This window comes from Amblyomma mixtum, chromosome 1, assembly GCF_055824585.1.
Source record: "Amblyomma mixtum isolate Tamu chromosome 1, ASM5582458v1, whole genome shotgun sequence".
NCBI classification, from domain to species: domain Eukaryota; kingdom Metazoa; phylum Arthropoda; class Arachnida; order Ixodida; family Ixodidae; genus Amblyomma; species Amblyomma mixtum.
The window spans coordinates 134,998,290-135,069,375 of NC_143012.1; the positions used below are offsets into that span (position 1 = coordinate 134,998,290).

At 47.5% G+C, this 71,086-nt stretch overlaps 3 protein-coding genes and 1 non-coding gene across 16 annotated transcripts; 3 read left to right on the forward strand and 1 right to left on the reverse strand.

Moving 5' to 3' along the window:
• Positions 1-17,314: 17,314 nt before the first annotated feature.
• On the forward strand, positions 17,315-42,842 carry LOC149367661 (uncharacterized). Of its 13 annotated transcripts, XR_016285047.1 has the most exons (6): positions 17,315-17,996; positions 18,509-18,626; positions 24,993-25,120; positions 34,607-34,877; positions 37,147-39,179; positions 42,559-42,842. XR_016285047.1 is itself a non-coding variant. In XM_089556548.1 (4 exons), exons 1-4 carry the CDS (start codon positions 17,965-17,967, stop codon positions 25,829-25,831), a joined length of 321 nt encoding a protein of 106 aa, XP_089412674.1. In that variant the 5' UTR covers positions 17,315-17,964; the 3' UTR covers positions 25,832-26,299. The 13 variants fall into 13 exon arrangements, 6 of the variants coding, with proteins under 6 accessions (XP_089412674.1, XP_089412700.1, XP_089412713.1 ...); XR_016285052.1 differs by lacking the exon at positions 24,993-25,120; XR_016285061.1 differs by having other exon boundaries at positions 17,602-17,992; positions 18,509-25,120; positions 38,396-39,179.
• A 2,450-nt stretch (positions 42,843-45,292) lies between these two features.
• Positions 45,293-48,837, forward strand: LOC149367662 (uncharacterized). Its single transcript, XM_089556626.1, has 2 exons — positions 45,293-45,723; positions 46,478-48,837. The coding sequence occupies exons 1-2, from the start codon at positions 45,388-45,390 to the stop codon at positions 47,948-47,950; spliced, it is 1,809 nt and encodes a 602-aa protein (XP_089412752.1). The 5' UTR covers positions 45,293-45,387; the 3' UTR covers positions 47,951-48,837.
• A 3,325-nt stretch (positions 48,838-52,162) lies between these two features.
• On the reverse strand, positions 52,163-53,135 carry LOC149367663 (uncharacterized). Its single transcript, XM_089556639.1, has 2 exons — positions 52,983-53,135; positions 52,163-52,791 (listed from the first exon to the last, which is right to left on the reverse strand). The coding sequence occupies exons 1-2, from the start codon at positions 53,131-53,133 to the stop codon at positions 52,280-52,282; spliced, it is 663 nt and encodes a 220-aa protein (XP_089412765.1). The 5' UTR covers positions 53,134-53,135; the 3' UTR covers positions 52,163-52,279.
• A 411-nt stretch (positions 53,136-53,546) lies between these two features.
• TRNAG-CCC (transfer RNA glycine (anticodon CCC)) lies at positions 53,547-53,617 on the forward strand. The gene has a single exon. It is a non-coding gene; the product is annotated as a tRNA-Gly (tRNA).
• Positions 53,618-71,086: the final 17,469 nt, after the last annotated feature.

Below are 71,086 nucleotides of genomic sequence, written 5' to 3' on the forward strand. Positions count from 1 at the left end.
GGCCCATGGGCCCAGATTCGAGCGTCTGGTGGTCGGCTGGGGTGGTTTCAAGTTTCAAGATTATTTTATTTACATCATGGATGTGGGTAAGTACAGGTATAAAGTGGTCACAGATCAGTTGAGGTACCCCCGAACCCCCCTTACATGGGATACAGCAGGAAATGAGAATATTTTGTAAAAGATTGCAAACATCGGAAGATCGGTCAACACTATAGACAAAATTTTTTGCACAGACACCGATATCCATACAAAATATTTTATGCATCAACTAAAAAATACACTTAACAACGTTTTGCTGCTTAGGTAAAGGAGGCTTTAATTTCGCCTAAGCTGCTTTCGGAAATATAGACATTCATAGACTCTAATTGGTTTAATAAGTGTGGCATATTTTAACGTAACATATTATTCCCATAGTTGGTGCGACAAAAAGGAATAACTCATTTTTCTGTATTGCGCAGGGTATACGAGGGGGTACCCAAAAGAAACCGGACTTATTTTTGTTTGAACTTATTTGTTCACATTTTCAGCACAGACCTTTAATATCCTTCAAAGTACTCTCCACTTACAATAATACGTTTGTAGAATCTTTCATTCCATTTTTCAAAACATTGTTTAAATTCATCTTTTGTGATGCTTGACAGTCCCTCCGTCGTTTTTTTCTTCACCTCAGCAACATCAGCGAAACGCTTTCCATTCACCTGTCTTTTCATTCTACGAAACAAAGAAAGTAGCACGTGGCAAGGTCGGGTGAGTATGAGGGTTGAGGAACAGAGGTCATGCCATTTTTGGTCCGAATTTGTCGTAGAGACATGGCTGTGTGAGCAGGGGCATTGCCATGGTGGAAAAACCAGTCACCCGTCTGCCACAAATCAGGCCGCTTCCACCGAACACTGTTGCCCAATCTTTTCAAAACATCCAAGCAGAAAGCCTGGTTAACTCTCTGACCCTGCGGAACAAATTCTGAATGGACGACTCCTCTCACATCGAAAAAACAAATGAGCATTGTTTCGAGGTTTGGTTTCACCTGACGAGCTTTCTTGAGGCGAGGTGAATTTGAAGTTTTCCATTGGCATGACTGTTGCTTTGTTCAGGATTTAATTCAGGAACACTTGAGTTGTCCCCATAGCATCGTCCTTGAACGTCTTTCTGAATATTTCAAGAGTTTCCGTTCCACTTTTTTCGAGAAAAAATCAGAATTTCACTGGCGCACGCTGTTCACGAACATCAGCAATTGCAAAAACGACACTCACACAAAACAGTCGTCACTCTAAAGCTCTGCCTAAACTAGTCTGACCTCCTTCAGCGGCGGCACTCGGCTTACTGACTCTGGAATGTTCGTTCTATGCGCTCCTAGCGGCAAAACGCGGTACCACAGGAGCTGTGCCGATTCAAAAAATTAGTCCGGTTTCTTTTGGGTACCCCCTCGTAAGCCGGTACAGTTTGAGTGAGGCAAGTCAAGCCTAGAAACCCTCGATTATTACATTGTAGAGATTACTTATATCTGGTTGCTAAATAATATTGGTACAAGCTATGAACTGGTATAATCTGGTAGTGGGAAAATAAGGGATCGGTCGGGGCATGGTAGTACGGTAGTAGTAGCAGTAGGTAGTAGTAGTAGGGATCGGTAGGGGCATTTCATGGTAGGGGCATGGTAGGCAGCTTTCTTTTGCAGCATGTAAATTTAATGCATATTTGTTTCTACTGTAGTGCCCCACACCAAAAAACAGTAGTTTAAATGAGACAAAAAAAAATGGCGTTATATATCTTTAGCTTGACTGAGACAGGAAGGAAGTGTCGGAAATTAGCGAGAATACCAGCACACCGTGACAGATAAACGACGACAGAATCAACTTGGGTGTTCCAGATAGTGTGATAGTGGAAAAGTATTCCTAGTGTTTTAATCATGCCTTTGAATTCATGTTCGTGCTCCCAAGCTTTATGCAGAAGTTCTGAATACTTGCTGATTGCCTTGCATGAAAAAGTACGGCTTCAGTTTTTTTCAGTATTTAAGAATAGTACATTATTTTCACTCCAGGTTTTTAATGTATTCATTGCGTCATTTATAATTAGAAGAAGCTAGAATGAGGTGCCTTGAAAAAATAAACTTGTATCATCTACGTAAAGGACATATTTTGGCTTATCATGTATTGTAACTATATCATTTATATATAATACGAACAGGAGAGGCCCTAAAATGCTGCCTTGTGGCACACCGGTACATTTACTGCTTGAGATAATGACAAATGGGTCCCTATTTGGACTTTCTGATAACGACGTTGAAGGTAAGACTTTATAAGGTTTAGGGGAGTTCCGCGTATGCCGTATAATTACAATTTCTGCAGTAAAACACCATGACTGAAGCGGTCGAAAGCCTTTGAAAAGTGTACAAAAACTCGGATGCAGATGTCCTGATTTTCAGTTGCATCCAGTATGATTTCTTTTCGCATCAATAAAGCCGTTTCGGTTGATTTCCCGTGGACAAAGCCATGCTAGGAAGTAGGAAGCAGGGTGTCGAACCGGAACCGGAACCGAACCAAAAACCGGAACGGAACACGAATTTTTCCCCGGAACCGGAACCAAACCGAGCACGAATTTTTTCCGCCATATTGAAGCTGAACCTTAACCGGAACGAATCGGAGGAACCGTTCCGAACCGGTTCGGGGCACGGTTCCAGCCCATTTTTACTGCCAACTTAGCTTGATTTTTTTTCTTTTTAACTACTACATGTAACGCGCTGTTCGCGCTCATTTCAAAAGCGCCACTGTACACCGGAAACATTAAAACCATTTTGCAAAACTGCCGCTGGCAAAGAAATGAAAATAACAAAGGAAAATGTATTGCTTCATGCATCGCGCCAATCTTCGTTGTTGGGCTATCGCTTCATCGCGAACACGGGTGGCCGCTGCACTGAGCAATGGAGCCGCCCATGGAGGGAATTCGAGTGCTCCCCTCCCTGGGCAGTGGAATGACAGCATCTAATTCGGAAGTTAATAATATTTATTTAATTACTTATTCAAATTCTGAATGGCCGCCGCGGTGCTCAATGGTTATGGCTAGGGTGCCTCGATGCGCGCGCGCCCGAGCGCGCGCACATTGAGGCACCCTAGTTATGGCGCTCGGCTGCTGACCCGAAAGACGCGAGTTCGATTCCGTTCGCAGCGGCTGAATATTGGTGGAGGAGAATTTCTAGAGGCCCGTGTGCTGTGTGATGTGAGTGCGCGTTAAAGAACCCCAGGTGGTCGATAATTTCCGGAGCCCTGAATAAACAAGTAAATACATATTATACTCATGTACAACTAAAAAATGAAATCTCGAATCTGCTCCAAAAAAAAATATGTCACGCAATTCAGTTTCATTTGCCTGTTGTTCGACGACGTCATAATTAGTCGCACTGCACTAGCATGGCAGCCGTATACGATGCGATGGCAGCACGTGCAATTTGTTCAACCGAGTCGTCAGAATGATATGTCGACGATGATGGTGGAAAGGCCGTCTTGGGCTTCAATTCGCTTGTGCGTTCTTGAGTTTTATCTGAACCTACAGCTCGAAGACAAATCCTTGAGTGGGTTTCCGACTTCAACTTCTATTTCTTTTGTCCATATATAGGGATGTATGCTTATTTTATATCCCTTGGCAACTTAAATTATGCCAGGAGTGAAGCTCCGATGTTCAAATTTGAATGCTGGGTGGAGCAAGTAACTGAGGGGAATTGCTCACGGGGGTATTAAAATACGAACTCTGCTTGGTGAGCTATCGTGTCGGCATTTACTGATACGGCATCGAAAAACAAAGAATGATTTTCAAAGGTATTCGCATCAGTGATGGTGGGCAAACTGAATACAGTCTACAAAGGTGATTTCTACGCCGGCGGTGATGTCCCTTCGTTCTAAGTTGCTTTTGAAGAAGCCGATATTAAATTGCCCAACCCGCTGGATATCGCAAGCGTCTGCTGGAACTGCACGAATTCTGCGGCGACTATAATATGGCCAAATAAACATACTACTACATACTACTACTATTTTAGCAATGAAGATGAGCTCTATCTGAAGGATGAAGACTGCCACGGCATAAAAAACACGGTAACCGCCACGGCACCTGCTGAAAAAGCCACTGTTAAACTACTAACGGAACAATTAACAGCAGGTGATTTCTACGGTAACAGGTTGAAATGCTTCGCAGAGGTGCCCAAAACTGACGCCTCGGTAGCGAGCAATATAAGACGCCATGGTAATGCGCGAGAAGCTTTTGTTGGGGAGCGACCTGTTTTGTGTCACCATTTGTGTAGGTGGTCATTACGTTGATCAGCGAGGAAAGGTGCCGAGCAAAACAGCATTTGGTCACCACATGGAAGCAGCTTCGTAGGATCGCCGGTGGTGGTCAAGGAGCGCTACAGGCGGCAGCAGAATCTCCCTCGAAGAGCTTGCAAGCAGAGGATGAGCTTGAAGCGCTTCTTACGAAAAGAGAAGACTGCTTGCAAGGACTTGGAGACAGCGACCGTTGTCTCAAAGTCGAAGACGTTCACAGCCTGCTCGACGCATTTGAAAATGTGCCCTGAATAAGCAAACACACAAGTGTTATTAGCCATTACAGATTAGGAAGACAGACACTACCTGGAGGATGCAAGGGCCTCAGCAAAAAGGAAGAGGTCATATGGAGAAAGTTACAGGCGGGAGTTTTTCCGAACCCACTCGCACTAAGCAGATGGCGTCCGGCGATCCAAGACCCGAGGTGTAAACAGTGTAATGAAATAGCAGACATGATCCACATGGTGTGGACATGCCCTAGCCACAACGAACCAGACAGGAATATAGAGTCCTGGGAGGCTTTAATGGCCAGCCAGAAAGAAGAACAAAAAGAAGTCATCTGTCTGGCCCTGGACACCGCTGAATCCCAAGGGATCCCAGCCTGCTGAAAAGGGAGGAAGATGACGGCGGTCAAGACTCAAGTCTTCATCGCCCTCTGATTCCTTGACGGGTGCAAATAAAGTTGTTTCATCATGGAATTTTGGGAGGGGAAGAAGTTGTGGCGCCCCGTGCTTTATGCACAGTAGCGCTTGTTGTGCCGGCTACATAAGTCAGCGTCAAGAGAACATTTTCTCCGCTAAGGTACACCCTGTCTTGTCATGGAATCCGGATGACTCCAACAACCCTTGGCAACGTCTTCTGCCTTCGGTCTTTTTATGCTGGCAAATAAAAACTGGCATCATCTACTGAGCACACAATAAAATGTTTGCGAGCAGCCTTGATGTCATGTCATGCCTATTGTAAATTATGCGACTAAACGTCGCAGTCTAGCCCCAAAGCAGGGCGCGCAACACGACGGCGGTCGCATCGCGTCGCGGCCACAGGAGTGAGACAGTCCTGTTGTCCGGCAAATGCGATAATGACCCTCACCACAAGACGTGATGGAAGGGAATTTTTTTTACCGCCTTTAGGCACACATATAAGAGCTGTCCCGTCCCGACCTCCCTTTGTGCAACGTCTTTTGGGCCTGCGAGCACTCCCCTCAGATGATCCTTTTGTTTCGAACCTCGCAACAGTATAGCGGCTGGGGTACAGGTTTGCCCTGCATGAGCCTCCTGCCACCCACCAAAGTTGACAGTAAATATGGTCTATATTGAAAGAGTGCCCTTCCAGCTTACAAAATAAACTAGAAAAAAATACTTGCCAGTTAGGTAGTCAAGCACTCCTGCCAGAAAAAAAAACGGCAAAAAAGACATAATATGGGGTGGAATCAAACTAGAAGAAAGGCGAGCGGATGATAAAAGGTAAAGAGCTTGGCAGGCATAGAAATGAGCATTCTGCAAGACCTTGCAATGGAATAGCAAAAGTTTGCAAGTATCTCTGAACGAGGTAGCCATGTAAAAGAGAGTTCAATGCAAGTTTTTGAAATGAAAAAGAGATGTCATTCTCTGAAGCTGTGAAGCACGAAGAAATTTGAAATTTGGACAGCGTACGCGAGGTGCGCAAGAACCTTTGTGCAAAAGCAGCGTTCGCTGATGATGTATTCAGGCGCCCACCACACCCAATTAACGCTGTCTGCGCATTTGTAGCAGGACATGCACAATTTCAGCCTCGGCGCTTGCTGCGAGAAAAAGAATAGTGACCGCTTGCTGCGTGTCTTTATTTTTGATAGCGGCGGAGGGAAACGAAACCGGATGTGATAATAGGAATAGGTTGATTGCATACCTGCGCCGCAAATACTGTAACACATCGTCAGCGACTATCCTGCTTGCACCGAGGTCCCTGCGTGTCTCGTGTCCTCGGTTTTTGTTTTATGAAGAAAAAAGGAAGCTTTTCCTCACGCTCCAGAACTTCAGGAAAATACATATTCGCCGCTTGAGAAACGAACCTGGTATCGCCTTGAGCATGGCTTCTATCCCTTCCATTATTAAATTGAATTGATGCGCAATTTTAAGGAAACAGGGGAAGCTAAATCTTTTTAATTGATTTTTGTTTTGTTTTTTTCAGCATACGAAATATCCGCTTTTTTCTGTACAAGATCCACTGTCTCATTTGTGTGAGAACCTTTTTTTCATACAGAAAATGACATATTTATTAACAAGGGTGGTTGCATAACGCGCCCCATCTTACACACATGTGCTGCATGGAGCTCTTCTATGTTGGACAAAAATAAGCAAACCGGTAGGCTGATTTTCTTCAGGCTTAGAATGATTATTAAACCTCATCTGGCACTAGTTAAAGGATATGTAGTGTTTTGTTTTGAGCCAAATTTAGCTCTCGACGCTATGCGACTACCCTGAACTGCACTTACGCGATTTGATTTGGTGCGATTTCACGAGCAGTATAGATTTCTTTTTTTGGCCCTGGGCCTCGAATTTAACAGTTTCTGCAATGACTTGCGCTGAAAATTTTGTGCTAGAAGCAATTAATCTGCACTAGTAAGCCTATGTTTACCACCATGCTGTAGAATTCTGCAGTGCGGCACAGCGCAGGGCCGAGCGCCTGTATGGAGGCTACCTGGAGTCGACTATAAGTTATTCTTCTTCAACACTCTCGCTGTCAGCAGCACACACAGACGCTATGAAGGTGGTTACTGATCACAGCTATACACTGGTTGAGGAATAAAATGAAATCCCTCCGTGGGAAGAAATAAAACGCTGATGAGTATCCGCAGTTTTGATTGGGCACGTGCATTAAAATGCGCTTATTTGTACTTAGGCGCTGAAAGTATCCAGGATGAGTGCAGTGATTAGTTTTAATCATGGCTGCATTACATAAAGGGACATTTTTATGCCATCTGGTGTTACACGGACGCTACACGATGATACAAGGTGCAGAGAGGCAGTTTAATGCATGGCAGTGACCACTTCGCGGAAAGTTCTACACAGCACATCCCAAAAACGGCCCAGGAAGAAAGGCAGCAAATAAATGAGAAAAGTAACCATTTTTGGGGTGTCTACCTGGCTGATGACTATTGAAATCACATACAAAAGTGCCTTTTTTTAGGGCAGTTTTGTAATGGAGCTCTTTTTAGAGCGCAGCTCTTTGGCGTCCGTTCCTGGGTTTCGCGTCGTCGTCGGCGTTGTCGTCGGCCTCGTAACCAGCTCCGCCCCCCTTTCATCCCCCCAGCGATAGCAGCGACCGACTGATACCGCTGGATGCCGCTGACGCCGTTAGAGAGTCAAGATAACGTGACTGCATAGAACACCGTCGCCGCCATGCAGAAAGAGGAGGAAAGGGTCCCCCCCCCCCCCCTGTTCTTGTGTGGCGGATAGGGTGCTCTTCAGTTGCCGACGCGCCGGTTATTTCACGTAGGCCCCGGCACGTCGACGGATACGTGACCACCTTCCCACGGCTAGGCCTGGTTCTTAGCGCTGCGGAAGCGAGGGTATCATATTGTTTGTGTCGGCATCGGCGGCGTTGTCCCTGAAACCAACTCCGCAGCTGGGGTTGACTCACTATCGAAAAGGTGAAACAGCTTATTTGCTGCGCTCAAATTTCGCATTAGGAAGTAACGTAATCGTCGGTAATTTTTTTTTTCACTTAAAGCCAACTATCTCAAAACAAATTTTGAAGCATTTGATCCTTTATTTAGGAGCTTCAAGCTCCAGAATCATCATTTTTGCCCAGTACACAAGAAAGACAAGGGAAAGTCTACTGAACCAGAATTATGTAAATTAATGGAGGTAATTTTGCTTCAGAGGATGGTTATTGCCGATGTTGGGTGAAAGATTGCTAGGGCTCATAAAAGAAAAACAAGGCAAACATGGCAAACAGCTATTGAACATTTGTTCAGGTTCAGTAAAGAGCAATAAAAAGCTGATTACAATGACACCAGTCTCACTGCTCCAACCCTAGTAGATCCTGAGAAAAACGGTCTAGGACATCATATAAATACATGAAAGAAAAGTTTAGCAGGAAGCATTGTCTTCTTTTCACCTGCTTTTGGCGCGTGACACCTTTAGTCAGTTTTGTCGGTCACTCATTATAAACGTTTTGCTGCGGTCTGTGCAATCAAGTGGGCGTCGTCACATCTCACTGCAAAAAAAAACAAGACAAACTTCATTAAAAACATTTAATCGTTATAGTAGCATGGAACGAGAAATAAGGCTGAGTATTAAAAAATGTAGTAAAAAAAGTTCGAAATGTTTTTCTTTTTTTTCCGCACCCATTTGAACCCGTTCGAACCGGTTCGGGCCGGGTCGAACCGGTCGAACCGGAACGAAATGTGTCTCCGGAGCCTAAACCGAACCCGAACCGAACTCGAAAAAATTCCGGTTCGACACCCTGCAGGAAGGGGAAAAAAAGATTGAACTTTAAGCAAGAATGAATATTCTATCTAATCCTTTTCAGAAGGCCGGTAACATTGAGACTGGTTGATAATTAGACATATCACTTTTATCTCCCTTTATGTAGACAACGATAACTTTTGATACTAGCATTAACTTTAGGAATAGACCAGTAGACAGGGCGAGGTTGTAAATATAGGTGAGAATAGAAGCTATGTTGTCAATTACGTATTTTATCGGCGCAGTTTGGATGTTATTTATATCCCAACCTCTGCTATTATTTAAGAGGCAAAAATATTGCAAACTTCATTGTCATTGGTAACCCTGAATGCCTCGGCTTGCGTGCAGCCCGAAGTCCGGGGCAAGTTAGCATCAAGTGAGCTAACGTCGCTTCTGTAGCCGACGCGAAGCAGTAGAGGCAGCGGTGTCTGTGATGTCCAGGAGGCCCTGACCGCAGGTGTCCGCGCCGCATCCACCCGGATTCTCCTCAGCGCCACCTCCTCACGGCGAGTTAAATCGCCGAGAAGGTTGGATCCACGCAGTGGAATTGAAGCTCGCGTGGAGCGGCGGAGGTATTCCTTTTCAGGCAGTGCGTTGTTTCCTGCGGACGATTTCAGCGGAGGAAGCGGGTATGTCACTTGCAGTGGATGGGGGGGGGGGGGGGGCGCATTCCGAAGATAGTGCGCATTGCGTCGAGCCCACACAGTGCGTACAGGGCGTGGATATATGACCCAGGGCTCAGGCTACGCGCCGTAGAACCCTTACTGCTCTTTTGGAGGCGGTATATATAGGAGAAGACGGTTCGGTGGTGGAGTACAGAGGAGGTCCTTTAGAGTGGACAAGCCGTCCGAAATGGCAGTGAGTTCTGCTATCACAGAGGGAAGCGGCGCCTTTGTGATGTGGAACGTTGCCTGGCGTACATTACGTAGAGCTGAACAGAGCAGACTGCAGTGCAACTAATGATTTTTTTTGGTTTGCGCCCATGCGAGCCTGTAGGGCGCCTATGGAGTCTGCTCTGAGGGGAGGCTCTGTTTTTCTGACTGCTGTTGCGCATGACACCTCGGGGCCGGTTATCGGTGGCCTGGGGACGCTGCCAGCAATGGGATTTCAAAGGCGTAGCGTGAAGAAGCTGATAAGTAGGATCAAAGCAATTTGCTAGGACAGCTGCTGCAGGGCCTGCTGGTACTTTCAGGCTGCGCTCATTACGGTGCTGCTGCGCGAGCTCATCAATGGTATTCAGCTAAGCTTCCCTTTGTTGAGTGTGAATAGGGCTCAAGGAGGATGACCAGTGATAACTCGCATGGCCTCTCTGTTGACTCTTGCCAAGCGGTCCCAGTCTCTCGGGGTAAGGCGTTGAAACTAGGCTTGATAAACGAACCGGGGCAGCTGCACAGAGCAGACTAACGTTCGAGCCATATTAGAGCATGCACCCCCTGTTTCCTAGGCAATTCAGCGAAATAGATGCAGTTTTCCGGCAGCCCTCTGTTGCGCAGATCAAACCCACAGTGCCGCAGAACCAGAGCTGTCCAGGTCGACACCTAGCAACTGCATCAATGAGGCTGTAGTAAATAATTGGCCGCTCAAGGACAGCTGTGTAGATAGATACAGGGAAAGGGGAAAGGCAGGGATGTTAACCAGAAAGGTTTCCGGTTGGCTACCCTGCACTGGGGAAGGGAATGAGGGGATTAAAGAGGGAAGACAGAAGGAACGGGAAACACAGTCACAATCTGTCAATCAAGGCAGTCTCTCTCAAAAAACAAAACAGCGCCTTGTGAGCCTTGATGGCTGTCGACAGTTGTGGCCACGGACCGAGGATCTCGGCCTCTGTGAAATGGCGAGGATCAAGGCGGTCCAGAGCACAACGCAGCTTACGTCTTTCGGTCACAAAGACAGGGCACTCACACAAGAGATGAGTGATTGTCTCTTCAGAGACACAGTTTACACAAGAAGGGCTGTCGGCCATCGCGATCCGGAAAGCAAACTCATTTGTGAAGGCAACGCCGAGCCATAGACGACAGAGTAATGTTGCTTTACGACGCGCTACATCACATGGAAGACGGAGGCGCAGACCAGGGTCCAATGCCTTGAGGCGACGGTTGCAGAACTCTCCCGTGCTCCACGCTGAAAGTGTGCGCTCCAGCCTCAAGGAACGAAGCCTACGCGTACACGTTGCGTCAGCTCTAGTTACAGGCATATCGGCAGGTATTACGTCATTATGTGAAGAACGGGCAGCTTCGTCGGCCTGATGGACAGCTGTATAGTTGTAAGCAAAAGGCGGTGTCTACCCCATCGGTTTGTGGTAGCCATAAAGTTTCTGTTTTCAACCAATAGCCCCGGGCCAATCTTGGTTCACCACTGAGAGGTCTTGTCCAGGCTGTATGAAGACCTCATTCTTGACTGCTAAGGTCCGTGCGTACTGACAAAACTGTTACATAATCCGCATACATCATGCCAAATGAAGCACTTCGATGTTAAATAATACTGGGTCCAGCACAGATCCGTGAGGTGCACCCCTCTTTACCGTGAAGCGGCCAACACGTTCCTTGCCGATGCGTATGGCGATGAAATGGTCTTCCAAGAATGAAGCCACAAAGTTGCGTACTCGAGGAGGGAGATGAAGCCTGATAACAGTGAAATTAAGCTTACACTCAAAATTTGCGTAATTGAGCGTGTTTCTTCCTACAAATTTTTAAGGCGAAAGCCTTTAATGTCTCATCGTTGTAAGCAGCAGTTGTCGACAGAAATGTCACGCTTTTCAGTTGGTCGAAACGGCCGTGACGTCACAGTGCGCGAATTTCAAACGGTGCCAATTGTACTTTGGCTACTAACCATGCAACCAATTGAAGGGATCGTATAGTGATGCTCCAAGTAAGTGGGATTGAGCTTAGTTAATTGCTTAATTACTCAATTAGCCTGTTTAACTTTTCTAGTCAGGCCATATAAATAAATAAAACCGAGTAAGAAATTGGCCAAGCTCGGGAATCGAACCCCGGTCTTCGGAGTGTGATACGAGCATGCTATCCACTCCGCCATGTCAGCTCGTTGGTTAGGAAAGAACAAAGGTGCGTCTAGTGAATACGGTGTCTTCGCTCACTCCCATGCTCCTCCCTTCCCTTCCGGCGAGGTTTAGGTGTCCACCGAGATATGAGAGATAGATACATTACCTTTCCTCAAAGACCAATTTACCGACGAGCGAGGCATAGAACCGAATGGGCGATGGCGTTCTATGGACTCCTGGAAGCGTTGCAAGACGCTGTCGCGTTCCACTCTTGGAGGCGAAGCTTAATATCTTAACCACACATCAGTGACCGCACTTTAGGTCAAAAAAGTGCCCCCCTGAATTTTGACGGGTGTCCACCGAGATGTGTGAGACAGTTACTGCGTAATTTCCTTTCCTCAAATACAATTTCCATTTTCTTCATTACGGGCCATCTTTGTCTTTCTTCTTCCACTCCCACTTCCTCCCTTCCTCTACGGTGCGGTTCAGGTGTCCACCGAGATGACGGAGAATCACTGCGCCATTTCCTTTCCTCAAAAAGCGTTCAAAGGGCAAGGCATCGCACCGAACGGGTGGTGGCGTTCCGTGGACTCCCTGGCAGCGCTACAACACGCTGTCGCGTTCCACTCCTAAAGGCGAAGCTTAAGCGTCATTAATTTGCAGTTAATTAGTATTCAGGCACAAAAAATAATTAACCATTAGTTAGTGATTTGTCGTCACTTGGTAATTAGTACTCAATTACATGTGACACCACCAGTGCCACAGAAGCAGTCAAAGTGGTGCGGAAAACGCTTTCGCCTCTACGCACTTTAGACAGTCAAAGTGCCCCCTGAATTTTTAGGCATAATCTTTGAAAAACACTTGAGTTGGACCCTGCATATTAATAAGATTCATGCCAGCATATCAAGGTCATTATGTGTATTATATAAAATTCGAGACCTTGTTCCGAAATGGCTGAAGTGGCAATTATATTATACCCTAATTGAATCACATCTTCATTATTGTTTACTTGTTTGGGGATTACAACGAAAACTAACCTCACGAGGCTGAAAACATTACAGAAAAAAAGCAATACGATATGTCGCAAACCTTGCATACAATGATCATACAGGTTTGTACTTCTCAAGGTATTCTATTCTAAAAGTCAACGAATTATTTGAGTTGAAACTGCTTTCTTATGTGTTTAACGATTTCAAGCATCATCCCACTAAATATGTTCAATTAAACTCTAGTAGTGACGCGTCTTATAAATTAAGACACGTCAGTTACAGAGTACCACTCGTAGGGACTAACTATGGAACCGAAATGCTTTCATATTTAATTCCCAGTCTTCTAAATAAACATACACAGGCCATAGAAATTATTCAGAAATCTGTTTCCCAAAAGTCTTTCAATGGAAATGCTAAAGCTTACCTCCTTTCCAGTCCGAGTGATTAAAGGGTTGTTCACGCAAATTCTTGATGTCCCTGTTTTTCCGTCAACTCTGTGAATTCTCGTGTTTTTCTTATTGTGATGTGCCTTGTAAATATTTACTTTACAATTATGTCATTGCAAAAGTATGCACCTTCCTCCTAGTTTTACCTTGTATAATTATGTTCTTTTTTTTTTATAATGAGAACGTATGAAGCTCTTGCTTCTTTTGCCGCTTGTCCTGAGCATTGTGTCGGGTGCTTGGGCACCGTCAGGCAGAGTGCATCTGCCTTTTGCCCCTGCATCCGAGACCTTGTTGTTTGAAATAAATAAAGATCTATCTATCTATCTAACTTTGAATGGCCAAGATCGCTGAGTGGCTTACGTTTCCGAGAATGTTGCCATTCTCGGAAAGTTTACTTTTTGTCTCTCTCAGTACCTCGTCCATTGTCCTCCCTGGGAATACCCCGACTGCTACCTGCCTGCCGTCCTTCACACGCTCCATTATAGCTCTTTTGCAGCGCCCCATGTTTGAGTCACCGGCGATAAGCACTAGGGGACCCTCTCCCTCCATCCTAACTTCTGGATTTTGCTGCCTCTTATCAGCATTCCTTGGGTTTAGCTCGTTCCCCTTCTCAGTATCGCCTCTAGACTTCCTGGCTGCCACCTGTGCGTAGCTGTTCCTGTCTGAACCTGCCTGTCGTACTTGCTTATCCATGCCAGTGCAAGCCCCATCGACGTGGCTGGCGCTGGAATGTCCGCTAATGTGGCTTCCAATGGCAGTGTCAGCCATTTTTGACTCCAACTGACCAAGCTGTTCTTGAAGTTTGCGCTTCTCTGCCCTCTTTACCTGTAACTCTCTTTCTCGAGCATCCGTACATAGCACTAGATTGCTGCGCGCCTGTTCAGCCCTGTCCAGGCGTGCACCTAGTACGCAGTATTTGCACGTAAAATCTGCGCTTTCGGCCACGTCCACCGATTCGAACCGCGTTTCTTTTAAATTCACCGACGCTTCACACTCCTTACATTTAACCTTCAGTAGCTTAACCATCTTAGCAGCACTCGATTATTGTTTCCACCAAATGCTAGGATATCTACAGGCTCAAAACAAAAAAAAAACGCTTAAAAACACGTGCACAAATAAAATGAAATTCTTCCTACTGCAAATGCCTGTCGATCACTTAGAAAAGGAATAATTATCTTTCTAAAAAAGTTAACGCACAAATAAGCACTGAAAAACGATAGCTGCCGGCCTGAATAGACCCGTCCGATTATATGTCACTGACCTAAATTCTATTCTTTATCCTGCACTTCCCCTAACAACCTAAAAACTAAACACGCCCTACTTTAAAAATATTAAAAGAAAGTACTCATCTATTTTACGCAGTCGCGTCGTTCGCGCAGTCGGTCCGGTCTCCGGGCCCGATTCTCGATATTCACATTCGCCTGTCGGCGCCATATTGCCTCTCTGATGGGCTGTCAGAAGTGTCAATCACCGTCAACGGGTGTGTCAGTCAGGGTCGGTTACAGAAGCACTTTTCACGTTTACGTCGAATTGACGTGGCATTGAAAATGTATTTTTGCAGCGCTATTCCTGGTGCCCGGCTGGTACATACATGGTCTGTTCTGAAAGTAGTAGGACTCATTTTTTTAAACAAAATTTATTTAAGAGAATAGTACAAACGATTACAATTTTTCAAGGTACCACCCTTCCGCACCTACACGCTGCTGCCAATGAGTTTTACAGTTTTCGTACGCCTTCAGGAACGCCTGGACTGGAATGCTGTCTAGCTCCCTCGTCACGGCCTGTTGAACCACCTCTGCCGATCCATGATAATCCCCCTTGAGCGTCGATTTTATTCTCGGGAATAGAAAAAAGTCTGGCGGGGCCAAGTCGAGGCTGTAGGAGGGCTGAGGCAGCGTTGCCACCTTGTGCTGGGCAAAAAATCGGGGTCCTCATTCAGATGATGAAGAAGATCCTACCGGTTGGCCTTTTCCGCCTCTGACAACACTCCCGGCACCAACTTCGCGTACGCTTTCCTCATGGATAAGTTTTCTGTCACGATCTCAAAAACTTGGGCTTGAGGAATGCTCAAGTCATCAGCAATCATTCTGATACTCATTCTACGATCACTGTTAAGTAAATGTTTCACTCGCTACACATTTTCGTTGGTCTTGCTGGTCGAAGGGTGTCTAGAGCGGTCGTCTATCTCCTCTCTTTCCTTACCTTCTTGGAACAGCTTGTGCCACTCAACAACACCTGATCTACCCATGGAAGCGTCACCGTAGGCCTTCTTAATCATGTTGTGAGTCTTTTTGCCCGTTTTACCAAGATTTACTCAAAATTTGATCGCGCATCGCTGATCCAGTAAACGCTCGATGATTCTGCGTGACGAAACGTTTAGACAGGGGTTCACAGTACAAGCGACCTCCTCTCTTCAACGGCCGAGAGCCGACTGCCGATTTTCCCCAGCATTCCCAGTATCCCCCTTCAACGATCCTATACGCGCAGACCACCTCTCGTCCCTCCGTTCGCCCAGGAAAAAAGCAGTCCTACTACTTTCAGAACAGACCCTGTATATGTCATTGTGAAGGGAAAAGAAGCTACAAGTGGTGCGTACGAGAGCACTTGCGCTAGATTTGCAATTTGGAGAAAATAACTGCACACCGGAAATAGCAGCTTCCTAAAATCTGATTGGTTGGAACAATGTCACGTGCAATGTGAAGCCATTGCAAAAAATGGCTGAAATTCGCCGCCATAATTTCGCCCGGCGAAAGGTACCCGAATTCCGAATCATGCGAATGAGTTAATGAAATGCTGATTTATACGGCGTTAGGTAGCCGCATTTTGACAGGTATTTATTTCAAGCCAAAACTAAGCTTACAAAAGCCTTGTTTTGATTTCACAATGCAATGATATGGCTTTATAAGCTAGGGCACATCTGAAATAAGCAAAAAAACCCTTGAGAGCGTTAATAGTGAAGGCTTAAGTGTACTGTCGCATAGGGGCGCTAACTGCTCTCCCGTTTAGCGCAGCTATCAGCCGTGATGATTTTCAACGATACAACTGATCAAGTGCTTACAATACAATGCCACGAAATACCCAAAGTGGCCGAATGCATATACCTCGGGATATGGCTAAACGAAGGGCAGATATACACGGAAAAGCATGAACAGTCTCTTAGTGCAAAAGGACGAAGAGACGCCGGGGTAATGAAACATAGGGCATTATGGGGGTACAACAAATATGAAGTACTAAGAGGTATTTGGAAAGGAATAATGGTGCCGGGACTTACTTTCGGCAATGCGGTTCTGTGCTTAAGGGCAGAAGTTCAGTCAAGATTAGACGTAAATCAGACAGCTGTTGGAAGGTTAGCACTAGGTGCCCACGGCAAAACCACAAGCGAGGCAGTACAAGGGGATATGGGCTCGGCATCGTTCGAAGCACGGGAAGCTAAGAGTAATATACTATATGAAGAACGCCTGAGGAAATTGGACGATAACAGGTGGGCAGCTAAGTTATTTAAATACTTATACAGAAAGAGCGTTGACTCACAGTGGCGGAAAAGAACTAGAAAACTAACCAGTAAGTATGCCGGTCATGAGGACGGAGAAAGAAAGAGCATTAAAACGCGAAAGTTAAAAATTGGAATAATTAAATGGAAAAGAAACATAGTGTAGAACTATATCGATTCTGGAAAAGGCAGATCAGGAAAGAATTTTTCTATGATAACTCAAGAGGCAGTGTCTGACTCCTTGAAACTAGGTCAGGGTGTCTTAGAACGCGCAGCTACAAAAAAAAATTCAACGAAGATTTATGACACATGTACAGTGCGTGGTAGATCTGTGCAAACAATTGAACACCTTATACTCAAATGTGATGGTATCTATCCGGATGCCGTGGAAGTTAGCAAAAAGCTATTGGAGGATTGGTGGCTGACAAGCAGAGATGTGACATAAGGTTAGAAGTGTAGGAAAGCGTAGTGAAAGAAGATGGCGAGTCTTAATGAGAATTAATAACACAGTTGAACAACAATAATGAATGAAAAGCTGAGCATGGTGGCAATTGCCACCACCCCGTTTCATAGGGGGCGCTCCTATCCATTTACTCTGGGATTTGAAGCAGGCGAAGGGGTACAGGAGGGAGAGCGCGGTGCTAATAGGCGCACACCAACGAAAGCCGTGTCCACCACTGTACCACCACGAAGGCCCGGCTACAACGATGGTGGCAGATAACGCGGCGGTGTCCTATTCCGCGAACTGAACCGACACAGACGTAGTCGCGGTGCACATACGTTGTGACTTCTGGTTGCGTGTGCTTCGTTATTTTTTCTTTCTTTTTTTTTTCGACGGCTAGGACACAAATTCTGTGCCCGCCCGCTACAAAGGGCAATGCCACAATATCATCATCATCATCATCATCATCACCATTCATCCATGCAAACCTTTCGCTCGCAGTGAGAGCAGGTGAGAGGTCATCGGTCTGTGCGCTCAGTGTAGCACGGAAATTACTTGAATGGCGGTGCTGGCACTGCGATTCGCTGCTCGTGCTGCTCGTTGCATTATTTTATTCATCGTTTGTTAAACCTCAGAAGTAGGAAAGGTGAGCGACTTTCGAGATCACCACAATCCTTTCGAGTTGCTCCTATGTGCAATCAGCTGCCGAGGCGTATGGTGTGGTGGCTGTGCAAGGATCCATTGCGGCGAGAAGCAGTGCCAAACTGTCGAGCTCTTAGGGGCGATCGCCGGCAGTGAACGTCGCTGAACGGATGGGCTTCGCGCGGCCGAGCAACAAACTCCAGGAATGTGTCGGGCTTCTCGACGAGACATCCGTGCGTGTGTAGCGTCATTCTCATTCCTTTTGCATGCAGGCTGGAAATGACTTTAAAGCAAGCACAGGAGCGTGTTCAGGATGCATGCTGCGAATCCGAAATTTTTATTCGGCATTTCGCGTTGCTTTTTGCATCATACTGTGTTTCAGTTTTTTGCACACAGCGCCAAATTGAGAAAACAAAGCCTAGCATGCTAGTCCGTTGGTTGATTTCTTTGTTTTTGGTGTTGATGAATGGGAAAGGCAGCATAGGTGAAATCATCTGAAAGGCGTTGTTTCCTTAAGTGTGGAAAAAAAATTGCATGAAACTCTAAAAGAATAATATAACCTGGCTTAAGCATTATTAATGAAGCACACAAAAGTGATTTCGCTATTCAAGCTGAAATTTTCATAACAGTGCTACATCAACAGTTGCGCAGCAGTCACGTGGAAATGACCGTAGGAGGGTGAAAAAAATTATTTCTCTAAGGGCACGCGGAAAACAAACATATATGACTCTTGTACATTTTATTTACAGGTGTGGTGTTCCTGCCAGTGAAGGTTCCAGCGCACAAGAAGTCTGTGCGGGATCCATCCATGACCCATTTATGTGCAGTCTGTCTTCATGTGCTGCCCGCATGGAAATCGCCAAACTGGTGAGCACGTGCTTAGTGTGTTGTGGCAGGCATGAAGGGATAACATGTTCGCCTGCAGTAAGACTGCTTACGGCTAGTGATATATCTGATTGCATTTATGTATAGTTTATTGAGCAAGGAAAAACAGTGTAAATAGAACCATATATGAAAAGAATGTAAATTAATCATGTCTGTACTTTTCAGGTGACAGCGGAGATAGATGTCGGTGACACGCAGTGCTGTCTTGTGGGTTTGAATTTCTCTCAGTGACCACAATGTAAAAGGTAGCCTTATTTCGATTGGTGCAAATTGCAAAAGCATGCATATACTCAAAAACTCAAGGTAGTCATAAACAGTTAAACTTGTGCCCTTCCTTGCAATGCATTTTTTTTATTGGTTTTCTTGAGTATAAAAAGACTGTAATAATTGTTTGTGTCCATCAGTTTGGGAAATCTGCCATCAAGTACCTCTAGCTATATGGAAACAGTTCATTTTGATACTAATAATTGGTTTTGCTGTGAGCGTATTTTACATTTGCACCGAAAACTAGACTATATTTTACATTTGTACCTAAAACTAGACTATAGTTGAACTTGGACCTAACCCCGATCTGGACCAATCCTTTACTCTCCGGGAGCTCGAATCGGCTCTGGCTGCTAATGCTACACGCTCGGCTCCCGGTGAGGATGCCATTACATACACCACACTTCGCAACCTTCCTGACTGCGCCAAAGAATTCCTCCTTCAAACCTACAATGATGCATGGGACAGCGGCTGCCTGCCCAGCTCTTGGACCTCCTCCCTCATTTCTATGATTCCAAAGCCGGGCAAGCCTCCCTCTCTCTCTAACCTCCGCCCAATCTCCCTGAAATCATGTGTTGGTAAGACCCTTGAGCGAATGGCCCTGACTCGCCTCTCTAATTTTCTCGAGACGAGGAAGTTCTTCCCTCATTCTCTCATCGGCTTCCGACGCCACGTCTGTGCACAGGACATGTTTCTGGTTCTCCAGCACACATTTCTGTCACCTACCCCCACTCAAATTCACGCACTTGTGACCGTCGATGTTCGCAAGGCCTTCGACGGTGTTTGCCACGACCACATCCTTTCCCAACTCGCCTCCCTAGACTGTGGCTCCCGCATGTACTGTTATATCCGCTCATTCCTCTCTAAACGTGTCGCTCGCTTTCAGGTCGACACCTATCTGTCCGACCCACACAACCTCACCCGAGGCACTCCTCAAGGTGCTGTTCTCTCTCCTACCCTTTTCAATCTTGCTATGGCCCCTCTCGCCTCCCAGCTAGCTGAAATTCCCGACCTGCATCATATATTTTACGCCGATGACATCACTCTGGTGTTTGTCTGGCTCTCCCGGTCACGTACAGGACACCCTGCAACGTGGCCTAGATCTCATCGACTCCTTTCTCACCACTGCTGGCCTCTCTCCTGCTCCTGAAAAATCCGAGCTCCTTCTCCTCAACCATTCCTCATACCAGCGCTCACACAACCAATTCGTCTCTCTCCACCTTTCTGGCTCTCCCATTCCTGTCGTCACGCAGTGCAAAGTTCTTGGCTTTCCTTTGCATGCAGCCAAGAACGTGCAAGCCTTCCACCGTGCTGTCACCACCTGCCACTCCGTAACTCAACTCCTGCGGCGCGTGGTCACTCGGCGCTCAGGTCTCCACGAGGCTCATGCTTGCCGAGTTGCCCACGCGCTGGCCCTCAACAAGGTCTTGTACTTTGCACCCTACGTTTCCTTCAATCAGACTCAACTTAACGCTCTTGAGACTGCCCTTGTGGGCCTCTACAAGGCAGCTCTCAACCTTCCTATCACTACCTCTACTGCAAAGATCTTTGCAACAGGCCTCTTTCATCCTCTCCGTTCTCTGATCTCTCTCCATCATGACTGGCAGATTGCCCGGCTTTCCCTTACCCGTCAGGGTCAGTGGTTACTGACTCAAGCGGGTATCTCGCCCATTCCCTGCGCCCCGTTTACCTCTCCTATTCCCACCCCGGCTCCCAATCTTCGGATCCTCCCCCTTCCGTCCAACATGTCCCCCGTTCTGCACGCCGGCCGTCGTCATGCGGCCGCACAGCACCATTCCCCTCTCTTTTATACCCAGGGTGTAGCTTACACGGATGCCTCCTTCGTGGCTCCTGCGGCTACGCCCTGTACCACCCCCACCTCCCCGCTCCTGAAACTCACACCAGCGGGCCGTTTCTACGCCCTCCAAATGCATTGTCCCTCGAGGTCCTCGCCATTGCGCATGCCCTCCAGTCATTTGCCCTCCTTCCCTCTCTTCAAGAGTACACAGTCTATTCGGACTCACAAGCCGCTATACACCACATACAGAAACGCACCCTAACCCCTTCTCTTCAACAGGAGGTCGAACGAGCGGTCTCCGCATTGCAACCTTCCATCGTTTTCCTCCGCTGGGTCCCTGGGCATTCAGGGATTGACGGCAATGAGCTGGCTCATCAGCTCGCCCGTGACACACTTTTCCGGGCACCGTTGATCCCCTGGCCCAAGCCCTCGGAGGACGGTGGGAGACTCACCCTTCGCCGCACCATAAAAGAGGTCTACCTCGAGCTCCGCCTCGACAAACGCCTTTACCCCCCCCCCCCCCCTCATCCATCACTCACAGTGCCGGAGGCTCGCCTTCTTCGGCACGTTCAAATGAATGCAATCATCACCCCGTCTCGCCTCTTTCTCTATCGCTATCGATCGGACCCTTCCTGTCCCAACTGCCCCTGTATCTATGCGGACGTTGCCCATTGCCTCTTCTATTGCCCGGCTGCTCAGCAGTCGGGTTCCTACCCCCCACCTTCTTTATCCATCACCACCTGGCTCGACTGGCTTGGCGCTGAAGGGGAGGAAGAACAGCGACTTCTGGTCGCCCAGGCGGTCGAGATGCTCGGCCTGTAAATTTTGGCCGAATAAACGTCTTCTACTACTACTACTACTAGTTGAACTTGCGGTTTCAACAATTTCACATCTTTGGAAACGCAATGTCTAGCCCGTTGGGAGATTTCAGTGCACAGTGTTGATTAACGTGCGGTTGATGGTGTGCATCTTATGCAGATGTGGCAGACCACTCTCACCATGGGGTCTCATGTGCTCGGGAGCCATGATGCCAGATTAATCTTTGTTCACCCCTTGGCTGGACTGGCTGCCTAGCTGGGTGGTCATACCGGGTTCCTGAACGATTACATAAGGTGTCTGCAAAGGTGTCATGGTCATGGTACGGCATGGTGATGAGTTCTCTGCAAAGGTCAGCACAGCTTGCAATGTGCAACACAACATATTCGTCCACACTCAGCTGCAGGACCATGATGCCACTGGCAGGTGGTGGTAATAGCAGGAGCACCAACATCTACAACAACGAGGAGGACACAGCACCATTTGGATTCTACCTGAGAGACATGAAGTGCATGAATTGCGTGTGGGAATTGCACTTACTGCCGTGGTTGTCACATGTAGCTATGCCGCAAGTAATCAGTGTACATTTGCTTTGCTTCAAGTTTGATAGCATGCTGCTAGGAAGCTGGTGGAGTCTTCATCATTTTGGTGCTCTTTTTTAAATAGGACCATATTGGTGGCGGCAGTTTTTTGTGAGTGAGGAAGTGTCCCAGGTGCTTTCAGCCTACCGTCTGCCAACTTGCTGATTGCGTGCTTCAGCACATGCTTTGGTGATTGTGAAGAAGTGACGTTTCTTCGTGTGGTGCCTCCCTATGTGTTCTGCTTGTACACAACACTCATTTTATTTGGTGCCTAAGTTCAGTGAAAGACAGGAATGCTCCAAAATGTTTTCCTTCTAGCACCAGGGTGTTGACTGGACATGCTTTCACCAGTGTTTTTCTGTTTGCTTTGGTGTTTGTTGAAAGCCAGCAGTCCACAACATGCTCAACATACAGCATGGTCGCTGTGTCTCTAGTCGTTTACAACATCTCTTCTTCAGGGTGCTACACGTCTTGTGTGGCACTCTTTGTGTGATAAGATCGCAACATGCTTTGCCTCATGGCACCTTGTTGCCTCTGTGTGCTTGCTTTCGGCTGCCTCTTTCACATGCTGCTTGTAGTTATACAGCAGTGAACTATTTTTCCTGAAGGAGAAGTCACGTAATTGTTTCATGGTCATTTTCCCAGATGAAAATGCAAGGCCTGGCCAGCATTCTGACGTGTGTACCCATTCCCATCTTTTAGCTGAAACTTGTACCCCTGACTAAAACCTACAAATTGTACATCAATTCAGTTGAAGGTAACTGGAAGTATAAATTATGCAGCTGGACGTAATTTCTGTTTCAGTAATAAAGCTCCAAATGGCATTTTGTAGCTGGAAGGGCATGATCCGGTTCAATAATTCAACTGGAAATGGATCATAGTAGTAGTAGTAGTAGTAGTAAACTTTATTGGATCTTTCTGCGTTACTCAGGCGGTCTTCCTAGGTCTGGGATCTTCTTTTTCTCTTTCCAGGATTTGTGGTCAGGGATCTTTTTCTGTGCTGGGCTATGAACCTTGTATCCATGCATTGGAAGATCACTGCCCACCTGTCCTCCCAGTGAAACTGTTAGGCCGCCGCGGTGGCTCAGTGGTTATGGTGCTCGGCTGCTGACCCGAGGGATGCGGGATCGATCCCGGCCACGACGGTTGAATTTCTTTGGAGGAGAAATTCTAGAGGCCCGTGTACTGTGCGATTGTGCGATGTCAGTGCACGTTAAAGAACCCCAGGTGGTCGCAATCATTCGGGAGCCCTCCACTACGGCGTCCCTCATAGCCTTAGTCTCTTTGGGACGTTAAAACCCATAAACCAACCGAAACTCTGTTAGATCCCATTTTCATTGACTTGTCCCCTTACACTTTGCTGCATATAAATTGGGGATGCTGTTTGGTCATTTTGAAAAAAATCCTAGACAACCTGTTTACCCTCTACACCCTTAATGTGACTGGACCATATCGGTGTACATGCTGCCATATTTCTGTTTAGCAAAGGTGACTGCTGGCTTCTTCTGTTTGCAAACTAGGCAACACTAATGTGCATGTACACCGCTCTCAAACGTTTATGAAAGACGGGTCTGTCCCAGAAAAATTCTTATCTTTGTACACGAGACATATTCGTCAATATGTAATGTTGCACTAGGTAATTAAGAGGGTTTCAAATTGGGCTAGTTGGTAGTTAACATGGTCACACATAATTGCATTTTTGAAAAAGACTTGGGACAACGCAAGGACGACACAAACTCTGGTGCGCAAATTGTCTAATAAACTTTTCATTGCGATGAGCACACATATATAAGCTTCACATGTTATAACATCCCCAAAAAACTGTGTTTTTTGAGGATTTCTGTTTTGACATGGGTTTTTTGGGGGATTTCTTTTATGACATGCCCATCGCAATAAAAACTTCAGTTGACAGTTTGCACATCAGAGTTTGTGTCGTCCCTGTGTTGTCCCAAGTCTTTTTCAAAAGCACAATTACCGTATTTACTCGATTCTAAGCACCCCTTTTTTTCACAATCGCGATGCCCAAAGTCAGGGGGGGTGCTTAGATTAGAAAAATCTAAAATGCCCCCCCCCCCCTTCCAGGTGCCTCTTTTTGTGGCGAAATCTTGATGAGACGGGCGTGAGAAAAAACATTTTATTTAGAAAACATTAAACAAAAAAAATAGCTGCAGACAGTGAACCCACCTCTTATATCTGCTACTCGTCACTCTCACTGCCACTTGAGTCTGTCGCACAGCTCGAGCAGCCGCTCTCAGTGTCCCACAGCAGGTCATCTTCTGTCCCGTCAATGTTATTCGTAATAGAACACTTCTTAAATGACTTCACCACAACATAAAATTGCACCTGCTTTCATGCCTCCGATATCCACCTTGCGATGGTTGACGGGGGCGTTTTCTGCTGCTTTCCCGTCGGCGTTTTCTCCTGGTCGGGGTTCTGTACCCACTCTTCGTACTCCTGCTGAAGATTAGCTTTAAAGGGTTTGTTTACAGAAACGTCGAGAGGTTGCAGCACTGGCGTCATGCCACCTGGAATAACAACCAGGTCACAATTGCTGTGGTGAAGCTTTGTTTTTACCTCCGGGGTGAGATGACCACGAAACGCGCCCAACAGAAGCATTGACCGTGTGCCTGCAGGTCCACCGAGCAATGCTCCCGGGCGCTGCTGCCACACGACTCGAATCCAGTCAGACATCAGCTGTGCTGTCATCCTTTCTCCTGGGTTCGTACAATGACATCTTTAGGAAAAGGCTCATTCTTCGGCAGGCTTTTTCTTTTCAAGATGATATGCACTTTGGAAATTATATATATTTTGTGGCTGTTGGCTGTGACACATAGCATCACAGTGACACGTTGCTTCTCGTAACCTGTTGTCTTCACCTTTACTTCTCAGACTCCTACTTCATTGACTGTGCACGCCCTCGGCATGTCAGAGTACACCAGCGTCGATCAGTGTTGCGGATCTGGCCGAGCTCGTAGCTGTGTTGCCTGCGGAGATTCATCACATACCTCTGAAAGGCAGTAAGTTTTTCTTTGAAATCGGACGACAGCTTCTGGCATATCGGCGCCTCAACGAAAATCCATTTCTTTTCATCATGCACTGTACCCAGCCCCGGCTTGCATGAAACACCGTACGGGGAATCTGCATTCGTGTTGCCATTTCCATCGCTCTGACCTGAATTGCATCAGCAGTGACAGCGAAGCCTCTGCATTGATCACTGTGAACAAACTCACAGACTTCTTGTTCAATTTGCGGATGTCGGCCCTTGCGCAGTCCCGTGAACTTCTTGCATGTCGCGGCCCCTTTGAAAATCTGGTCCCGCTGTTTCCTCCACCTGATGACACATGCCCGGTCCACACCAGATTGGTTGCCATTATCTTTGGCAAACTTGATCACAGCTCGCTTGAACCTCAAGCTGTAGGCAGCCCTCTTTGCACTCATCCGAACTTGCATTAGGCACATTAGGCGTGAGGGCTGTCAAGCAACTGACACTAGACAAAGCAACGTGCGCCCACGAAACCTGCCAAGCGCCACTGATACCTGGCCCATGTGATAACAGGCTGACAGACACGACACTACTCAAAAATAAATAAATAAATACTACTACTGAAACAGTTATCGCAGTCGCTTTCAGCTGGTTTTTTGGTTAGTTTTTGTTTTGCGTTCTGTGCCGCCATCTGTCTTGCAGTGCGGAACGCAGCAACACAAAAAGCGCCGTGGACGCCGCGTAGGCAGCGCCACCTCGGGACTCCGACCTCACAGGCTCGACGAAAGAGTGAGCAAGTGTGCTTGGCGGCCTTGGCAACGCACTCTTTCTCGCAAAAAAGGGGGTGCTTAGATTCGCATGCAAACTTTTTTCAAAAATTTTTTTGCGAAAATAGGAAGGGTGCTTAGAATCGCGAAAATACGGTATGTGTGACCATGCGCTAGGTAATGATTCACAGTTAGGCTGCATATTCATTTCCAGGATGCATGAAGGTCAGTGATGAAAATAAATTATTTTGCCAATAATGGCTTCCACAAACTTTTCACTGTGCATGTAAAAGACACCTCACTCCTTTTAGGCAATTTGCAACACCTAAAGAGGCATTGCAACTTGTCTCGCTCCCCAAAAATGTAGGGGAACACTTAGCATTCTGGGTTTTTGCGCAAAAGACACGACACAAAAGAAACGAGGTAGGACAAGCGCTTACTAACAACTCGGGTGTTTATTGACGGAACATTTGCTTAAATACAGCAGTTGCTGTTATCAAACAAGAAGAGGGAAAGAAGAGACTCCGCGTACACACATATCAGATCAGCACAGATCCCATCATCGCACGAGTGAATGCATGTTTCGAGCTCTAATTCTGCGCAAGATAACTGATTTGTTTTTTTGAGAGCACAATTGAAGGATTGCTGACACACAAGTTACCCGATTTTCCTATCTCATTAGCCTCAATTATCTCTCTTCCAAGTTGTGTCTTGCACCGGCGCAGTACTGACGTTTTTTCGAGCGCGGGAGTGCAGTTGCGGCAATTCCGAATATGGTCAATCATTTTGCTACCTGACTTGTTCCTGACATCTCTTGCGTGCTCCCTCAGCCTTTCATTAAGGCACCTCCCAGTTTGGCCAATATACTGCTTGGCCAGTTTGGCCAATATACGAATCGCTGCTGACCAATATACCAGCAGCAATTCGAGGCCTGTAAAAAGAGCGTTGTGTACTCGATACCGCTTGCCTGTGGTAAGCAGTACATTGGCCATACTGGCAGGTGCCTTAATGAAAGGCTGAGGGAGCACGCAAGAGATGTCAGGAACAAGTCAGGTAGCAAAATGATAGACCATATTCGGAATTGCCGTAACTGCACTCCCGCGCTCGAAAAAACGTCAGTACTGCGCCGGTGCAAGACACAACTTGGAAGAGAGATAATTGAGGCTAATGAGATAGGAAAATCGGGTAACTCGTGTGTCAGCAATCCTTCAATTGTGCTCTCAAAAAAAGAAATCAGTTATCTTGCGCAGAATTAGAGCTCGAAGCATGCATTCACTCGTGCGATGATGGGATCTGTGCTGATCTGATATGTGTGTATGCGGAGTCTCTTCTTTCCCTCTTCTTGTTTGATAAGAGCAGCTGCTGTATTTAAGCAAATGTTCCATCAATAAACACCTGAGTTGTTAGCAAGCACTTGTCCTGTCTACCTCGTTTCTTTTGTGTCGTGTCTTTTGCGCAAAAAACCCAGACTGCTTAGGCACCAACTAGCCTGCAAAAACATACTCGGGGACACTTAAGCCGATCATTCATGGGTATGACCAGTGGCGGTCCTAGGGGGGGGGTCGCCCCCCCCCCCCCCCCCCCCCCCAAAAAGCTTTTGCACATTCTCCCGAACGTCCATTTTCGGGCTCTCATAGAGTGAGAAGCAATTTTTGACGTAGATCTGGAAAGCTTTTTCGTCTGTGATGCGTCAAGTAGTCACCTGCTTTGTACGTTCACCATGTTAGCGGCTGGCTTATTTCAAACAATTCCATGTTCTACACATTGGTAGTTATATGAGCACAACTTGTAGTGATTGCCGAGGTAACGTGTTTTTGCCGTGCCCCCACCATTGTCTTGCCATGCCGCCGGCGCGGCGACCACGGCGACAACGGTGCCATTCAGCTGAGGTTGCGGTGGCCAGCAACCTTGTCGGGGTGGAAAGGAGCCACCCATTCATGTCTTTATCCCACCATGGAACACAGCGACGCCAGCGAGGGGATCATCCCTTCTTGGCTTGACAAGGGGCGCCGACCAGGCCGCTAATCCCACCGGTGAAATGTACGGCCAGGTGATCTGACCTTCGTGGACATGCCGTGGCGGCATATCTCAGTCGTCGGCTTGTTTCCTCTGATATCGAAATGAATATTGCTCGCGTAAACATTAACATCCAAAGATTGAGTAATGGTATAACATCTATACCGTTCGCCGTTTATTTTTCAACAGCAAAGCGCACAAAAAATTTGTGTAAATAAAAGAAATAAAAAATTGTTTCAATTTTTTTTTCTTTTTTGATATAAAAAAGTCTGTCCGCCCCCCCCCCCCCCCCCTTAAAACCACTCTCTGGGACCACCACTGGGTATGACACGACAGTGTTTATGGCTCCCTGCAGTGGTTTCTCTTCGCACACACAGTCACTGTTCTTCGTAATGTAAAAGCTATTAGCGCAAAACGACTAAGAAAGGACGGAGGTATGAACACAGAACCCGTCCTTTCTTAGTCGTTTTGCGCTGAAAGCTTTTACATTACCAAGATGAACCAACTCGCCCAGCAGAACGTGTCACTGTTCTTCATTCGTGTTCACACATTTATCACAATTGCCTCAACACAGGTTCCACACTCTTGTCCTTGAACTCTTCCACACTGCAGTTCACCTACATAATGTTACTGTAATTACTTTCTCACTAATTGGCACATCTCTAGTTCACTGCAGTAATTACATTACCAAGCTTCAAATTAAGCCAACAGCACCCACACATCACTCCCTCCCCCCCCCCCCCCCCCCTTTCGTAGCTCGGCAAAGTCAACATGCCTACACGGCCTAACTGGTAGCGTGCCTGGCTGGCGATTCAGAGGTCATCGGTTTCAAGGCAGACAGAAGTTTATTAAAATTTTTTGTACTTAAAATCTATTACTTTATTACAGTGAAGTAGTTTCAGACATGTGGTGACGTTTGGTTCAGATTACAAATCCTCTTTTCAGTGACTTTCACTGTGGACATAGACGCGTGAAGCAGGATTTTTGACACAATGCCGGCTGGATAACACTGGGTTTTCTGCTGAATGGCAGCCTCTCTCCTTGACAGTGGTGTGTGCAGGCTTTCCGTACCTTTCTTTTCGGGTTGCACATGTCACCCAATAACTTCTTAGCACTAACTGCGATGCCATCACATACCATACAGCACTAATGATATTACTTGGTGGTGATCAGAAAAAAAAAAAAATATTCTTATAGTGTGAAAAAAAGAACAACTTATTTCCTCCTGACTTGGTTTGGTTTCATACTTCTGCTTGAACTTGAAAGAGAAAATAGCCAGCAAAGCTGTACGGAGGAGGAGGTAGAAGAGGAAAGGCAGGGAGGTTAACCCGAATAGTAATCGGTTTGCTACCCTACACGAGGGGAAGGGGGTGAGAGGATAAAAAAATGAAAGAAAAAAGACAGTAACAGAAAATTGAAGACACACTAAAAAGTCAGCGTTCGGTGAAGTCACAACCTATCGTGCAGGCCAGAATTTCGCAAGAAGCGGAGCAGTGATTTGGAGGCCTTCACCGCCGACAATCGCCGTGGCCAGTGGCCGAGAATCTTCATTTCCGTCAGTGGGCCTGGATCTAGGAGGTCCAGCGCACGGCTGAGACACTGCCTTTCGGCGCTGTAGGCCGGGCAGTCACAAAGAATGTGGGTTATAGTTTCGTCATACCTGCACATACACGGCTATCAGCCATACCAATTAAGAAAGAGTATTGGTGGCTGAAAGCTACACCAAGCCAGGGGCGACACAGCAAAGTTTCTTCACGTCGTGGTAGGCCTGATGGAAGCCGGAGCTTCAGATCTGGGTCCAAGGATTTTAGACGTGAATTGCAGAATTGGCCGGAATTCCACGCGGCAAGCGTGATGTCCCGCACAAGTGCACGAAGCCTGCCCGCTGCGTCTGATCTCGAAAGGGGGATCTACACAAAATCGCCATCGTGGTGAGCAGTTCGTGCAACCTCATCCGCGTGGTGATTGCTTACTATGCAAAGCTGTATGAGACGGTAATTTTTCAGGGGGCTTAAATTTTATGCACAGGTTCTTGCAATTTCATCAACATTTTGCAACCTGTTCTGTCATTATATTTGTGATGAATAGTTCCGGTTCATTTATTTAACATTCTCCTCATGGAAACTCAAAGTCAGACTTCCTTACCATTTTTCAAGCTGCCTTAATCATGCTCAAAAAACCAATTTACCCTCCATGTGCACACACCACTAGGCATTTTAAGTGTTCTATTTTTTTTACAGGCAGTGAAGGAGTGTAATACATACATAGAGGGGAGAAATCTCCAACCTGTCACTTATGCTCGAGCACCAGAGCGGATTTTAAACGCACCTATCAAACTTACCCAAACAAGCCATAACCTCCTTTACAAGGGATGGAATCGCAGGAGCGATGGGAGGCTGCTCTGCGTAGCTCACGGGCAGAGCTACAGCTTTGCATCATGCCCTGGGCCTTGGAGGTTGCCGCAGCCAAACAGTGCCCGGCCATCTAGAGTGGCCTGAGGGCGGTCGCCGTCCTATTCAACACTCCTTCACCCACCCTCACCAGATCCACTGAAGTGGGACTAATAAAGTTGTTACCAACCGAGGGCTGTAATAGCCTTCCTACCAACGCACTTCACCACGGTAATTTTGAACTGCTTCTTTGAACAAACGATCTCTGAGCTGCGCACAAGCTTGGTTCTCAGTACAAGTAGGCCCTTTGTTATTGGAATGTGGTACTAATCTACTATTGCAGAGCAACTTCAATTGGTCCTCAGTGTCCTTTCAGACATTTGCTGACATTTCAACACCTGCGTATGGTATGGTGCCCTTCACTGAACTGTAGATGTCATATTTTGAGTGCATATAGGGGGTTGTCTTTTTTAGTTCACAGGAAAGGAAACTACTTTGACAGTGAACACATTTCATTGAGCATTACTCTCCTGCAGTGCACAAGAGTGACATCACGGCGTCTTTATTGCATATTGTATGGCGTAAATGTTGCCTAACAGCATTGTGATCCACCGCTCAAAGAAAGAGAACCAACAATGGCCCTGGTATGTATGTGGTCAGGAGTGTGCACAGAGGAAAAAGACATGCACTTGCACATCCGGCTAGAAAGATGGCTGAGGCCTCTTGTAGATTGCTCATGGAGTGCACAGGGCTTGCCAAAACCAATCCACATCATCCAGTGTTTTCATGCTGCATTAATGAACCTTTTGCCAGAATACCAGTGCTTGTCTATGATACTGCCTCCCTCAAATACTGTGGGTCATGTTAGCCTTGCTTTTCTTGCCCCCTTTGTGTGTTATCTTGCTGCTGTGCATGCTTGTGCTTTTCTTGTTGTGTTGCTGTTCTTCCTTCTTAACTCACCGTTGTTTTTATTCTCCTTCGGCTCCTTGACCTCACCCTGGACATGTTCAGGCTTAATATGACATGTGCACTACATAATATGCGTGTATGTGCATGCCATGATAATAACTCACATGAAGGGAATAAAGCAAGTGTCTTGCACACTGCATTAGCTGTTTGTAATGTGTCATCACCCTCCAACTTCACTATCCCCCTCTATATTCATCCAGTTCCCCAATGTAGCATATGTGAAGACATTTTTTTCCAGCCGACTTCACCTCATCACACCTTTCCCTCTTACGAGGAATCTTGCTGCAATGAAAGGAGCTGCGTGGTGCTGCTGTACATGCATTACTGTTGTCCTACAGCAAAGGAATTGTAGGGATGGGCACGGCAAATTTTGTTTCACCTCTCACATTTTGGTGCGTACTTGCACCACACGAGTGGTGTAGCTGCCTATATGCCCTTGGTAAGTGCTGTGTGCTCATTGTTAGACAGAATTAACGAGATTGAGGGCCTTTTCAAACATTGAAACTAAATAGCATTATTGAGAGCCTTTCTTTATTTGAATGAAATAATGTACCTTGTGCGCGTGCGCGGCTTTCACAATCAAGCGCACCATTGCTCACAGCCGTAGCTGATTGCAGAGGCCACGGCACGTGCATTTCGAAGGCTATTCCCGCCTGGGCCGTGGAGAGTCCGGGTGCGGCCCTTACACCAATATTTATTTTAATATTTCCTTCGGGAAAATGGGGTGCAGTCCGTACACAGCTGCGGTCCTTACACGCGTTTGTCGTTACATGAAAATTTTATGGGCATAGCAATATTTCAACCGCTTTCTGTGTCATAAGTGCCTCATGAGGAACTTGCTTTGAATGGGCTGACGTGTTTTATACTGTATTTAAAAAACCGAGGTCGGTAATGATTGCATTCCATTTTGGTCTACCCTCCCTTTAATAAATTGTGAACTGAAACAGCGCCTTGCCTCAGTCAAGAACAAACAGTGAATGCAGGGCTTGGGCTGGTAATGAAGAGAGGGACGTATAAATATGAAATGGACCTACGTTCATGCTGTATGCTGCTAGCTTGACGCATGATTGCAGGTGCCTGAACTGCAGGCACCTCTGTCACATTCTTTGAAGATTACTCCAACATATGCGAGAAATTTCACAGGAGGAGTGCAAGCTACAAGAAAAGTTAAAAAAAATTATATCAAAAACATGTCAGCAAATAAAGCCTGCTCTTAGGAAGCTTTAAAAGTCATCACCGTAAAATACACTGACAACAGCTTATTCGAGGAAATACATGATTCCTGCAGCACACCAGAGAAGTGAAAGTGGTGTGGAAAAGGGAAGCCTGTAATTTTTAAAACAAGGCTTTTTGGAGAATAAATCCATTTGCCCGATGCGACAAACCATCTGAGATGATTTACTTGCAAGTGTTATTAACTGAAAATTGCTAATCAGTTTTCTAAGTTTAGCAGTTAGGTACTTTGTTGCAAGAAGAGAATAGGGGATATTCAAAATTCCGCAAGTGCGCTTTCCCGCATAACAATGTTGCCCCTAACGAGATGGCCGACTTTGCTATAAAGGAACTACATGGGCTTCAGGACAGGCGCTAAATGTGTGGATAGAATGTAAGAAACGTATTTTGGAAGAATCAAACAAAAAAAGTCTTTCTTGCTTTGTTTCAGCTGGAAACGCATGGTCCGCCATCTTGTTGGGGGCAACATGTTATGCGGGAAAGCGCACTTGCGGAATTTTGAATATCCCCTATTGAGGCAGGCCATCAGGACGTCCATTCACAGCTATTAGATATGCAGAAATACAACTGCCTTTGCTGCTACAGTATTGGAAATATTGGCTGTTCAGATGCATCAGAGGTGTGCAGCGGGCATAGGTTGGGGTCAGAGCAGGCACATCCCACTCCTTTTGGACTTCCCATTTAACTGCATGCAACTGGACGTGACTTGACCAGGCTGTATGCTCATTTTGCAACTGATGCTTGCCTTTTCCACAACTGCCTTGTCGTATGGTGCCAAGTTCAATTACGCTCCTCCATATATATGTCAAACGTGGTCCATGGTTCCGCGATAGCCCGTCACATCTCTGCAACTGCATGCAAGCCTATATCTGCTACAATTTCAAAAAGTTAATTTGCAGATTCTAGTATGCTGCTTTATCAATCAGTTCATCTCGGTCATTTCATGAAGTCTGGCCTGCCGTCACTGTAATCGCAACTATTCTACCTGAAAAAGTCTACTGTTGACAATGACAAAAACAGTTTGCTGTTAACACCCATTATATCAATACTGCATATGTAACAACACCACCGAAACAGCTGTTAATGACAATGAATTGACCAAAATGAAACCTTTATGCATGTCTTTGATTTTTCAACTGCTGTTAGTTGTGGGAAAATCTCAAACTTAGTACTCTGCCTGCGCTACTGGTTTAATGACAGGACCATGGAAAGTGTTGCTTAAGAAATTAGCAACAGTAGTGTGTACAACTAAAAGAAATGTTGCTGTGTTCATCCAAAGGAAAGGTAAACGTATGGACTAGCTGATACACAGTGCTTATAATTTATGATGTAGGATGTATCTACAGGATAGCAGCTAGTTCCTATAACAAATCTCTGGCATTAAAGGTATACTATATGGAAGCACTTAAAAAGGCACCAAAGGAGCATCTGCAGCTGCAGATAGAAAAACATTGCAAATCTAACATTTTTAGATAATTAACTTTAAACATCACTCAAAAGCACCTTTCTTTTGCATTTCTTCACAAAGTATATATCATTAAAGGGCAACTGCAGTACTTTCTTGAGAATTTCGCGATATTCAAGGATCCAAATCTATATAGGCTGTAGGTAAAGCATGCCAAGTGTTTTTGCACTAGCTTTTAAAGTAGTGATGTAATCGACAATTGAATTTTGCTCTTCTCCTCAATGCACCTGAAGAGTGCGGGGAAACTCAGTGTGACGTCACGGAAGGTATGATTTCAAATTACCGCTGTCGTAGGCCCCACTCTGCCCTGACTCGTTAGACGCTGCCAAACAGCACTCAGCAGGGTTCGTCTTCGGTGGCGCTGGTTTTTTTTCTTTCAAACCAGGTGTTTGCGCATTAGAAATGTACCGGCACCTCTGATGACGTCATCATGCGCTTCCCACTTGGCGTTGTGCTCTGCGGAGAAGATTGAAGGGCGTCCGGATTTTAATCGGCGATTACTTCACTATTTCAAGTGCTAGCCCAAAAAGACTTCGCATGCTTTACCTGCAAGTTTCACACATTCGACGCTCTTAAGCTCGTTGATTTCTAAAACCTATACAGTGTCCCTTTAAGAGACCCATATCTTTGTATTTGCGAACATATTTTGTACAGAACTTCCCCACTTGCTGTTTTCACAGGTACAGAGGTGCATTCAGCTTCTACCCATGACAACTGTTGGACAGTGCTTGTCATCACGCCAGTCGTTTGCCAGCAGTTAACTTAATTCTGCCCAAGAGATCATCTCTGTGGATTCAACTGCATCGTGTGATTGCACAAAAAGCACAGCCACGACGTTGCTCACTGCCAACAAGGCTGGAGCAGTGCTGACAGCTCTCAGAATATGAAGGATACAGCTTGGCATTCCACTTGCTCCAAAAGCACTGCCCTCTGTGCTTTGGAGACAAAGAGGTAAATTGTTTACTGCTAGGAAGAAATTACCCGAAGAAGCCAGGATTCGAAACTTTTTTTAAGAAACTGATTTCTACAGTTCCAGGTCAAAAAAAAATGTCACCTAATTTTTAGGCTCAACTGAAGGAAACAATAAAGCTCAAAAACAAAAAGCCTTATGGATTTATCAGAAAGCAGCTGCAAAGAATGCGGAAAGGGAGAAAATATTTCATGCACTCACACTTATTGGTGAATAACAGCACATAAAAAATAAAAAGGTTGGTATTTGTCGTAGCAAAAAGAAAAAAACACCTTCACTGCCCACGCCTTAAGTGCCACTGGGTGAAACAGTCCTTTAATATTGTGAACTGTTCACAGACCGCCGAGAATTCGGGCGACAGGACTTGCTTGGTAGACTTTAAAGCCTTTCAGTTCTGCATAACTTTTTAATAGCCACAACCAAACCGTCAAAACAGTGCAGCAGAATCTCGAATAGCTGTGAAATGAGGTAAAAAAAAAATTCCACCTATAGTCAGATACAACTTAAGTCTGCAATGAAGCTCCGCCCACATTCAGCCTCTGCGTACTGAATTCCTCCACGACGAAAAAGTAGTCTGCTGCTTAACGTTTCTTGCTACGTAATCAAGAAGTTTTATCACAAGAAAAAAATTATGAGCTCAAGAATTTTGATACGTGGATTGTTTGATATAGTCAAACATTAAAAACCTGATTTCATTTACTGTTGCGATTGGCCAGCGGAGTAATACAGGACACCATGGCCCAGAGTTAGCAACTGCTGTTTATTTAAGTTGTATTCTACTATAGATATTTTCCCGCTAAAAAAGACTAAAAACCAGTACCTTCTCTGTAGTAACAATATCATAAAAGCTGAATGAAGCCAACGTAAGTTAACAAGGTAATGAGCAATACATTTACTCACTAGGTAACTTTCTTACAATTTATCCATTTCAGCGTAGGCTTGCTTGGTCCGGAGGACATTTAGATGAACTTGCAAGTTCATTAGACAATTAGACATAATTTAATCTAGAACCAATAAGTATACTTATTTGTTCTAGATTAAATTATGTCTAATTCAAAAAACAGCTTGAGAAAGCCCAGTTGCTCTCATGGGCCATTTGTGTTCACTTTAATGTGCCAAATGCTTTATTGCACAAATTGCCACCCGCAGTATACTTAAAGGTATGATCTGTGATGGTAGTACCAATACCTCTAAAACATAGTAAGCAGCACGAAAAATCAGCAAGCAACCAGATGCAGAAAACAAAGTTTATCACTATTCATTTGTCACTGTTCTGGACAGGCTTTTGCCCTTCACTCAAACAGAACTCCGATGATATGGTGTCATTCTGAAACCCACTGCTGCCACTAGCACCTGAAAACTATTGCTAACCATGAAAGTCACGGAGCCTTTGCTGTCTATGGGGTCGTCTGACTATCAGAGTCTGTCATGCATGCTTTTTGGAATATGAAAGTACATCACCTCGTGGAAAAACAGGCAATTGCTTCTAAACTGAAACTTGAAACACTATGTGACTAACCATACAGCTGAGTTAAATGGTGCACTAAGAGGTTTGAATTAGTATACCATTTGTGTGGAACTCCAGTGACCTATGTTTACATGGGTAGAGTAAGGATAAAGTTCAGAGACTACGCCCTCTAGCTGCAGAGTGAGGGCACATGTACATCAACAACACTAGGTACCTCTTGAAATTGGTAAGCACAGTGTACACCTGTGCTCTAGGTAGGCTTACACATTTGATGCTACCGTCCCTTGGTTTTGGTAACTCGCAAAAGCCCAGGTTCAAATCAGTAGTAACAGGAAGAATTTCAATAATTACCAAAGCAAACCTTTCCAACATTTACTTGTGACCAGACAAGCAGTCGCTAGAAAATACATCGTAAACAATATTTAATTAACACCAATACGCCCAGTTTTCATTCTTAACCCTATTTCTTTTCCGCATTCAGCTAGCCTTGTGTGTTTTCAGAGTAAAGTCAGGACTTCTCTTTTGATCGCTGTCCGTTACCACATTTGTGTTGTACTGCGAGTAAAGGAAATCGGTGTAGCTTTACCAATATACTAACTCCCTCAGTTTTTCAACCTGTTAATCAATCTTTTGAAGTCGTGACTGATTATATCCACAAGGGGTGTTCTGATTGCGGGCTTCTGCACCCTTCATGGCCGACAACTCAAGGCCAGAGAAGGATGCCTTGCGCGAGACACGGCCAGCAACTCAACAGTTTTTCTGCCATTTTCATGTCCTTCAAGCCCAGTGGCGGTGGCTCACATCTGTGCACAGCAAAGTGGCCAAGGAAGACAGAGAGCAGTTGATGGCTGCTTTCCAAAAGATGCATCAACAACACAGTTTGTTTTTGAAAATATTACTGCCCTCATTCAGGAGCTACACAAAGAGTAGGGGGCACGATGCAGCAGAAAGGAAAACAATAAAGCACAACATAAAAATTGATGCACCAAGTGTACACGCTCAGCAGTAAAATGGAGACCTAGCTGAAAGATTATTTTGAAATGAATTTAAGCACACAAGAAAAACGCTCACAAGAAGAGGAGACACAGGACAGGCGCTAACATCTGATTTCTTCGCAGGCAAGAGAGCAAAAATATATACATAAAAGGAGACATGTGCAGTAAAGAAACACATCGTCATATCACAATGCGTGCTCAAGGCATCTGTATTCTGCCTGCAAAAGATTAACAGACGTGTCACTCAGACAGTCATGCCCCCTCTGCCTGTTGTGAAAGGCTTCTAATAGTTCACGTGCTGTCTTATCGCCGCCTCAGCCAAGTATCTTTATCTCCTTCAGCCACGGCTCACATGCTCTGCAGTTCTTGTGCGCTTAAATTCATTTCAAAATAAGCTATGCACCATCTAGCCCAAACAGAAGTTTTGTTAAACTAGCTGAAAGAACTGTAATATAAGTCAGCATTCTGCCATAATACAGCTGCATGTCATAAATCTCGATGCGATAATGAGTAAGTGTGACCACCTAATCAGCATGATGTACAAAGTACTATATGCACAAAAATAAAAAGAAAAGGAAAGGCTCTTAAGATTTGGATGCGGTACTAGTAGCTGACACTGCTGACAAACAACGTATAGCTACCATCCAAAAGAGAGAAACACGAACGAAGTGTGCTGTGGAGGAGAAACTCCAAACAATCAATCTTCTGGCACCTGCAGACCTAAGTTTAAGGATTGTGGGGCATATGAGGATGAAAAATCAAATTTGGAATGGGGGACGTGAAGTGCAAAAGTGCTGTCACACAGCCACTTTAAGTCATGAAGAGTCGATCAGGATAAAATTTGCTACTACACGGATACTTTCTGGCCCGACCCTACTCCATGGCATGCATGTTCTATTTTTTTATGTTCAAGTATCCTGTCACCAAAACATGATCTTCGATAGTCTGGCTGCTGAGTACCCACACACCTCCACATGTAATAAGTGTCAGTAATCGTGGTTTTCAACCCAATTATTGTTTAAATTTTCTTTTCCAGATATTCTATGCTAAGGGGAGAGAGAGACACACTTCAGGCGGCAAAGGAGTTTCTACGGTCTCTTGCCTACCCGCCATACATCAAAAGAGTTGAGGCATTTTTGAAGTGGGAGGGGGAGTGGCTCCTGCTGCACCCCACCGGACTAACTAGAGAGCACAACACTAATAAATACAGTGAAGCCTCGATCCGCATGCTTAAGAATGTGGTGCTTAGCCAAACCTAAGCCTACAATCCAGTAGCTTAGGTGGAAACAATTGCGACATCTTTGGAGCAATACTTATAGAAGCCAGATTACTGCAGCATATACCCACCGTCATGAGCCATCACACAGGCTCATGTGTGCAAAGTTGCTGCAGAAGCTTCCTGACCACCAGCCTGTCACACATGTGGGTGGGAATGCGTACAGTGTGCCTGACGCAGCTAGCACTAGTGCGTATGAGGTGCTAGCTGACCTCGGTTTCTGTGCCTGCTGGAAGGGAAGCGAAGGGGCCTTCTGCAAGCACCAAGCTGCGAAGCAAAAGAAGGCCTCTGGGGGGATCTTCCCAAACTCCCCAGGGTTGACACCCGAGGACTGTAGCCAACTCGCCTATCTAGCATGCGGTGAAAAGTGTCCTCCTCTTGAGTTCTTCGAGCCGATGATCACTCATCAAGGTGTAGAGGAGCCCGAGACCTCAGTTCCCTCCACAAGCTGTGACAGGCAAAGCATGGAGGATGATGCCAGCTGCACTGAGCCACTTCAAGCGTCACAAAGTCTGGCAGTAGTTATCCTGGCCTGCAGTCTGAGGTACACTTATTGTCACCACCAGTTTACTTGAAAGGCATTAATACATAGTTCCAAACCAAGAAGGCAAGCTATAGGCACAACAAGCATGCATGAAATGCATTTATTGATCTCCAAACTGTGGAGGCAGTTGTATGAAGTGGTTCTTTTGGACTTTATGATGCTATAGTTACAGTTAAAAGTGATACAGTCAAGCCCACTTATAATAGGCCTGACGATCACGCATATTACATCCGTTGTATCCGAAGTTTTTATAAGTGGGCCTACCCTATTGCAGACGAAAGTAGCATTTATTTCCATGAAAAGCACGTTGTGCACGTTTATTCCTTCAAAGTAGACCCTATGAAGCCACTTTCTAAGCTCTCAAGCTTGGTCATACTCTCCTGGCCGAGACCCTTCCTGCAGTGAGCCACTTTAGGAATGCAGTAAGCTTTTGGGGCATTCACATCCACTGGCAGAGAGTACTTTGTCTTTGAACTCAGGATCCAGTGACAAAGCTACCACTAAGGCATGTCCATGCAGAGCGCTCAGTGGGAGTAGTGCTCCACTCCAGCTGTAGCCTGGCCTCCCAATCAAAGTGCACCTCTGTGCAGCTACCTGGATCTTGACACAACGTTTACACAGAAGTAGGCCTGTATAGACCTAAAGGCCAGACGGGATCTAGCACTTCACCCGAAAAGCACCAGTACAATCCAGCGTTCATTAACTGGCGTGCACTGCCCACTAGACACCATTGTGACACAGACTGTCTGCTGTCTGCATATGGTGCAGCTCAGCAGGCAGATATCCGAATGTGTGGATGATACAACTGCCACTTGATCAGGTACGTAGGAGACCTATCCTGGGGAGGCACACTGTGCCAGTGGTTAAGTGCCGATTCAAAGTGTATTTTTCTTGCTTTGGTTTTGCAAGAGGGAAGGGGCCATCACTAGATCTAGAAGAAGATCTTTGATCGCCGTGCTGGCTAGAAGCACATTTTTCAACTCCAAGAGGGAATTTACGGGGCATTCTTGTTTGTTTATAACAAAGTGGGGCTTCTACGGTTTCGATGAGATGCAGTGCCATAGCCCTAACACATATTTTGACGGTAGCTTCACCTTTGTTCGTAATATAAATGAATGTTTGTTATGGCTGTTATAATTGGGCTTGACTGTAGTTGTATCTGCAGTAACTGTGTGAGGTGTATAATCCCTGAAAACATATTCATGTTACTATATTCCACAATCATATATGGGATGACCTTTTGCCTAATTACAATAAACCACTGCTATGTTCATTAAGTACATTGTAAGTGGCTTGTATTGTTACACAGTGTAAGTCTGAATGTTCAGCATTTTAGAGAAGGCAAAAAATTTCCCCACCCTTTTTGTTTCAAATGTGGCAGTTTCTCATTGCTAACGCGGCAGAAAAATGTGATTAGCCAAGGAGATTTTGCAGTCATGAGCTGGTAATGCTCTGCTTTTAGGGCATCTGGCAATTTCATGTCTATCTGCACTTGCTGCAAGCAATAAAATTGCCATCTTTCCTAACCTCAATTAAAAACCTTTTTTGCAAAAAAGGTTTTTAATTGAGGTTAGGTACGATAGCCCACATGTGGGCCATCGAAGAGACACGCAGAGGCTTTGCGCAAAGCAGTGGAATGGATGCGCGACATAGCAGGAGAGAATCCTGCTTACTGGTCACTGCTAAAGACTGTGACAACTGAAATTAACAAGGCAACCAATAGCAGTGTCGCATACGCCACTCTGATGAGGACCAGTGATGAGAACGGATAATCATAGTGCAACACACAAGTGTGGCGAGGTGCCGACCTGGACAGCCACGGGACTCAGCATGCACTGCTTCTGGGCGACCAGCTAAAGCAGGGCGTGCAAAAAAAAAAAAAAAACACAGAGCACTCACAACTTCAGCCAATGTGTTCAAGAAAATGTGCCGGGAGCAAAATGTCACAGACTGAGTGTTCAATTCTGAAGCAGACCTAATGTTAATTGTGCTGTTCTTGTTCATTTTGTCGGGAAATATGAGTGTTTGCAGAGTGCAGACATTAAAGAGACTCTGAAACACCTTCATAGGAGAGCACATCAACTTTCTCAATCACTGCATTGTGATGTCATGAATACCTGAGCTTCTACACGCAACAGGGAGCCCATAATCACACATGAAAGTAGGCAAGCCCTTTCTGGTGGCTTTGTCATGCTCGCACCCTCCTCCATTGCTCGCACATGTGTATACAAGATGAGAGGTGGCTACTGGTTACACTCTTTCAGACGTCAGGCAGGTATATCGTGGCTGCGGCCACTAAGCCGCGTAGCTCTGGGGAGTCAAGGAGCTCCGCCCCTGAAGGTGGCGCCAGCAGAGGAGCACCGACCTTCCAGCGTGCAAGAAGTGACGAGAGGAGAGGGAAAGCTGCGAAGATGCAGGCGTTCAAACTGACTACAGATAACTCAGCTTCTACCAAGCGCACTAAAAAAAACTCTTGTTCGACAATATTCGTGAGGTGGCGTCCTTTAACAACTCAGGCATACCACTGCTTTATTAAAGCCCCTTTAAAATACCTTCAAGCAAGTTTCACTTACAGCCATCAAATATATTAGGGTATGGCGTTTTGCTTTCCATTGATTATTTATTTTTGATTATTTTCCATTCATTATTTGCAAGGATTGTAAAGACGAAGAAGAAAAGTGGGATGTAAAGAATTAATCTGGTCAAATGTTTAGGTGAATCCCCCAAGGTGGAGTAAATTTGTAATAAGGGAGTAATTACTCATTTGCATCCACCCAAGCGCAGCCATACGGCTACAAAGGAAAGCTATACAGCTTTCTCAGAAACTTCGTAGTTAAAGAAAAATTCGTCCTGGTCCGGGGTTCGAACCCGGGACCACCGCTTCACCGGAGCAGTCGCTCTACCAACTGAGCTAACCGGGACGGTAAGCTTATGGTAGGGCGAGAGCGAATTGATCAATAACTCGAAGTGGGAACAGTGTTGGTCAAATGTTTAGGTGAATCCCCCAAGGTGGAGTAAATTTGGGTGGATGCCAATGAGTGGATGCCTTGGGTGGATGCGATTGGGTGGATGCCAGTGAGTAATTACTCCCTTATTACAAAGAATTAATCTGTGTTCCGACTAAAATTTCCCCCGAAATTAATGCATGCGAAATCTCATTTTAACGAGGCAGAGATCTTTTTTTTTCTTGCAGTGGATATAATGAACTCATTTTACTTGAGAACAATGACATGAAAGCAACTGTTTAAACTGATTAAGTCAACCTCTGATAGTTCATGATACTACCGAGCATGTGATTGCAAAAGCAGGTCAAAACTTCCGCACCCAAGGGCTGACTCTTCAGAATTTGTTTCTGTTTTTATTTTTCTGCTCTTTTCAGCTCCACCAGTCAGATCTGAGGGAGGGTTGGCACAATGACGCTATCTCTGATGTGCAGTGCGATGGAGAAGATATTGCACACAGCACATAGGCACTAATCTCTCGACACGCTCGGCAAGCAGGTTTTCCATGCATCATGACATGTGGCCTCCTGTGTTACAAGCTTTCCGTGCTTGGTTCCATTGGTGGATGAAGCAAGATGAAGACGTAGACTGAAATACATTTGTTTTAATTTTTTTTTGCATGGGAGGCATCGCTAAGTTACTATAAAAATTCTATTTGGCCTGTGCTGGTTTTTTTGTACATAGCAGTGTAAAGTGATTAGCAGTTACATGCCTGATATTTATGTGTATGTATCGGCATTCTTTTGCATGTATGTATTGGTATGAATTTTATACACTGCCATTCATTTTTTACCACTAATGTAAGTGAATGTCAACACAGCATGTGTATTTATGCTATCATGCCAAACAAAAGACATCTACATTGGCTTGCACGTCACCAAACAAGAATGGTCTGTGAACAACTGTAAATAAAGATAAGCAAACATTGCAAAGCACCGAAAGCCGTGCTGTATGCTGAATTGGAGCAGCAGCTCTACAGCAGCCCAACAAATCTAAAATGTAGTGTCTGGCTGCCTCTGCCAGGTCTGGCACTGGATACATGCAGCCCTTCCACAGCAGCTAGAATTGGATAACTATTGAGGTGGTGCCTCGAAATACTCAATTACAAGATTCCTCTAACCTAAATTATTTTATGCTATCATTATTCAAATTCACGTCCAGGAAATGTACTAGTTAAAGTGGCCATATCAGTTTTTCATACACATAAAAATCTGATTCCTTAGAATGGAGGCTATCACACATGCAAAATACAAAAGTAAAAATAGCCAAAGCAGGCAATCTTTGATTAGAATAAATGTTACAGCCGCCAAACTGCTACAAACAACTGAAGTGGAAAATTAAAGTCAGCAAAACAAAAAATGAACCAGCAGCGGTAAGATTTATTGCGTATGGCTGTACGTACGCTCGGCAACAATGGCTTCAATGAACAGAAATGGTTTATATGGCTGTTCTGCAGGCATCTAAAAGTATTGAAATCACCTCTGCTCAACCATATGCTTGTGTTGCCACAATTTTAGGTGTCATTTCCTGCAAGTAAAAAAAAAAAAAACTGAGTACAGTATAACTCGGTATCCATAGCATGTATAACTATATGGGCAGCTTGAAAATAACCTGCAGCACATTTCATTCCTTAACAGAGCTACTCGAGCCTCATAGGTGACCTGTCTATCAATGGAATAATTTTTCTACGGACCCAACTTGCTCCTCGCACAGAATCATTCTAAAGAAAGGCACAAAATTTGTCTAAGCCGCACTCTTCTATAACAATTTAAACAAGCAGCATCTGTTAGCACATGGACGATGTTAGCGCCATGAATGGTTGGTGCTTACCACTTTGTAACTAATGCACGCCTTTTGTGAGTCCACACATAATGTAGACAAACTGGGCTAGTCAGATGTGCCGCCTTTTTCTGGCAGGTAATGAAAAATTATGGGGGCACTTAAGCCTGCTTACGTGGAGGAACGCGAAAGCATGTGTTTTGAGGAAATGAAAGCTAGGTTTCTGAGAAAAGGAAAGGACACAGTAGCTCTCAGATCCCGACATCCTGGTGGACACCTCAACTGCACCTTAAAGCATATGCAACAGAAGGTGTACATGTCATTGGTCAAACCCAGCCCTGTCACAAACTAACCTCCAACTTCACATCTCCACATCTCGGTGGACACCTCAACCACAAAGCATCCAACTGAAGGTGCACATGTCATTGGTCCAAACCCGTCACAAGCTATAGCCTCCAATTTCACATCTCAACATCTCGGCGGACACCTCAACCGCACCTTAAGGAAAAATCTAGTCTCAGAAAGCATGCAGTTTAAAATGCATATGTCACTGGCCTTAACCCGTGTCACAATTGAGCTACCCTCCAACTTGACTGAAACACTGAAACTAGTCAGTCGTGTATATGCAAGATGTCTTGCTTGGTTAACTAAGCCTGTAGACAACATCTATTTACACACATGTGTTTTTAAAATAAATTAATTGAATTAGCATATCATACAACAAAATCTGCTATGGGTATGAATATCTCCAGATGTTTAAGAGCAGCATCATCAAATCACCTTGTGCACAAATGTAAACTACCTGCGCCATATGCAATAGACAGCATGTATTTATATATCTGTATATGCAGTAGCCGGCATGTATTTATTTGCAACTAATATACGAAATCACTTTTTAAACATGCAGACATGTCTATGCCAAATTGTAACATCCTCCCCTCCCTACAAGCACTTTCTCTTTCTAGCCAGCAGGAAAAATATCTTGCATCCGGTGTAGTGTGGTGCGGTGGGGGCAGAGACAGGTAAACAAAGTATTCTGCGCGCAATATTTATAAGCACTTTCAAACAAACCGCGTAACGCAGTAGCCGGCATGTATTTATTTGCAACTAATATACGAAATCACTTTTTAAACATGCAGACATGTCTATGCCAAATTGTAACATCCTCCCCTCCCTACAAGCACTTTCTCTTTCTAGCCAGCAGGAAAAATATCTTGCATCCGGTGTAGTGTGGTGCGGTGGGGGCAGAGACAGGCAAACAAAGTATACATAGTTTTCACGTGACGTCACATCCTATGTCGCACGTCACACATCCGAGAGACCGCCGCCGCCGCCGCCATCTTAGGGTGTACGCTTAACCTACCGCGCGGCCTTTCGCAGTGGTTGAACCTGCGTATGCGCGATACACGGTGCGTTTTGCTGGTGAAATGGCAAAAATCAGTGCCCAGGAGTTCTGCCCATCGTTCTTTGAGCAGCTTGTGGGCCCCACACGGGCTCGCTACGAGTCAAAGATAGCTATGTGCGATGGCATTGATCCGTACCAGCTGCACGTCGGAACAGATGCAACCGCTGATGCCGAGCTGCTGCCACCGACAACGAACATGGACATAGTGAACTACCTTGTTTTGTCGACAAGCTACGTGTCGATGCAGCAGATGAAAGCCTACAAATCGCTTGACGCACACAACTACTTTACGAGTGGTTGGGTGAAGAGTCTGTTGGCCAAACAACTGCCTTCAAAACGTATCGTCTTGTTGAGCGAGGTGAGTGCGCAACAAAACTTCCATTTCTTCGTACGCGTTTTTATAAGCTAAAGCACGGTCGTCTCCTCTGTCCTGCATGCGGTAGAGCACGCGCTAAAGCTACAATCTTTGGTTGTGCGGTTGCAAAACGTGTAGATGAATCTGCAGGGTGCAGGCGCTGTTCGCTTTTCAAGACACCGGCGTTTATCAACCTGTGCACGCTGCATTTTTCAATCTGGTCGATTCAGTAGTGCCCTGTGGTTCTTCATAGTGTACCGAAGTTTGAACGCGTAACTTCGACAGACATTATCGCCGCTGAGCGCTGGCCGGTGGGTACACGACCGTGCTGCTCGGCGTGTTCACATCGTTTGACGTTAGCTAATGGCCTGCAGCCACAAAAAAGAAAGAAAAAATGTTCTAAGACCCACCGGCCGTCAGCCAGCAACGTTAATGTCAATCCACGCTCTCGAGCGTTCGTGTTAAGTCTGCGGGCGGCGGCACAGAAGCAGTTTTACATTTCGACTAGATGAAAACGAGGTCGCTGCATCTGAGATCGCGTGGCCGCGGTCCTTGGGCGTTTGATGGTGTCTCGTGTCCTGCATTTACGCTGCATTGAGCTGTGTGCTCGCAAAAGCAGTGTTTAGGCAGAGCCTGCTTTGGCTGGTGTCAACTTGGAATAGAAGCATAAATTGTAAATTTGAGCAGAAGTGAAAGCTTCCACATCCAACACAGTACAGCACAACTTTGTTTTCTAACTGGCATTTTTTATTTTCAGGTCAATCATTCCCAGCGGCTGCGAGATGCACCTCTCAAGGCATGGATTCTGGCCAACAGTGACGGAAGCATCATCACGGCACACTGCACCTGCATGGCAGGAGCAGGTGAAGCCTGCTCACACGTTGGTGCCGCGTTGTTTGCGGTGGAGACAGCGGTACGCCTCAGAGATTCCCAAACGTGCACAGAAAAAAACAATCTGTGGCTTCCTGCACACAAGCCAGGAGCGGCATTTAAGAGGCTGCGGGACATAGATTTTACGTCATCCCAAGCAAGAAAAAAAAGGATGGATCACGCAGAAAATGTTGACCCTAATGTCCAGGGTGCAACGACATGCTCTGGTCAGTCATCACTGCCCGTGCCACCTGCTCCAACCGTGCAAGAGTGCAATGCCTTGTATGCCAAAATAGCTGCTTCAGGGATAAAGTCGGCGATTTTTGCACTGCATCCGCAGTACAATGGAATGTTCCGGCCTCCCCAGACTAGAGAGCCAAAGCCTCTTCGTGGCCTCTTCTGTGAAGAAGCGCGAGCAGAAGACCTACATCACCTCACTCAGCGCGCAAAGAAATTCATGACAGCTTTTGTCATAACGCAGGAAATGGTAAACTTTGTTGAAGAGAGCACGAGAGACCAAGCAAACTGTGCAAAATGGTACACGCATCGTGCGGGCCGCATCACAGCATCTGTGATGAAAAGTGTGTGCGCTACCAGCATCAATAACCCTGCAATGTCGGTGCTGAAGCAGGTGTGTTATCCTGAGCAGCAAAAATTCTCCAACGCAGCCACAGAATGGGGGAAGCAACATGAAAAGGATGCTGTAGGCAGTTATGCAGAAGAAATGGTAAAGAAGCATACCAACTTCACACATGCAAAAGCAGGACTATTTCTGAGTGCGAAGTACCCACACATTGCCGCAAGTCCAGACGCTATAGCCAACTGCAGTTGCTGTGGCAAGGGCACCGTTGAAGTCAAGTGCCCCTACACTTTAGCCCAAAAAGGATTATTTGGAGCAGAGCAGCACCCGCAGTTCTGCCTAGAAAGCATTGATGGGCGTGTAACATTGAAGAGGACCCATGCTTATTTTTTCCAAGTGCAAACACAAATGGCAGTGTGCAACGTGGATTACTGTGACTTTGTCGTGTGGACGCCAACATCAATGCATATCGAGAGGGTTCAGAGAGATGAATCTTTTATTGAGAAGTTCGTGGCAACTGCGGCAGACTTTTTTGTGCGTGTTGTTTTGCCTGAGCTATTTGCTGGATACTTCACGAAAAAACCCACCACAAGGCACAGCAACAAAGATTTGTTCTGCTACTGCCAAGGCCCCGACACTGGCAAAATGCTTGCTTGCGACGGCAACGATTGCAAGTATGGATGGTTTCACTTCTCTTGCCTTGGGATTAATAGAGCCCCTAAGCAGAAGAAGTGGTTCTGTGAAGACTGCAGCCAGTCATCTATCGGTGCGACGCAGTGACTGGGGCAGACTTACTGAGCTCCAAGAGGACAGCCATGCAAAATATATACATTATTGAAGTGCATAGTCAAGGTTTGGTTTAGTGGGGCTTATCGTTCCAAAAGAACTCAGGCAATGAGGGATGCCATAATGGAGGGCTCCAGAAATTTCAACCACATCTGGTTCTTAAACGTGCACTGACATCGCAGAAAACTCAATCTCTGGCATTTCACCTCAATCGGAAGGCGACCATTGGGCCAAGGTTGAACCTGTGTCCTTCGATTCAGCAGTTGAGCGCCCTAACCACTGAGCCATCGCGGCAACTAAATACCAATAGTTGAGTAGCTCAAGTACTCAACAGCCCCCTTTATGGATCACTGCCTTGTCGTGGCGAAGGGGCTTGCGCAACTCAATGAAGCCATGAGCTATGCTGTGCAGGGCCACCCAAGACAGACAGGTCATGGCAGAGAGTTCTGACAAAATGTGGTCCACTAGAGAATGCAGTGACCCACTCCAGTATTTTTTGCCAAGGAAACAGTACTGACTTTCACAGAAGGCTAAAGGAGTGTACCTGCGGAAATAAACCTTAACTGCTAACTGGAAGGTCTAATCCTGAAGTTAAAGCTCAGTTACTGTGGCCACTTAATGAGAAGACAAGAGCTGCTGGAAAGACCCTGTTGCAGGGAGAGATTGAAGGCAGAAGAAGGGGCCAGTAAAGGATGGGATGGTTAGATGACATCACCAAGGCAAGAAAATGAAATTGTGTGAACTACAGCAGTGAGTGGAAGACCACTAACTCCTAAAAGGCCTGACGTGATGTCGTGCATAAGGCCACGAAGAGCTTAATGCAACCTGACTGTACAGGTCAACAGTGGCAGCAGATAGAATAAAATACAATCATGCCCCAACTCTGGCGTGCGTGTGGGGAGCTTTCTCAGCTCTGAAAATTTTCTGACCGACAGCCACAGCAGCATTTTTGCCCTTGAAAAAGATTACCTTCACTACATATTTTCTATTGCGAGAACAGAACCAAGTCGCACACATACAGAATTAGCATGTACATCCTTGGTAATTTCAAAAACTTGTGGTTACATGATACACACTGGCACGAAAAAAAGTTGAGAATCCTCAGTTACATATGAGGAAATGCAACATGGGGCAGTGACATAGAAATGATCGCATACAGTGTATTTCAGACACCAAAAAAATAGATGACGCATCCTGGCATCTGAAGAAAATGTACATTAAAACAAAATTACAGTAAAAATTCTTCAGTGTTCGAAAACTTGGCACTATCAACCCCAGAAGCAAACAGTCAATTCAACCATTGTTACAGAAGCAAGCTCAGCAGATTCAGAAAAGCAGGCAACAAACCAATAAACTGCATTAAAAGCAAAAGTTCACTGATTAAATGAAATTGCAGCCCACAGCTGCAAAAAGCTAAAGTCACTGAAATAAATTTGCACAAAGTAAAAATAGCTGCTATTAAGTACTAGAAACGCTCTGCCAATGCACGACAGTGCCATATGTTCTGTGTGTACAGGAACATAACTGAAGGGCTTCATAGACTTGCACAAATGTTTGTGTAAGGTCACGAGGAGAGTGCAGCTGCTCTTATTCATAACTCTCACTCGCCACTTCTGTACAAGGGAGATATGCCCTCTTAAATAGTTCACAGAGGCCTCAAGAAAGAACTATCCTTGTAATGCAAAAAAAGCGGCTGATAGTCTGCCACAGCACATACTACATTCTGTTTCCTGTTCAAAGCATGATTGACACACACATCAGGATTTGCAAAAAAAAAAAAACATTGCAGGTGACAACCCTTGCTTTCATGATTCTATTGAAACCAGTGATAAAAAGTTGTTGTAAATTATGCCAGCTGATGAAAAGAAACCCATCTCCGACATTAAGAGCAGTGTTTAGTTTGAAACAAGGAAATGACCAAGTGCAGTACACAGAGTCTAATTTGTGTTAAGTGCGTAATTGTGTACACTGCATCTGAAAGGGATAACAGCTTGGTCACAGTACAAGGGCCCATAAAAATTCAGGGGGACACTTTGTTGACCTAACGTGCGGTGAGGCGAAAGCCTTAAGCGCGGTCTTGCTGCTTGTGTCACTGATGTGTGGTTAAGATGTTAAGCTTCGCCTCTAAGAGTGGAACGCGACAGCGCCTTGCAACGCTGCCAGGGTGTCCACAGAACACCATCGGCCGTTCGGCTCTACGCCTTGCTCCTCGGTAACTTGGTTTAATGTATCTGTCTCGCATATCTCGGTGGACACCTGAACCTCGCCGTGAGGGAAGGGAGGAAGATTGGAGTGACCGAAGACACCGTATTCACTAGACGCGCCTTTGTTCATTCCCAACCATCGAGGTAGCATGGCAGAGTGGTTAGCGTGCTCGTCTCGCACTCCGGAGAGCTTGGTTCGATTCCCCAACTCGACCCATTTCCTACTCGTTTTTATTTATTTCTCTGCTCTGACTAGAAAAGTAAATTAGGTGAATTAATTAACTAAACTCAGCCCCACCTACTTGGAGCATCACTATACCATCCCTTTAATTGGTTGCATGGTTGCAGTCAAAGTACCACTGGCCCCGTTTGAAATTTGTGCACTGTGACGTCACGACCATTTCGACCAATTGAAAAGCGTGACATTTCTCTCGACAACTGCTGCTTACAACGATGAGGCATTAAAGGCTTCCGCCTTAAAATAAGAGTTTATGATTAACGTAGCAATGCACAGATAATGATTGCGTCATAATAAATAAGAGGCTTCCACGAAGAGCGGGTGATGCCCCAATTATCATCCCTTTTGAAGAATCACCGCACAGCTTAGGTTATGACATCGGCCGCCATGGTAGCTCAGTGGTTGCTGCACTCCGCTGCTGACCCAAAATATGCATGGTCAGTTCCAGCCTTGGCGGTCGCATTTCAGTGGAGTCAGAATTCTAGAGGCCCGCATACATTGCGATGTCAGTGCATGTTAAAGAACCTGTTACTTGAAGATGAATCACCAACAAGCCCAAGCTGCTGTTCTGGAGAAATATGGGAGGGCTTAGTGCTGCAGTAAGCATAGTCTGGCTGATGACCATGGCCCCAACTCCACTCACTGAAACCTATCCAAAAAGCAGCCATTTTTGCCTTCATGAGACAAAAAAAAAAACCTCTTTACATTGTACATTTCTGTATACAGGATAAAGCAGCATGTTCCAAAGTTTTGCTACTGCACTGACCTGTTATGCCCGATCAAAACCTGGACTTTTCAATTAGAGGGGACCACAGACGGACACAAGTTTGTGAGAGCACAGCAGACTGCTACTATCTTGTCTAGTGGTGTGAACTTATCTGCATGCCTGGCTGTCACGAAGTTAATTGGCTGAATATCCTTCAAGATTACAAATTTGTTGCGAACTAATCCTATCACACGCTCGACATGAATGCGAACATTCGCCAGCCTTCGAGTGTTTTCGACTTCCATGGCTGAGAGCTGCTTCTTGCCCTTTGTGAAAGCAGGTATGTGTAGTTTTGCACAGTACAAACCTAATATGTCTGCAATGTCAAATCCTCTGTCTGCAAGAACAACATCTCCTTGAGTTAAATTGTCGAGAATGCCGCAGTTTTCGGTTATGTGTTTGTCGGAGACCCTTCCACCCCAGCCTTCAGAAATGAAAGTAATTGCACCTTGTGGAGCAATCCCTACCAGGTATTTCGCAGTGTTGCTGCCCTTGTACTGTGACCAAGTCTCACTCCTAGGCTCAAGTGCAGATGGCCGTTCAATCTTCACTTCAAAGCAGTCAATAATGATGGCTACTTTGCTCCCAAAAGAATCATAAAATGCCTGTGGCATCGTACTCTGCAGTAGCTGCCGTGACGGCCATGCAATTTGCGACCTCAACCGCCAGAATGCCCCATGCAGCCATTTTTCAAATATGCGGCTCACAGTCGAGCATGAAACTCCAAATCTGTATGCAAGATCCTGCAAGGGAAAGCTGCATTTCAACTTCATCATAAAAATAACAAATTCAATAAATTTTTCTAAGCCATTCTGTTGAGTGTGCTTAACAGAAACTTCAACCAATTCAAAAACTGCCCGAAGAGTAACAAAATTTGGCAATCCTGTATAAAATGCAACTTTTCGTGCATCTTGACGCAGTGATGCCTCGGAGATGGCTGCGCTCTTGTTCTTCAAGATTTGAAGCTCTGATGTCAGACGCTGGTTGTCGGCCTCCAGAGCCTCTAGCTGGTGTTTCGTCAGCTCTGTTTGAACAGCAGTTTCTGGAATGATATGAAAATAAAGAGAAATGTGATCGCCTAAGTTAAGCAAATTTCGGCCCAAGTAAAAAAGCAGTCATATCTGCAGGGAGAGAGTAACAAGCCTACCTCTGGTTAGCTTCAAGTCTAATGCACAGCCTGGAACGACAGCTTGGTCGTGTGCGCAGTCGGCCGCTACGGCGTGATGCGGCGCAGGTTGGGCTGCACCATCGTGCTGCATGGCGTCGTCCGGCACGGACACATCACCCCGAAGCTCGTCGTCCAACGGGAGGGCGGCGGCGACTGCTGCGGGTGCGACCACTCTCATCGCTGCGCGTTGGTCGTGTTCGCAGTCGGCCGCTACGACGCGATGCGGCTCAGGATGCGTTGCACCATCGTGCTGCATAGTGTCGTCAGCTTGAAGCTCGTCGTCCAGCTGGAGGACGGCGGCGGCCACTGCTGCGGGTGCGACCACACTCATCGCTGCGCGTTGCTTGGCGCGCTCGTACCGGGCGCTCGCCTCCGCTACGCGCAGCTTGCTGCTGTAACCAAGCTCTAAGCTCGGCGCCCAGTCGGGATTAGTCTCGTCCATGAGACTTGATGGTTTGCCTGAAAGCAACCATACATTCATGATTTGATCGCAATCAATGTCGCGGCATTCCAAAATGAGCTAATGCGGCACCGCCGGCGCAATCAAGTGCGGCAGCACTAAACTAGAGGGAAAAGTTCGCTTGGGAGCAATGATTTCAAAGAGTTACTAGTTCTACTTAATTTCCGCACACGCTCTCGTATTTTCTTACCTGTAATAAAGTGACGACCGCATACACGAACGTTGGCGAGGTTTTTCAAATCCTTGCGGTTCAAACGCGCCAGCCAGGCGTTCCGGCGCTTTTCGGACAGCGTCTGTGTGCGCTGGCACTGCCATGAAATAATTTTCGGCAACAGGAACATCCCTGGGGGTGGCTCTGCACTACCTGGCTCAGCACTCGTTCTTTTTCTTTAGCCGCGAGATGGCGCTACCAGTACCATTGCCGAGAAAGCTGGTCGGCGTCGCTGTATACGACGATGGTTTAAGATTATTTGCAATCGAATCAAGCAAGCATCCACCTACAGGACAAAAGTAATTTCCAAATGCCACCTCTGTGCGAAACTGCATCTCGAACAAGCGAGCGAGCGGTTCAGCCGAGAGATATCTTGAGCGACGCACGTAACGCAATGCTGAATGTAAAGAAAACACATCGCCGCCTTTCATTGCATCAGCCCATGACCTCCAAGCATCAGCCTGAAACACTTGCGCTTCCATCCTGTGCGAGATTCTGCACAGAGGGGTATAATAAAGGAACGGCAAGTGTCAGAACTCGTGGGCGCCGCTGGTGTAGTGGTATCATGCAAGATTCCCATTCTTGCGACCCGGGTTCGATTCCCGGGCGGCGCAAGTTTATTTTGTGCTTCTGCACTTTTTTTTTTTTTAATGTTCACCTCATAAAATGATCTGGTGTAAACTCGGATGGTCACGTGTGAAACTGCCCGTTGCCCTCACATGCGTTTCTACAGGGTTGAAATATACTCCGCTTCTGTAGACACACGATGCTAACAAGCTAACAGACGAACGACATGCCCGTCTGCTCAGAGATGTCAGCCCCGTAAAAAAAAAAAAAAAAACGTAGAAAATGTTGGACACTACTGGAACCAGTTCGGTTTAACTTGCGCTCGCTAAGATACCGCGTGTGCCGTATTTATCTGCCCCTGTTACGAAAAATTATCCTGCGCAATCTACTGAACTATATGGTCTCAAACGCCGACTACAAGGTAGCTTATGATGTTCTTCGTCTTTCGATAAGTAATTTAACATCTAAACTTGCCTGCATTTTCAGGAATCGCTGAAAAACTGCATTCGGCTGCGGCAGAACTTATCGTCCAGGCGAGCAAAGAAGCCAGTTTGACAGGCTGCGCCATCTGGCGAGCGGCGAGACAACCAATGTCACGGCTTGGGGCGGGAATGGCTTCGAAGGTGCATGTCGCCAGCTCGTTGAAATTATTACGATCTTGCGCAACAGCGGGGTTCCCTGAATGTTTCACGCATTAGCACACCGTGCTCAGACCTCAGTGTCCCCCGGAAGCCTCAGTGCATTTCTGCAGCCTTTTTTCGTACGCTTTGAAAACTGCAGCCCTCATGCGCAGCTTGGCAGACGGCCACGGCTGTACACTTGCGCTATAGTGCTATACTTGCGCCTTCAAAAAGCCCCAGAGAAAGTAGTCACGCGGTGTAAGGTCCGGCGAACGTGGCGGTCATGGCATGTTGGGGGAACCTCGTCCCATCCACCTGTTGGGGAAAGTTTGCTCCAGCCAACTTCGGACGCTCGCTGCATAGTGAGCAGGAGCACCGTCCTGTTGGAATGTCACATTTTCTTTCTGCATGTGAAGCCCTTCGAGTTCGGGCAAAATCTTGTTTTCCAACATGTCCAAGTAGGAATCGGCCGTCGACGAAAAAAAAAAGGCCCCACGATACCTTCCCGCCAAATCCCGCACCCGCAAATCACGCGACTGTACGTTTCTTGTGGTAAAAAAAGATAACCGGAGACACTTTGGAAATTCTAAAGTGTGCTTGGCGAAAGCCATGTGGTCAACAAACTGCCGCTTCCCCGAACCGCTTGGCGCGTGGCGGGCTTCCCGCATGTGCGGTTTTTAAAGGGTCAGTCTACTCACTGAGATGAGTGTATAAATAATGGCATATTCTGGCAGTTGACACCCTATAACATCAATAACGAGAGGTCTGCGCCCGGTTTAGGCAGGAATTTATATTTTATATCGGCGTTAAAAGTCGCGTAAAAAAGCATGGTGGCGACCCCAAACGTTCATTTTGTTCAAGAAAGTGGTAGTCTTTTTTTGTAGAAGCATAAGTGAATATACTACGTACCATTTGTATGCCCCAATGTCAGAGAAACGCACATTTTGTTCTAGTAAACTGTAGAAGGCGTACCGCTCGCTTTTTCTGTAAATCACATGAATATTTATAGTTACACGTACGCAAAACGCAGGCACATTCCCACTTTTAGTTCAGCGTATGCTAGCAGAGACGCAAAAATAAACAGCCTATAGTGGCGCCATCTGGTCGTCAGGACGGGAACCATTGCTGTAAACAAACCGACTCTCCACTTAAGCCTAGGAGCGGCAGAATCGTCACTCTATTTAAAATAAAGCAAATTTATCTCTTATATGTTTTCTTATAGGCGAGATGAGACGAAGCGAAAGACAGGCGCCCAATTTATGGCCAGTGAACGCACTGAAAAAGGCAGCAACAACGAGAATTCAGTCGGAAGCGAGAGGTCCGGCTTCGACGGGCGCCGCCATGTTTGTCGCCGCGCGGCGGAAATCCAGATGGTTGCCAGATGAGACTACCATCTCATACAGATGTGTTCCCACATTAATAAATTCTATTTTAAAATGGTCTACCGCACTCCTTGGCACCACAGCTGGCTAAACGGTAATTTGAGTAAAGAGCTATCGGTTGCCGCAAAGAAAATATGGTCGATAAAATTCAGTAGACTGACCCTTTAAAGGGTCCCTGAAACGGTGTCCATGTAGGCAAAGAGAAGTCGAAGTATTGATAGACATTGAACGATCCATCATCCTACCGCAAAAATTTTTGATCTACCTTGTGCGGAACCAGAGATAATGGATATTAAAAATGACCACCAGCCTTTTCCCTCTCAACTCGTACACCGGAGCGAACCATAAAAAAATAAAGATTACAGGCCGGGACCATGCTCCGCCCACAAATACGTCATCGACGAGATCGGTTTGTTTACTTCCGGTTGACGCGCTCTTTCGCTCGATCGCTCGCTCGCTCGCTTTCCCGCTGTCTGCTATGTTCACCTGTGTCTCGCAACTGTCGCTGCGGCTTCTCTCGTACTTTAGACCCCGAGCAGAAGGAACGACTTTTGCGGATGAGTGCCGAAATGGGATTTCAGCCTTAAGGCGGGGACACATGTGCGAAAAGTGTGTGCGATTCGCTGCGGCGCGCCGTTGTGAACGACGTCGTAACAACCGATCGCAGCCCGTCGCCTGCGTCCAACCTGCCGGATGTCTACGACAAGCCGCGCGCGGAAAACGCAACGACGGGAAGCGGGAGCCAATACGAGTGCGGAGAGCGGCAGCGTCATGATGCCGTACAGCGCGCTGCTCAGGGCGCTCGGGGCCGAGCCACGCCGGACCGGCCTGCCAGACTTGATGCCGGCCACCGGCGACTGAAAAACGCGCTAGTATTGTTTGTTCTCGTCCATAGCAAGCCCTTGGATAGATGCATGTCAAAAATGCATAATTTCTGACGATCGTTGGCCAATACCGAGTTGCTGGTAAAAGTGATGACTGCGATACAAGCAAATTTAATCCAACAGCCGATTTGGTGCTGCTGCTACTTAGTGCAGTTCGCCTACCGTCTGCTAGCTCCGTTGCTGAAGGCATCGTGGAAATCGAACATATCTTTTATTATGGGACGAGTTCGCAGTAAAGCGATGTGAATAGTAGGCCTTTTATTATAGCGCAGGCAACTTCCGAAGCGCCGTCAGCTGCGGTTTCAATGCGAAACCATATAGGCCTAGCTACGACTAGGGCAGCCTGGGACCAGCGCGCAGTTCGTCGCGCGGCGTTGCCGCAGGCGGTGTCGTTGCCGAAAGATCCACTATTGCACAGACATTTTCGTTGCTCGAATCTAGGAAGCATCCTCGCTGGTATCATGGCTGTTTTGCATTTTCTTGTGCGAACGTGATGTACGCCGAGCATGCCGGCCGGCCGGCCAGCCTGGATCCCGTCTGCCGGCGACATAAAAACGAGCTAAAGTGTGTTCTTGACGTAAATAATAAACCCTGGGATAAGAAATGTGAAAAATGTGTCATTTTTGAGGATCGCTGACCAATACTGAGCTGCTGGTAAAGGTAACGACTGTGATACGAGCAAATTTCTTGCCACAACCGTCTCGCAGCTGCCGCTGGTCCGACGTGGGGTCCGGCTCGCCTGGCGCCCGCTCGCTTCGCTGCAGAAGGAGTCGCGGAAAGTGACCATACTATTATTTTATTGTGAGATGATGCTGTTGACTGCAAAGCGATGTGTAGAGTAAACCTTGTACTTCCGAAGCGCCGGCCGCTGCAGCTTCGATGCCAAAGAGGCAATAGGCCTAGCGACGACCACGGCAGCCAGGCAGCAGCAGAGCTCGTCGCCCTGAGCGCCCGCGAGCGGTGCCGTTGCCGAAAGCTCGCAACATAAGCAGGCGTGCTTTGTCGCTGCTCGAGAAGTATTTCTGATAACAAGGCGATCTTTCCTTGTGATATTTGTACACCATCCCAAGCAGCGCTCAGGCATTGCTGCACGGCGGCGAAGTGCGACACGTTTTGTGAGCGGAGCTTGGGTAGGGCGGCGCAGCGATGCTCACCGCTCCGTGTCTCCCTGCTTGTAGTGGGGCGGCAGTTCGCAAGCGACGATCGGTGCAGCGAGTCGGCCAAGCTTTTAAGGACACGCCGTTCAGAAATCGAGCGCTGAATCCTGACGACGACGACGGCTCGCTCACTTCCATCTTTCGGCAGACAGTGCCGAAGGGCAACATCTTGCCGAACCCTGGCTTTGCAACCAACGACACAGCACGGCCGGTCCATTTTGATTGCGCATGCGACGGAGGTCGCGACAGAAATCAGTAGGGCGTGACTCCAAATCGCACCTCGATTCTCGATTCGGTTCGACGGCGGCGCCGGCGGAGTGACACAAGCGGCACGAGCAGACGAAAACATTGTAAACCGGAAGTGCAGTACTAATTTCTGACACCAAACACACAATAACTGCGTAAACATGCATTAAACGACAACTCTGCTTGCTGAAATGCGAAATGTTTCCGAAAAGAGTAAGAGTGTGAAGTATCTAGAGCTTCTAGTTTGTTAAATGCGTGATTTCACGCTGGCACCGCGAACCAATCATAGCCCAGCACTTGTGACGTAAAGAGTACAAACTGACGTAATGAGTACGGATTCGGGCGGAAGTTCACCGCCGCTGGTCGCCGCGAGGCTCGGGAGAGGTAGTTTTTGAAAATGTATTGTAAATTATCTACTCGCCTTTGATGTATTGTACGCGGCATGAACGTTCAGTGGCCTACGCTCTACATAATGCAAGTATTTGTTTGCCAACCTCAGACACCCCTTTCATTGGCGACTGCGGTCGCTAGAGCGCAGCTCTCTGGCGCCCGTTTCGCGGCGTCGCCGTTGTCCGTTCGGCGTTCTTTGTGTTCATTGGCGTTGGCGTTGACGTTTTACACTGCGAAAACCTCCCCTACTTCCTTCCCTTACTTGTTTCATCAATAAAATTTTTACCTACCTGCCTACCTACACTGCGATCATTTTGAGCCATTGCCTAGCAACCGTCGCGGGGGACACCCGAACCGCACCGTACAGGAAGGGAGGAAGTGGGAGTGAAAGAAGAAAGACAAAGAGGGGGGGGGGGGGGGGGGGGCGTTGTGGAGATAATGAAAACTGTATTTTAGGAAAGGAAATTACTCAGTAACTGTCTCGCATTTCTCGGTGGACACCCGTCATCCGTTTGTGGAGGAAGGGAGGTGGTGGTGGTGAAAAACATTTATTGTTCATTAAATTTACACAGAAAAGTGACTGGGGTAGGACCCTATTGGCCCTTTCCCCTCACAATACTAGGTGGAGCCCCTATTCAGGGGCCGCATTGGCAAGCAACGCCGCCCGCGTCCGTTGAACAAAGGCCTTTTGGGTCTTTAGGTCTTGACAGCCGAGCAGGGCCGCCTCCCAGTCCTCTCTTGGGGGGGGGGGTGATAGATGGGTTTGATTGACACGCCCAAAAGTTGTGGAAGGTGTCAGCCACCTCCCCACTGAACTGGCACGCGCCATCAAAGGATGTATTGAAATGTTTAAGCACCGCCGGGCACAGTACAGTGTTAGTGAGAATTTTGATGAGGAGGCGCGCTCGTCAGCGCGATCCAGTCCCTTACAAGGGGCCGGGTAGCGCCGGTGCTCCTCCTTGTATTAATCGGTGATTTGTTTGAATGTAAGGGTCAGATTGTCTGATTGGTGGTGGTGGTGGTGAAAATCTTTAATATGCAAAGAGAGTTTGAGGGTAAAAAACCCTGCTACATGGTCGGTATCCTTAGTCCGGGACACCGCACGACGAGGCCCCGTCTCGCGCCCGCTTTACTAGAGCCCTTTGAGACTCCAGGGCGGAGCAGTTGATGAGGGCAGTCTCCCATGCCTCTCGGGTGAGGGTGGGGGAAGGGGGAAGGTGAGGTTTCTGAGTACATGCCCACACCATGTGAAAGATATCGCAGATCTCTCCACAGTGCGGGCAGCGCCCATCTGTGTTCGGATCGAAGTGTTTTGCTATGGCAGGACAGAGAAGAGTTCCTGCCTGCAGGCGCCGCAGAGTTCGCTCCTCCGCCTTACTCGGCCCCTTGGCAGGTACTGGGTGGAGACGGTGGCTGTCGCAATAATGAATTAGGATTTCGCGGAACCGCAGAAGCGGTTTGTGAGCTTCTGAGCCAGGAGAGCTAGGATGAGGAGCCCGGTCTGTGAGCGCTCGGGCGGCCGCATCAGCGGCCTCATTGCCTCGTAGACCCTGGTGGCCGGGAGCCCAGATCACTTTTGTGCGAGTTGGATCGGCGGGAGCGCGTCTTAGAATTTGGGAGGCAAGAGGGCGCCTGCAAGATAATGTTCACAGGCCCGGCGAGAGTCTGTGATAACTAGGGGTGTGCGAATATTCGATATTTTCGAATATTATATTTTTAGTATTCGTATTCGATTCGAAATTCTAGTATTCGTGTTCATTCGAATATTCGACCCGACTCGAATATTCGGATCTAGACGAATATTCATTGTGAGCACCGGCGTTCATTTTGATCCGCAAGCCCTATCGACAGAGACATAACAACATGGCGGCGCCCAGAGCAATGCGCATGGATGAAGGAAAATTTTTCCTTCCTCCAAGGGCCATGCCGTAGCTGACTGCGCTGGTGCGCTTTCTTGTGGCTATACCAGCGCAGCTGCTATAATCAGAGCTGTGCACAAAGTACCTCGCAATACTTGCCAGGTCAGTGCCAAGTAAGAGGGCATTTTCTGTGGATGGAGGAGTCGTTTCAGCTAGAAGGGAACTACTTCTGCCTGACCATGTGGAGCAGCTGGTTTTCCTTCACGACAACCTTTTATGTTCATCCCAGCAACGCGCTTTTGTGCTGATGGCAAGCTAGCCTTAATCAATGCTGTGTACTAGCCATCCTTTCTGATATTTCCACTCTTCTAAGAATAATGTTCGAGACTTTGATACCTTTTGTGCAGCCACACACACCTTTTGTGTTCATTTAATCATCGATAGTTGAACTGTGATGTTCTTGGGTGCTGAAATAAATGTTTTGTAGTGGTTAAATGCGTCTGTCCTTGATTATTCGACATTCGATTCGATATTCGGAATCAAGTATTCGTATTCGATTCGTATTCGAAAAATTCGATATTCGCACACCCCTAGTGATAACTGTTCTCGATTTCGGATCGGCGGCAGCGAGAGCTATTGCGACTTCCTCCGCTCGTGTTGAATTTGGGGCCCGAAAAGATAGCCCATCGACATCCATTCCCCGGTGAACTACGGCAGCCGTGAAGAATCCCGTGGGCGACGGCCCTGTGATGTCCACGTAGTAGACGCCCTCTTTATATGCATACTGCCTCTCAAGCGTGCGAACCCGCGCTTGTTGTCTGCCTTCATGTGAAGCCATGTCCATGTTACGAGGGAGCGGAGCGACCAAGAGCATGTGGCGCCACAGCACCGGGATGTTCTCCGTCCCCTCTGGTATGCATGTGTGTTGGATGTGTAAGCGGTTTAGCAGGCGGCGCCCAGGAAGCGTCTGCGATAGCCGCGTATATTGGTTCACGAGGTGGGCCTCCCGCAACTCCTGATAGGAGTTTACCACTCCCAACGCCTTCAGTTTGGCGTTGGAGGTAGCCACCGGGAGGTCCAATGCTCGCTTTGTTGCCTTCCTGATGATGGCGTCAATGCGCTTGTCTTGTTGTTTGGTGGTGCGTAGGTACGGCACGGCGTAGAGGATCCGGCTGGTCACGAAGGCATGGGCGAGTCGTAGCGCGTCCCTGCCCCGCAGACCACCCCGCTTGTTGGAAACACGGTGGATCATGCGCCCTACCTGTTTACCTATGCTCTTGAGTTTCGCTATAGTAGAGTCCGGCCTAAGTTTGTTATTGATGAACAGACCCAGGATCCGGAGCTCTGCCACTTCTCTGATGGGACCGCCCGACAGAGATATGTGTAGAGACGTGTTGTCCTTGTGGTTTGTCCTGACGTGTAGAAGCTCTGATTTGGCGGGAGCACATTGGAGACCGCAGTCGGCAGCATATGCATCGACTATGGAGGCGGCCTGCTGAAGGCGGTCCTCCATCTCCCCAAGGCTCCCCTCGGTGGTCCAGATTGTAATATCGTCTGCGTAGAGTGCGTGTTTTATGCCCTCCACCTGAGCCAGTCGGCCGGGCAGGTGCATCATGGCGATGTTGAAAAGGAGCGGTGATAACGCCGCCCCCTGTGGTGTACCTCGTGTACCCATAGAGTACGGGCCGTATTCCTCGTCCTCGATCCGGAGGAGTGCCTGACGCGCAGAGAGGAAGTCTCTGGCATAGGCGAAGGCCTTCGCCCCGCAGTTAGTGATGTTCAAGTTAGAGAGTATGGTGCCATGTTTAACATTGTCAAACGCCCCCTTAAGATCGAGGGCGAGAATGGCCTTGTCGTCTTGTTGCATGGCTGTGGGTCGTATTATGTCCCTGTGTAGTTGGAGTAGGACATCCTGTGCAGACATGTGCGGGCTGAACCCGAACATAGTGTCTGCAAAGAGGCAGTACCCTTCCAAGGACAGGGAGATAGCCCGGGGAGAGAGTGCGCGGGCGGCCTGATTGGCCTGTTCGTTTCCCTGGAGTCCCTGGTGACCGGGGGCCCAAATCAGGTTGCGTAGAGTTGGATCTTCGCATCGGCAGCTATATTGCAGTATGCTAGGAAGTGGGAGTGAAAGAAGAAACAGAAAGAGGGCCCGCAAAGAAGAAAATAAATTTGAGGAAAGGAAATTACGGAGGAGGTTCCGCCGCTGCGCGGAAGAGAGGCCACACTTGGCATGATTCCAGCGCACGGACGGACACCGCGAGCATGAGCCATTAAAGGCCTTCGCCTTAATATTTAGTTTTCCTGCGCCTTGCATTTTGGCTGCTGACCTGACCGTCCAGGTGGAAAACTGCCTCATCCGTGAAGAGCAAACACTGCAGATGGCCACGATCCTGCGTACTTCTTTGCTTTTTTCTCGATGTTGCAGATTGCTGTTTTGCTGTCACTAAGAATCAAACTAGCCTTGGTTCCGGCGCAAGCAAGCGCTATTGCGACCTCCTCGGCCGTATCTATGTTTCTAATGGAGGCGGCGGCGACTGGTGCACCTCGGCCGTCGACTACTGAGGCGACCGCCGCCCTCGACCTGCCACTCGCTGCGTCCACGTAGGCAACCTCATTTGCCCTGAAATTCCCGGCCCTTTTAACCAGCGCCTCCGCCCTCTTCTACGTGGCAGAACATGCGGACAGAGACGCCTTTTTCCTGGCAGTTGTCGATCATCAAGGTTCTCCCCTTGCTTCTCCCCTTGCTCCCCTTGCGACAATCGATAAAACAAAATTTCCGGAGGAGGCCGAAGAAGCTGCCATAGCTTTAGCCGTTACCTCCACCACTGCCAAATACATCATCAGCGACTCTAAAACAGCAATTCGAAATTTTGCAAAAGGAAGGGCTCACACCGCAGCCATCAAAATCTTACAAAAAATCTCCAATACCCGCCAGATCACATTGATCTGGGTCCCCGCCCATTCGGACCATTCTGGAAACGAGGCGGCGCACCAAATTGCCCGAGGATTCGTGGTTAACCGGGAGGTGCGCTACCCCGAGCTCAGATCGGCCAAGGAGCGAGTGACAACCTATAAAGAAATCACTACCTACTTCAAGAAAGAAAGACAGATCTTCCCAGAACCACATAAATCTCTCAGTAAAACACAACAAGTCAGCTGGCGGCAGCTCCAAACAGACACTTTCTTTAATCCATACATGTACTCCATGTGGTTCCCGGAGCAGTACAGCCCCGTCTGTTCTCTCTGTGGGCACCAAAAGGCAGACACACCGCACATCCTATACTCATGTACTCAAGACAAGCCATCGCACAGTCTGCAGCTCTCTACCCAATCTCAGTGGGAGGCCGCGCTGCTCAGCTCGGACTCGGAGGTTCAACTTCGAGCCACAGAGCGAGCCGAAGAGGTCGCCGAACGACATCGTCGGTCTGCCACCTGGCGTTCGGCCTAGAAGAGAAGCCCACCGCGGGGAGGGGAACATGACCCCAATCCGCGCCTAAGACCTCTTCTTTAATAAAGTTTACCTCCTCCTCCTCCTCCCGTCTTTCCCTGTGATGTTCTGGGTGCATGTTGCGGGGGACAGAGGGAACGATGATATTCTCGCGACATTGTGGCGGTAGGGCGACCTTGTCGCATATGCCCCTATCTACTTTTCGGCCGACCCACTTTAAGATGGTCCGGCCCGTATTCGTTGTACTCAGTCTTTCGAGCTGGGCGATTCGCACCGCCTCGGCGAGTTCAATCCAAGTATTATGCACCCCCATTTCCAACAGGCGGTCTGTAGAGGTGGAGATAGGTACGCCCAGCGCCCTCTTGACGTAACGCCGAATAATTGCGTCGATCTCCTCTCTCTCGTTTACCCTAATATTGAGGAATGGCGTGGCATAGCATATTCGGCTAATAATATACGCCTGCGTCAGTTTCAAGAGGCTACTTTCTTTGAGGTCCCTGCCCTTCAGCGCGACCCTTTACTTGCGCAGCGTAGTTGCTGAGCTTCTTGATAGTTCCTTCATTGTAACCGTCCTCTTGGATAAAAAGTCCGAGGATCCTGATGTGATTAACTTTCGGTACAGCTTTGCCCTCTACCTTAATTTCAAAATTTCAGTCGCGCTTGCACCGGAGCGCTTTCGGATTGTAAACAAAAAGTTCCGATTTCTGCGGCGAACACACAAGGCCCCTTTCGGCCGCGTAGGACACTACAGTGTCTGCCGCTGCCTGCAGCCGCTCTTCTATGCTGCCGTCACTACCACTGTTCAACCATATGTTGATGTCATCTGCGTACAAGCTAAATTTTATGTCGTCTATATACCTGAGTGCGGCAGGAAGGGCCCTCATTGCCACGTTAAAAAGGAAGGGGGAGAGCACCGATCCCTGCGGCGTTCCCTTACTTCCCAGGTGGTGGTGGTGAAAACATTCATTACGAATGAGCAGGAGGTATGTTTGGATCAGCCCGTAAGGGACCGATCCTTACAAACACTAGGTGGAGGTCCCTAGTATGGGACCCCAGTGGCGGTTGCCGCCGCCCGGGCGCGCCCAACTAAGGCTTGTTGGGCCTGTAAGTCGTGGCAGCCGAGCAGGGTCGCCTCCCAGTCCTCCCGGGTTGGGTTGGGGATGGGGGGAATAGCGGGGTTGGAGGGGCAGGCCCACACCATGTGATAAGTGTCAGAAGACACTGCACTACAGTGTGGGCAGCTGCCGCTAAAGGAGGGGTCAAAATGTTTTAGCGCTGCCGGGCACAGCAATGTATTGGTGAGAAGGCGGAGAAGGAGCCGCTCATCCGCCTTCTTCAGGCCTTTACATGGGCTAGGGTAAAGGCGATGACAATTTTGATAATATGTTGTAATATCTTTGAATGTATAGACCGGATTAAAATCGGGTTCCTGATCGGATGGGGAGGAGAAAACAGCCCGGTGAGAGAGCGCGCGGGCGGCTGCGTCTGCTGCCTCGTTTCCTGCCAACCCCTGATGAGCAGGGGCCCATATGAGGTAACGGTGTGCGGGGTCCGTATCCCGTATGCAATTTTGGTATATTCGATAGGCTAGGAAGGGAGTGCAGCCTTGTTCGACGTTCCGACAGGCCCCTCGCGAGTCGGTGATTATGTATTTTGAATTGGAATGTGAGGCCGCGAGAGCAATCGCGACCTCTTCAGCTTGTGTTGCACTGCGGGCTCTGAAAGTTAGGCCGTTAACTGTGTTGCTGTTGTGAACTACCGCGACCGTGTACCATCCCCCGTGGTGAGGGCCGGAGGCGTCCACGTAGTATACACCTGTTTTGTTGCCATAATATCGGGCTAGCGCTGCCGCTCGTGCCAGGCGCCGACCATTATGGTCTTCATGTGACATGTTTGCTGGAAGAGGCCGCCCGTGGAGGGCACGTCTCCACAGTTCCGGGATGCGAAACCTGTCTTCCATTGGAGGGGTGTGTTGGATATGGAGTCGAGCAAGAAGGCGGCGACCCGACTCCGTTAGCGACAAGCGCGTGTACTGGTTTGTAAGGAGCGCCTCCCGGAGCTCCCGGAAAGTATTCACCACCCCTGTTTGAAGTAGTGATGGGGAGGTCAAGGGCACGTTTAACAATTTTTCGAAGGATGACCTCAAGGGCGTCCTCCTCTTGTTTCCGTAGGTGGAGATAAGCAGTCCAATAGAGAATTCGACTAGTTACGAAGGCGTTTGCCAGCCGCAAGGCATCCTTACTTCGTAACCCTCCGCGTTTGTTGGAAACCCGGCGGACCATGCGGCCCACCTGGTCCCCCACCTTACGGAGTTTGGCCAATGTAGTGTCTGGCCGCCTGTGTTTGTGGATGTAGAGTCCGAATACCCGTATCTCATCACTTTCGCGTATGGGACCACTCTCAAGAGAGAGAAATATTTTAGTTGTGCACTTCTGTGAGGGGCGGAGGTGCACAAATTCCGATTTTTGAGGGGAACATTGAAGACCGCAGCGGCGGGCGTAGCGGTCTACTATCGTCGCCGCTGTTTGCAGGCTGGTTTCAATGTCTCCTGTGCTGCCTTGCGTGGCCCACAGAGTGATGTCATCGGCGTACAGGGCGTGCTGCACGCCGGCGACACCACTCAGCTGGGCCGGCAGGTGCATCATGGCCAGATTGAAGAGCAGCGGGGAAAGTACCGCGCCTTGAGGGGTTCCCCGCGTGCCGAGTAGGTAAGGACCATGGTCTCTATCTTGAATTCGAATGTAGGATTGACGATCCATTAAAAATTGGCTTATGTATTGGAATGTGTTGAGGCCACAGTCGGTGTGACTTAGGTTAGTGAGTATGATCTCATGTGTTACATTGTCAAATGCCCCTTTAAGATCCAAGGCGAGTACTACCCGGTCATTATGGGGGCATTCGAGGGGGTCAAGGACTTCCCAATTGAGTTGCAGGAGGACATCCTGTGCGGATCTGTGTGGGCGGAATCCGAACATGGTGCTCGCAAAGACTTGTTTGTTTTCAAGATATGTAGATAACCGATCCCGCACCATCGTCTCCATTAGTTTGCCCACACATGAGGTGAGAGAGATGGGGCGGAGGTTATCTGTGTCAATTGGTTTGCCAGCTTTAGGAATAAAAGTGACCAAAGCCGTTTTCCATTCGATTGGCAGGGGGGGTGTCCCCGCGCCAAATCGCATTGACGTATTCCAGGAGGGACTGGTATGCCAAGTCGGGCAGGTTCGTCAAAAGCTTGACGGTGACCTTATCCCGTCCTGGCGCAGTGCCCCGTTTCATTTTGGCGAGAGCCGCCCGCAGATCATGGAGCTGGAAAGGTTGATCCAGCTCCGTGTTCTCTCTGCCTGCATAAGAGTACGCAGATCCACGGGGGTCTTGGGCTGTACACAGATACTGGTCCCGAAGTTTCTGTGCCAGTTGAGTCGTGTTGCCAGGAAAAGCGTGCAGGGCTCGGTGCAAATGTTTTTGTGTTTCGGTTCGTGTTTGGGTTAGGTCGATTAGGGCTCGAAAGAGACGCCACGTGTTTCGGCTGGACATTTGTCGCGCGGCTGTGTTGCATCTATCTACCCAGTTGGAGTCGGCGAGTTGGGCCGCGTACTCTGCCGCTTTCTGGGTAAGCTCGGCAATTCGAGCTTTAAGCTTTCTATTGTGTTTCTGGCGTCGCCAACGGCGGACGAGGCTGCGACGTGCTTCCCAGAGGTGTAGAAGGTGGTTATCCACGTCCGTGACCGCCTCTGAGAGCTGGATGTGTGTTTCATGCGAGGAAAGGTGTGCCAGCAGCTGTTGGGACCATGCTGTGTAGCCTTGCGCGGAAATGGGTGTATTATGAAGTGAGTTAAAATTTTGCCTGAATTTCGTCCAATCTGGGATATGGACTTGTGTTCTGGGACGCTTGAGGGGGCGTGTGCGTAGTGTAGTGTTAATGATGCAGTGGTCGCTACCGAGGGTCTCCTCGGTGTTGAGCCAGTCTGCGTGTCGTATGTTGCGAGTGAAGGTCAAGTCCGGACACGTATCCCGTGTCACGGAATTTCCTAGCCGGGTTGGGTGGACAGGGTCCGTGTGGAGGGTGAGGCCCAACGTGGACGCAAGCTCCGCCAGCTTACGCCCGCGCGACTCCTCCTTGCGATACCCCCACTGCTGACTGGGAGCGTTAAAGTCGCCCACAATCAGCAGGGGATCGCGGCCCGCTACTCTTAGCGCGCGGCTAAAGAGGTCCGCAAAAGTCACTCGCTTTAGTTTGGGAGAGCAGTACACGCTGAGCATATGCAACGGTGGGTCCCTGCGGCGGACTGGCAGGAGGGTCACCATTACATAAGAGTACTCCAGTTGGAGGTCGAGATCCACTAGTCTCGCCATGATTTAAAATTCTTGGGGGGGAAGGAGGAGGGATTGGCTGCCTCAGAGCCAGCTACTTGCGCCATCAAGGGGTGATGACGGAAGGAGCGGGGCAGCTGTCCTCATTGTCCGAATCAATAATCAGACGGTTGAATTTTGAAGGGCGGGATACGTCCCTAATGGGTCCCGTCCGACGGAGGAGGCGGGGGTTGTCCGAGATGTGTTTTGAGACCACCGCGGGGACGGCAGATTTGACCTTTGTCAAGATCTGGTCCATGGCGGTCTCGATCATATATCGCAATTTAGAGGTTAAGCTCTCCTCCATCGCAGAGATGGCTGTCACGAGGGCAGGCGAGATCTCCGCGTCGCTCTCCATTGCGTCCGAGTTCTGCGGGCTCGGTGCGGCGGACGCCAATTTTGACTCTAAATTTTGAATTTTGTTGAGCAAAAGCTCATTCTGTGCCCGGAGCACGTCTATCTGTTTTTTGTATTCCACGTCGAGTGCGGAGACGGTTACGGGGGAGGGTGAGGGTGAGGGATGGGAGGAAGAGGAGGCGATCTCAGCCCAGCTGCTCACCTGTTTGTCATGTTGAGGCTCTGATGCCCAGGCGTCGGCAGCGCCAATTGTCTTGAGGGCCGGGAAGTGGCCAGTGTCTCTGCCGCTGGGCGGTGGAGGCGCCGTCTTCTTCCCGGGCGCTGGCTTCACCGACGGTGAAAAAGGTGACGATGTCTTGTGGTCGGTGCCGAGAGCACCACGCGGCGTTCCGCCACCGGCACCTGGTTTTGAATGACTTGGCTGCTTTTCAGGTCGCTGGTTTTTTGGCACCTCTGGGCGTTTAGCCTTGGGGCCATGCACCTTGAGCTGCCGGAATTTTCCCGTGCAGTCGCGGGAGTTAGTAGCGTGGGCTTGCCCACAGACTGCACAGGACAGAGTACATTCATGCGGCGTCTTGACTCCGTCGACGGTCGGCGCCGTTTGGCCACACAGGCCGCACTTTTCATCCGGGCAGGGGCAGGGTCTGCTCGGTGGCCCACAGTGCCGCACCGCACGCAGAAACCACCACCGACAGTAACTTCATGCTCTCGACCTAGATGCAAGACATGCAAACATTTACAAAGGGACACTACGGTTAAAAGTACGGCAAGCGATTTCAGTTTCAATATAAAGACCAGTTTTGACTGCACATCGTCCAATATTATCTACATGCTCCAGTGCCCCTTCTGCCAGAAACAATATATCGGAGAAACCGGACAAACAATGAGTGCCAGATTAAACGGGCACCGGGCTGACACAACACGGAATGAACAGAAGGCAGTGTCGACCCATTTTAATCAACGCCATCACAAATTCGACGAACTCAAATTGTTCATTCTTCAGTCAGGCTTCAAATCGACTAGGGACAGAAAATACAGAGAAGCATTCCTAATCCACAAATTTAAAACACTGCAACCAACAGGGATTAACGTGTCCAGAGGAAACCTGGAATCTCTCAGGTACATTCCAGGGTTAGCATAATTTAAAATTAATCTGAGCACGTCTTGCACGTGCTCAGACCATTTCCTAGAACCTCGCATAAGTATATTATCTTTTCAGGAGGACACAGGGGCCCGATGGGAGGCACGGGCGTGAGGTAGACAGGGGCAAGCGCTTGTCCCTGTCTGCTTCCATGTCGGTGTCTTTTGTTGCGCCCCTGTGTCCTCCTGAAAAGTCATGAACCAACATGCCCAAACACAAGTACTTCTGAGTATACTATCGCTCTTTGCACCCTTCCCACGTCATATCTTCCACCACACCACATTTCCGGCCTTCTCACCCTCTCCCTTTGTTCACCTTCCTTTTTTTTCTTTATCCTTATTGCCTACTATCAGTTCTCGAAAACCATGACATTCCTGTTACCCCCTCCGACCCCACCTTTTGGCTTTCTCTGAACTCGAGCCATCCCCCCCCCCCCCCCCTTTCTTCTTCCAGTGCCAGCCTATTTTGTTTGCCTTGTTCTCATTTCCCTGTACCACGCTGACTAATCCTCTTATCTGAGTTTTTCAGGTCCACCCAGCGCCAACCCCCCATCGCAGCCCCTTTAAAGCCTTTGTTCATTACACACCCCCCCGGATATAAGTTTTTCCACTATTGCTGGTTAACGAATCAAGATTTACCTCCATCCCCTTCCTGACACGCATCCCCTCTCACACCACTTTCCTTCCCCACCCCCGGGGGCCTTCCTCCTCGGAGCGAAGGCCCTATTTAATCCCTGCCAATGATGAACACTTTGCCCAGACGAAGACAAGTCCCCTTGTCGAAACATTGGCTCAAGCAACCTGAGGTTTTTCCCCTCCCTTGTTCATTTTGTGATCACTTATGAGCTTAGAGTGTCTGTTACATATAAAGACAAACAGGAATGTCTTAACACTTATGAGCTTGGAGTATCTGTTATATATAAAGACAAACAGGAATGTCTTACCACTTATGAGCTTGGAGTATCTGTTACAGCCGGCGTCGTCGCTTCGGCGGACGCGGTTGTTGCGACGCGCGTCTTTTTTTAATCTTTCCTCTCTCATCTTTCAACACACTTCTGTCTGCACGTGGCAGCGAGTGTGGCTCAGCCCGATCCAGTGGGCAGGCCCGTGCACTCTCCCTTTCATTCTTTCCTAGAGTCACAACAATAACAACAACTTACCACTTATGCGGGAGCACATCCCGTTCCTCTCACTCATAACGCCTCCCACGGCTGTGACAACCTCGCGAAATACTTGCACAGACCTCGTATTTGACAACCAAGCATTGGTGCAGCAAGTCGAGCATATATCCATCTATTTCTCCGACCACAAAGCTTCCTTCATGACAGTCAAGAACTGTTAGTGGAGTGTTTCTTGAAGAAGGAAAATGTGTGACAAATAACAAGTTCTCTGTAATTGTATGTACATGCCTTGCTCGAATTATTTGCCTCAATATATCGATATAATAGCGATATAATAGCGATGGCGTAGAGATAGAGCATCCGCCTCGCGTGCGAGAGGACCGGGGTTCGAATCCCGGTGCCACGCAATTCTCCACCGGATTAAAAAAAAAACTCCGCGTGTCGAAGGAATTGCATACCCAGGCTTGGAGTGCGGCCGGATTTCGGTGACCAGAACCGACAACGCACTTCCTCACCAGAACAGGATTTGGCCACCCTGGTGTAGCACATGGCCATAACC

Excerpts from the sequence above, each read along its gene's own strand:
- LOC149367663 (XM_089556639.1), bottom strand. The coding sequence starts at position 53,133 with ATGTTCCTGTTGCCGAAAATTATTTCATGGCAGTGCCAGCGCACACAG. Across the intron at positions 52,792-52,982 it reads CGGTCGTCACTTTATTACAG|GCAAACCATCAAGTCTCATG; the intron begins GTAAGAAAATAC and ends GGTTGCTTTCAG.
- LOC149367661 (XM_089556548.1), top strand. The coding sequence starts at position 17,965 with ATGTGTCGGGCTTCTCGACGAGACATCCGTGC. Across the intron at positions 17,997-18,508 it reads TCTCGACGAGACATCCGTGC|GTGTGGTGTTCCTGCCAGTG; the intron begins GTGTGTAGCGTC and ends TTTTATTTACAG. Across the intron at positions 18,627-24,992 it reads GCATGGAAATCGCCAAACTG|ACTCCTACTTCATTGACTGT; the intron begins GTGAGCACGTGC and ends TTTACTTCTCAG.
- LOC149367662 (XM_089556626.1), top strand. The coding sequence starts at position 45,388 with ATGGCAAAAATCAGTGCCCAGGAGTTCTGCCCATCGTTCTTTGAGCAG. Across the intron at positions 45,724-46,477 it reads GTATCGTCTTGTTGAGCGAG|GTCAATCATTCCCAGCGGCT; the intron begins GTGAGTGCGCAA and ends TTTTATTTTCAG.